The sequence below is a fragment of the Pristiophorus japonicus genome, unplaced genomic scaffold, assembly GCF_044704955.1.
Source record: "Pristiophorus japonicus isolate sPriJap1 unplaced genomic scaffold, sPriJap1.hap1 HAP1_SCAFFOLD_42, whole genome shotgun sequence".
Taxonomy (NCBI): Eukaryota; Metazoa; Chordata; class Chondrichthyes; family Pristiophoridae; genus Pristiophorus; species Pristiophorus japonicus.
The window spans coordinates 3,789,180-3,861,268 of NW_027254090.1; the positions used below are offsets into that span (position 1 = coordinate 3,789,180).

The 72,089-nt window shown below is 43.3% G+C and overlaps 3 non-coding genes across 3 annotated transcripts; 2 read left to right on the forward strand and 1 right to left on the reverse strand.

Moving 5' to 3' along the window:
• The first annotated feature begins 11,057 nt into the window (after window positions 1–11,057).
• Window positions 11,058–11,146, forward strand: trnar-ucg (transfer RNA arginine (anticodon UCG)). Its single transcript is given in 2 exon segments — window positions 11,058–11,094; window positions 11,111–11,146. It is a non-coding gene; the product is annotated as a tRNA-Arg (tRNA).
• A 45,377-nt stretch (window positions 11,147–56,523) lies between these two features.
• On the reverse strand, window positions 56,524–56,605 carry trnas-cga (transfer RNA serine (anticodon CGA)). The gene has a single exon. It is a non-coding gene; the product is annotated as a tRNA-Ser (tRNA).
• A 3,003-nt stretch (window positions 56,606–59,608) lies between these two features.
• Window positions 59,609–59,700, forward strand: trnar-ucu (transfer RNA arginine (anticodon UCU)). The gene is given in 2 exon segments: window positions 59,609–59,645; window positions 59,665–59,700. It is a non-coding gene; the product is annotated as a tRNA-Arg (tRNA).
• Window positions 59,701–72,089: the final 12,389 nt, after the last annotated feature.

Below are 72,089 nucleotides of genomic sequence, written 5' to 3' on the forward strand. Positions count from 1 at the left end.
GGGAAAAAAAAACAGTAAAAAGGAATGTTATTTGAATGGGGAGAAATTACAACATGCTGAGGTGCAGAGGGACCTGGGGGTCCTTGTGCATGAATCCCAAAGTGTTAGTTTGCAGGTGCAGCAAGTAATCAGGAAGGCGAATGGAATGTTGGCATTCATTGCGAGAGGGAAGGAGTACAAAAGCAGGGAGGTCCTGCTGCAACTGTACAGAGTATTGGTGAGGCCGCACCTGGAGTACTACGTGCAGTTTTTATCACCTTTCTTTAGGAATGATATACGAGCTTTGAAGGGGGCACAGATACGATTCACTAGGCTGATTCCGGAGATGAGGGGGTTACCTTATTATGATAGATTGGGTAGACTGGGTCTTTACTCGTTTGAGTTCAGAAGGATGAGGGGTGATCTGAAACCAACATTTAAAATAATGAAAGGGATAGAGAAGATAGAGGCAGAGAGGTTGTTTCCACTGGGCGGGGAGACGAGAACTTGGGTGCCAATTTTAAAACGAGTTGAAAAGGAATTTCTTCTCCCAGAGAGTTGTGAATGTGTGGAATTCTCTGACCAAGGAAGCAATTGAGGCTAGCTCATTGAATGTATTCAAATCACAGATTGATACATTTTTAACCAATAAGGGAATTAAAGGTTACTGGGAGCGGGCGGGTCAGTGGAGCTGAGTCCACGGCCAGATCAGCCATGATCTTGTTGAGTGGCGGATCAGGCTCGTGGGGCTAGATGGTCTACTCCTGTTCCTAATTCTTATGTTCTTATAATGAGGGATTACGCAGTGGAATTGTATTTAGATCAGTTCCATACTTTGCACTACAAACCAATCAGCGGCAGTGAGCCTTTCACTCATTGAAATACGAGAAGTCACAAATCCCCGGAGGATATGGAATTGTTCATTTAATGCTGGAAACTCTCGGCAGGGCCACCAGCTCTCGGCATAACTAATGTTTTGCAGCATTGCTTCATTGTATTAGAGGTTTGGTGTGAGTTTTGTCCCTGAATGTTTAAGCTGCTCTTAAATGCTTGCAGCCCAACCACACCACCAAAAATAAAATAAACGGCCCGTAATGGGTTCGAATTCGCCAATTTGGCGTTAGTAACACCCAGCGCTAACCAAGTGAGGCAACCGGCTTTCATGCTATGTGCTTTCTTCTGGCACTTTTACATTAAAATGTTAGCATTCCTCCAGCGACTTTCACCTCAGCACTTCCCAAAGCAGTTCAGAGCAAATTAATTACTTGTAAAATGTGATCACTTTGCAGTGTAGGAAATGCAAAAATGTACAGCATGGAAGGAGGCCATTTTAGCCAATAGTGCCCGAGGAGGCCGATCAAGAGCTTTCCAGCCTAATTCCCACTTCCCAGCTCTAAGTGCGTCCTATGGGTTACAGCAATTTAAATGGCATCCAAGTATTTTTAAAATGTGTGATTGTTTCTGCCGCTACCACCCATTCAGGCTTTGAGCTCCCGACTACCACGACGCCCTGGGTAAAGCCATTTATCCTCACAGCTCGTCTAACCCTCCCCCTAATTCATCATCTTTGGCAGTCCCTCGGAATCGAGGAAGACTTGTTTCCATTCTTAGCATGTGTTCTTAGATGGCTGTACAGTTCAATACGGGAACCACAGTCTCTGTCACAGTTCAGACAGATCGTCGTTGAGGGAAAGGATTGGCAGGGAGCCTGGTTTGCCGCAGGTCCTTCCGCTGCCTGCACCTGATTTCTGCCTGCTCTCAGCGACGATACTCGAGGAGCTCAGCACACTCCCGCAGGCATTTCCTCCACTTTGAGCGATTTATGGCCAAGGACTCCTAAGTCACACTGGGGATGTCACACTTTATCAGGGAGGCTTTGAGGGTGTCTTTGTAACGTTTCCTTCTCTCCGCCTTTGGCTCATTTGCCGTGGACGAGTTCCGAGAAGAGCGCTTGCTATGGCAGTCTCGTGTCTGGCATGTGGCCTGCCCAGCGGAGCTGATCAAATGTGGTAAGTGGTGCACTGCTGGGGTTGATGTCCTGGACCAGGACGGAAATGTTTGTGCGTATGTCCTGCCAGGGGATTTGCAGGATCTTGAGGAGAAATCGCTGGTGGCATTTCTCCAGTGACTTGAGGTGTTTACTGTACATAGTCCACGTCCCTGAGCCATGCAGGTGAGTGGGTATTACTGCAGCCTTGTAGACCATGAGCTTGTTGAAAGTTTTGAGGGACTCATCTTCAAACTCATCTTTTCCTCAGGCGGCCGAAGGCTGCACTGACACACTGGAGGCGGTGTTGGATCTCGTCATCAATTCCTGCTCTTGTTGATAGGAGGCGCCCGAGATAGGGGAATTGGTCCAACCCGAAATTAGTTTAAATCGATTCCCCCTGGTTATTGACCACTCTGCAAAGGGAAACAGGAACTTCTAACCAACTCTATCTAGAGCCTTCATAAAGTTATGCACCTCAATGTAGTCAGCCCTCAGCCTCCTCTGGTCCAAAGAAAACAGACTCAGCATTTCCAATCTTTCCTCATCACCAAAATTCTCCAGTCCAGGCAACTTTTTTTGTAAATCTCCTCAATACCCTTTCCAGCGCAATCACATCTTTTTTTTTAAATGTGGTGACCAGAACTGCACACAGTACTCCAGCAGCGGCCTAACCAATGTTTTATACAGTCAAGTACAATGTCCTTGCTGTAACCAGCAGAGTTACGGACCGAGAGCTGGTAAGTGGGATTAGCCTGGATAGCCTCTTGTTGGGTGACGCAGATACGATGGTAAGTACTTCAGGGATTCCAATACGACCAAGTTGATCTCTTGGACTAATTATGATCGCGTAGATGGAGAGGAATTTTAACAGATTTTTTTCCCACAATTAGCCTGGTTTCTTTTCTGCTTTTTTGCTTCTCCCATGCGTTCGCTTGGCTCGGGTTGAGGTGGTGTGTATACTTTTTCGGTGCAAGGGGTGTAGAAGTTGTGTGGGGCGGACTTACTGGGCTGGGCGTTCTCTATCTTTCCGCCATTGTCATACTTCACAGGTCCATATATAGCCTTCAGGTTTGTTGATCAAAGGGCCTTGTGGCTCTTTGTCGGCTGGCATGTATACTATGGGCCGAAGTGGCCTCCTTCAGCGCTGTGGAATTCTAGATTTCTATGTACTTTCACAGCCCCAGACTATTCCTTCACAGAGCCAGACAGCTGCAACAATATTCAGACGGCTCTTTTACAGTCCCAGACTCTACCTTCACAGATTCACAATCTTCCGACACTGTCCCACAATCTACCTTCACAGATTCAGACTTTTCCTGCAACGACCCAGACAGCGGCTAAACAGACCCAGGCAGCTCCCGTACAGAGGAGTAATGATCCTACACCGAGTCAGACATTACTGCACAGATCCATACACTCCTGTGCAGACAGGCAAAGCGCATACACAGCATCAAAATGCTTGTGTACAGACTCAGACAGTACCTTTCACAGACCCAGCATCACCGACAGAGGAGCAAACATGTCCTCATCAGCCGCAGACAACACCAACACATTTCCAGAGAGCTTCGACAGAGACACTGACATTTCCTCCGCGAAAGCAGGCAGCTCCTATGCAGAACCAGGCAGGTGCTACACTGAAGCACGGATTAACAGCACAGGCAAAAACTTTAATTCACAGACCCATACAGCTCCTTTCAGAGACAGAGGGACCTCCGAGACTGATTAATTCCCACCTACATAGATATAGACAGCTCTACCCTGGCCAAGGCATCACCAATACAGATCCTAGAGCTCCTACACAAATATAAGCAGTTATTACACGGGCGCAGACTGTTCCGAGAAACGACCAGACTGCTTGTTTACCGAGCCACACAGCTCGCTTCGGAGATGCAGACACCTCATTTAAAGATCAAGACAGCACCGGTATCATAAAAGCTCAATGCAGAACCACACTGATCCAGGGAGATCAACCACAGCCAGACACACTCCAACACAGACGCAGACTCTCCGGCACAAACAGAGACAACTCTTGCACAGACCCAGTCAGCTCCAAACCTGACACATGGAGCTGAAATACAAACCACGACGCTCCTACACAAACCCGGACAACACTTAAACAGACACAGTCAGCTCATAATCTGACACAGGCAGCTGCAACATAGACCCAGACAGCACCTAAAGAGACCAATAAACTATTACACAGAAACAGAAAGCTCTTACAGTGACACAGACACTCCTACCTATAGTCAGAGAGCTTATCATTGAATCCAATGCATAATCCTGCAGATAACTGAATTAAATAGGCTTACAAAGGACAGCATAGCGTATACTGCCTTTCTGGCTATTCAAACCATGTCAGCGTTTATGTTCCACACGAATATTCTGGAGTATTTCTTGATTTAAATCTATCAGCATAGCCATCTATTCCTTTCTACCTCAGATACTTGTATTGCCTCTCCTTAAATGTATCTATACTATTCGCTTGAACCACTCCTACGCTTTTCAGTTCCACATTCTCATCACTCTTTCCAGAAAGAAGTTGCTTCTGAATTCTCTATTTAATTTCTGTATTTCTTGATGACTATCTTATATTGGTGGCCTCCAGTTATGCTCTTCCCCACATGTGAAAACATTCTCTCTATAAACACTCGATCAAAATCTTTCAACATTTTAAATAAATCTATTAGGTCACCCCTATAGATCAATCTTCAAGAGAAAAGAGACCCACTTGTTCATTATTTCCACTTTTGAATAACCTCCCATTTCTGGTAGCATCCGTGTAAATCTTCTCTGCATCCTCCCAAATGCCTCTATATCATCTTTATAATAGGATGACCAGAACTGCATGCAGTACTCTAAGTGTGGTCTAACCGAGGTTCAATACAGGTTTAGCATAACCTTCCTATTTTGCAATTCTATACCACTAGAAATAACCTCCACTGCTTAGTTATCTTTATTTTGTCTTTTTAAACTCTGTCACAATTTTTGTGATTTATGTAGTTGTACTCAGATATCCTATTGTTCCTCTACCCCACCTCGAGTCGTTTGTGCCAAGTAATAAGTGACCTCCATATTTTTCCTACCAAAATGTAATACCTCACAGCTATGTGTGTGGAACTTAATTAAAAATTATATGCCCATTCTGCGTATTTGTTAATGTTGTCCTTAATTTGTTGCAGTCCTCCTCAGTATAAATTTCCTCCAATTTGGTATCATTGGAAAATTTGGAAATTCTGTTTTTAGTTCCAAATTCTAAATCGTTAATATAAATAGTGAACATTAGTGGTTCCGTCATTGATCCTTTTGGAACACAACTATCCATCTTCTGCCAATGTGAATATCTGCCCTTTATCTCCAATCACTGATTTCAGTCTTGAAGCTAGCTCGCTATTCATTCTGCTGCTTATACCCTGACGTTACTCAGCAGGCTATTATTGGGTATCATAGCGAGGGTCTTTTGAAAATCTGGATACCTTACACTTCTTGCATGATCAATGTCTACCCACTCTATAACCTCTTCAAAAATTATGAGTTTGATCCAGCAGTACTTTCCCTGTTGAAATCCATGCTGATTATTCATTTTTATACTTTTGGTTTCTAGATGTTCTTCTATTTTCTCCATTAGTAAGGGTTCCATTATTTTCCAATATAAATGACAATCATACCCCTTGACCAACGAGCTGATTAGCTGAGACAAGCAGGGAGTACATAATTTAATTACCCTCGAAAGCGATTGATCCAATCCCGCTTTCTATTGTGCAATACAGCGACATCAAGTTGTTGTACTGTCAGTCTCGGATCAGTCTTTATCTGTTTAAAAGGGTTGCGCTCTCAATGCTGTTTCATTCAGTGTGTGTTTAAAAAAATGCGACGTGCTAGCTGCCGTGGCTGGGTGGTTAAAACGTTGGATTCGGAATATAATCGAATTGCTTCTGAGTAAGTTGGAGCCCTATTCACAATGAATCAGTAGCTGTAGGCATTTGCTCGTAATCCGCTCTGTTTGGAGGTCATTTGAGCTGCAATTGTTCTGAATTATTTTGCAGCAACTTTTAGGCCACCTGTTCCATCACGCTCAGCCAATCATCCACTCGTGTGAGTCCAGAGGATTGGGACATTTTTAAAATCCAGCAAAGAACGACTAAAAATATGATTAAAAGAGGGTAGATTATGAATGTTAATTTGAACGAAATATAAAAACAGATAGAAAGAGTTTCTACAGGTATGTAAAAAGGAAAAGAATGGCTAAAGTAAAGGTTAGTTTCCTGGAGGATGCGACTGGCGAATTAATAATCGAGAACAGGGAAATGGCAGAGACATTGAACAAATATTTTGTTTCAGTTCTCAAGGTAGAAGTCAGTAAAAATATCCAAATAGTGGATATTCCAAGGGCTATATGGGGGGAGGCACTTAATACTATCATTATCACTAATGAGGCAGTATGAGGTAAACCAATGGGACTAAAGGCGTACAAGTCCCCTGGACCTGATGGCCTATATCCAATGGATGCATTGGTTGTATTCTCAGGCTATAAGCCATCAGGTCCAGCGGTCCTATGGAGGACTTGCTTCCACTCCCAAAGTGAATTCTTTGATGGCTGAGCAGTCTGATACGAGAGCCACAGATCCTCTCACAGGTGGGACAGGCATTCGTCAGGGGAAGGGGTCGGTAGGGCTGGTTTGTCATACGCTCCTTCTGCTGCGTGCGCCTGGGCTCTTCATGCTCCTTGCATCGAGCCTCAAAGAGCTCAACGCCCTTTCGGATCGATTTTCTCCACCTCGGGCGATCTACGGCCAGGATCTCCCAGGTGTCAGTGGTGATGTCACACTTTACCAGCGAGGCTTTGAGGGTGCCCTTATAACATTTACGCTGTCCTCCTTTGGCTCGTTTACCATGAAGGAGCTCCGCATAAAGCATTTGCTTCGGGAGTCTCGAATCTGGCATGCGTACTATGTGGCCTGCCCAGCGAAGCTGATAGAGTGTGGTCAGTGCTTCAATACTGGGGATGTTACCCTGATGTTGATGCGCCTGTCCTGCCAGGAGATTTGCAGGATCTTGCGGAGACATCGTTGGTGATATATCTCCAGCGGCTTGAGGTGTCTTCTGCACATCGTTCATGACACAGACCCATACAGGAGGGCGGGTATTACTACAGCCCTGTAGACCATGAGTTTGGTGGTAGATTTGAGGGACTGGTCTTCAAACACTCTTTTTTCACAGGCGTCTGAAGGCTGCACTGGAGCACTGGAGGCGATGCTGTATCTCCATATCAATGTCTGCCTCTGTTGATAAGAGGCACCCCCTCATTTCCAATGGAATTCTTCCAGTCACACAACCTTCGTTCAATCAAAAGATATCTAGATTATGAATCAATTAGTTATTTATTTAAAACAAATCAAATTCAATTTTTTTTAAATAAAATGTAAATGTATTTATTTTCTTAAGTTGCTTAATATTTTATATTTGTAAATTGGCTTTCAGTCTGGGCTGGTTTTACGTCCCTCCCTGCTTACTGCCTGTCTATCACCTGTGGCTTCAATAACCTTCTGTGCCCCGCGTGGTCCTGAGCTCCACAGCACAATTGCCTTCAGGGATGATAGAAATCTCACTTTATTCTTTTAAAAGGGAACTGCGGTCAGTCAATGGTGATTCTGCATCTGGGTAAAATAGATGAGCTTGCAGTCCCCGATCATTCTGTATCTGTTTAAAAGGGCTGGTTGTCAGTTCCGGTTCATAATCTTTCCCTTTAAAACGGATGTTCTCATAAACCCAGGTCATCCTGTATAGTTTGAGAAAGAGTATGATTGCAGCTGCAATGACCGAATTGTTAAACTGTTGTGTTCCAAGTTACATTGGGGTTGCCTGCGCCGGGTTCGCACCCAGATCGCCGTGCATCTGTTCATTTACTCGAAATATGCTCATCTTTTCCTAAACCAACTCCTTGATTTTGCTCGCAATATACACAAAACACATTGTATGATGGTGGCAGCGGCCGCGTGGGCTAATGGATACGGCGTTTGACTTCGATTGTAACCGTGAACTTATCAAAAAACTGTAGATTCGAATCTTGCCGCGGTCAATTAAGTCGCTGCGTGAAATTTTATATTTGTTGCGATTATGCCGAAAAAACAACCATCTCTTCGAGTCACTCACCTGAAGTAAAGGAAGGCTGTTTGCGTTAACAATCTAATGGCAAGTGTTCATCATTGTCGATCTGCATGCACGGGCAGAGCAAGCTGTGAAGTGGACTTCCTTGCACATTATTACTGTCGGGTTACAAAAAGCAGGAGATTGAAAGGCTGACGCTTCACTGAACAATAGACGAGGGTGGCCAAGAAATTAAGGCGATGGACTACTAATCAATTTTGTTCTGCACGCATGGGTTCGAATCCCATCCTCATCGTATTTGTGCTCAGCTTTGACTCCCCTGCTCACTTTGTTAATCACATTAACCTCATCGCCGAATTTCACTTTCACTGACAAGGACGCTGCACTTTGCTCATGTCATGTCTCAAGTTAATAATATATTCGTCTAATGGATAACATTTGTCGGACTGCGGAGAGGGGGACTAATTCGATAGGTCTCTGAGTGACAGCATAAGCACGATGGGCCTAACATCTTTTCTCAATACCGTCAGAATCTGAGAGCTGCACTCTTCACTGTCGGCGGCTCGTTGGTTTCGGGGTATGATTCTCGCTTAGGAATGATCACATTTGAAATGCGACAGGTCTCGGGCCAAATCCTGAACGAGCCCCGCCATTTTTTATACAAATTTCCGCTCCTCACAGCCGCTTGACATGTGAGAAAACAAACATATTTCACCTTAAAACGTGTGATTTTGCGGCGATTGTTCCCACAGCGTCCAAATTCCAGAGCAAAGTGAAACTCACACAACTGAGTAAAGTTAAAGTATCTCAGAGGTACTCGGCTCTGTGACTCGTTGGATAACCTAAACCCGTGTTTAGTTCCGGCCAATAATTGATCAGTATAACTTCCTGTCTGTGCGCATCAGCTCTACTCAATGGGGATACGCATACATTCAGCGTCAATCTCCACCTCTGCCCTGAATTTGAATGTGTCTTGTTTCTCTAGAGCTGAAAGGATGAGAGAAGCTAGTTTTTGAATTAGTCTCTTGTTGCCGAATTCAAAGCGGACAGGAAATCAATCCGGGGTGTTCAAGCTTCCTGGTCTGATTAAAAGGCGTTGACAAATTATATTGTAGGCATGTTCTCATCTTCTGGCCTCAACATTAGGTTCAACGTATCGGGTGATAAGCACCGCTCCCATTGTCTGGTAATGGTTCTGCTATTCCCACTTACACCTCCTCTGGACCATCCTTTGATACGTTCTTGCCCGATTACCACCACATTGCCTTTCTCCATTGTGCCATTTATTATTTAATCGCTGCTGCGTTCCACTGTATCACAGACATTCCCATTTGACCTTTCTCGCTGCGTATTATTTCCAGGCGCAATTTTTGTTGAAAAATCTGTAATCTTGAACTTTCTCCTAAAATATAGGAATGATTATCCGACAGAACGTGAAACTGAGTTCTTCATCCACAGAATCTGCACGACCTGCTGTGTTTTACATATTTATCTGCTTTTATTCATCCTGTTTCCGTGTCCATTTTAAGGGGATGTGCTGTCTGTCTGGGATCATTCTCTGTCTATTTAAAATGGTGTGCTATCAGCTCTGCATCATGCTGTGTCTGTTTAAAAGCGATGTGCTGTCTGTCCCGGAATTCAAATTTCAAATTTCAAAACCTGCCTTGAGTGGGTGCAGGAATTTTAGTTTGTTTGTATGTTTGTGCAAACCAGTGTGTGTGCAAACGTGCTGTGCGATATTACTGTTGTGTGAGAAAAATGCATTACATGCAGCTTGAAACCGTGCTGATTTGATTGAACACTCTTTCGTGGAATCTCGGTCGGTTGAAGAATCTGCTGTGAGATTTTGCTATTCCACATCTGAAAGAAGGGAAAATACACAAATTAGAAATATAGCGATTTTATCGAGGGCTTGCGTGTGGGCTGTGTGATGTGATGACAACCTCAACCTTTATTTTCAAATTCAAATCAAATCAAATAAAATCAAGACAAGACGAGACAAGACAAGACAAGACATGACTAACTTTGGATATATATATATATATATATATGTCTAATTATATCCAATCCCAACTTTTTAACTTCCAAAATAAATGTACATTTTCTGTCCTGCCGACACGGAGCTCTATCACATTTGACCTCATTCACAGCACAAGCAGCTGCTGTCAGATCCAGCAGAAAGTCACACGCGACTTTAAAAGATCGCCTTTGTAGCCCACAGCTTCACTCGTGGCTTGTCTTCCACCATGGGCTTCCTGTGTTTGGATATTTATTGACTGCACCTCCTCATTTCCAATGGAATTCTTCCAGTCACACAGCCTTCGTTCAATCAAAAATATATGGATTAAGAATCAATTCTTTATTTATTTAAAACAAATCAAATTCAATTAAAAAAAAATTAAATGTATTTATTTTATTAAAATGTTAAATATATCTATATTTCAAAATTGGCTTTCAGTCTGTGCTGGTTTTACGTCCCTCCCTCTTTCCTGCCTGTCTATCACCTGTGGCTTCAATAACCGCCTCTGCCCCGCGTGGTCCTGAGCCCCACTGCACAATTGCCTTCAGTGATGATAGAAATCTCACTTTATTCTTTTAAAAGGGAACTGCTGTCAGTCCAGTCTCATTCTGCATATGGGTAAAAGGGATGTCCTTGCAGTCCCGGATCATTCTTGTTTGTTTAAACGGGCTGGTTGTCAGTTCCGGTTCATAATCTTTCCCTTTAAAACGGATTGTCTAATAAACCCGGGTCATCCTGTATAGTTTGAGAAGGAATATGATTTCAGCTGCAATGACCGAATTGTTAAATTGTTGTGTTCCCACTTACATTGGGGTTGCCTGCGCCGCTGCACACCCAGATCGCAGTGCATCTGTTCATTTACTCGAAATATGCTCATCTTTTCCAAAATTCACTCCTTGATATTGCAGTTTCCCCGAATTTGCTCGCAATATACACAACAGCACAATGGATGTTGCTGGCTGCGGCCGTGTGGCCTAATGGATAAGGCGTCTGACTTCGAATATGGTACCAAAGTTATCAGAAGATTGCAGGTTCGAGTCCTGCCACGGTCAACTTACCTAGCTACGTGAAATTTTATATTTTTTGTTGTGATTCTGCCGAGAAACCAACAATCTCTTCCAGTCACTCACCTGAAGCAAAGGAAGGCTGTTTGCTTTAAGAATATCATGGCAAGTTTTCATCATTGTCGATCTGCATGCACGGGCAGAGCAAGCAGTGAAGTGCACTTTCTTGCACATTATTTCTGTTTCGATACAAAAAGCAGGAGATTGAATGGCTGACTATGTGCAAAAGCAGAGACGAGGTGGCCGAGAGGTTAAGGTGATGGAATGCTAATCCATTGTACTCTGCACGAATGGGTTCGGATCCCATCATCGTCGTCGTTGGCTTACAGCTTGACCACGTTTGACATTCATATTTAACCTCATCGCGAAATTCCCCTTTTACTTACAGGGATGCTGTACTTTCCTCATGTCATGTCTCAAATTAATAATATATTCGTCAAAAGGAGAACGGTTGCAGAACAATGGCAAGGGGCACTAATTAGATAGGTATCTGAGAGACAGCACATGCACGATGGGCCATTATATCATTTCTCACACCGTCAGAATCTGAGAGCTGCGCTTTTCACTGTCGGCGGCTCGTTGATCCACGGGTATGATTCTCGCTTCGGAATGATCACATTTGAAATGCGAGAGGGCACGGGCCAAATACCGGAAGATCCCGCCATGTTTTATCAAATTTCCGCGTCTAACAGCCGCTCGACATGTAAGAAAACAGACATATTTCACGTCAAAACGTGTGATTTTATGCCGATGTTCCATAACCATCCAAATCCCAGAGCAAAGTGAAACCCGCCAACGTGAGTAGAGTTAAAATATCTCAGAGGTACTCGGCTCTGTGACTCGTTGGATAACCGAATCCCTTGTTTGGTTCCGGCCAATACTTGATCAGCATATCTTCCTGTCTGTACGCATACGTTCACCTCAATTGGGATAAGCATACATTCAGCGTCAATCTCCACCTCTGCCCTGAATATGAGTGCGTCCTGTTTCTCTAGAGCTGAAAAGATGAGAGAAGCTGCCTTTTGAATTCGTCCATTGGCTGCCGAATTTCTAAGCAGACAGGAAATCTATCCGGGCTGGCAAAGCTGCCTGATCTGATTAAAAGGCGGTGACACCTTATATTGTAGGCATGTTCTCGTCTTCTGGCCTCAACATTATGTTCAACGTATCGGATGATAAGCACCGGGCCCATTGTCTTGTAATGGTTCTGCTGTTCCCACTAACACCTCCTCTGGACCATCCTTTGTTACGTTATTTCCCGATTACCACCCACTTTGCCTTTCTCCATTGTGCCATTTATTATTATATCACACCTGCGTCCCACTGTATCACAGAAGTTTCCATTTGACCTTTCTCGCTGCGCATTCTTTCCAGGCGCTATTGTTGTTGAAAACATCTGTAATCTTTAACTTTTTCCTAAAATATCGGAATGATTATTCGACAGAACGTGAAACCGGATTCTTCTTCCACAAAATCGACACGACCTGCCGAGTTTTACATATTTATCTGTTTTTATTCATTCTATTTCTATGTCCCTTTTAAGGGGATGTGCTGTCTGTCCGAGATCATTCTCCGTCTCTTTAAAATGGTATGCTATTAGACCCTCATCATTCTGTGTCTGTTTAAAAGGGATGTGCTGTCTGTCCCGGATTTCCAATTTCAAATTTCAAAACGTGCCTTTGGAGGTTGAGGAATTTTAGTTTATTTGTGTGTTTGTGTAAGCTAGAGTGTGTGCAAACGTGCTGTGCGATCTTACTGTCATGTGAGAAAAATGCTTTACATGCAACTTGAAATCGTACTGATTTGACTGAACACTCCTTCGTTGACTCCCTGACGGTAGAAGAATCTGCTGTGGGATTTTGCTATTCCACATCTGAAAGAAGGGAAAATACACAAGTTAGAGTTATAGCGATTTGCGACAGGGCTTGCGTGTGGGCTGTGTGGCATGATGACATCCTCCATCCTTATTTTCAAATTTAAATCAAATCAAACCAAGACAAGACATGACTGCCTGACTGACTTTGTTTCTACATGTATATATATATATGTGCACATTTATATACAATCCCAAATTTTTTACTTCCAAAATAAATATGCTTTTTCTGTTCTGCCTGCGCTGGGTTCTATTACATTTGACCTCTTTCACAGCACAAACAGCTGCTGTCAGATCCAGCAGAAAGACACTCGCGACTTTAAAAGATCGCCCTTGTGGCCCACATCTTAGCTCATGGCTTGTCTTCCAACATGGGCTTACTGTGTTTGGGTATTTATTGACTGCACCCCTCATTTCTAATGGAATTCTTCTAGTCACACAGCCTTCGTTCAATCAAAAAATACATAGATTATGAATCAATTATTTATTTATTTAAAACAACTCAAATTCAATTTTTTTTAAATACAATTTAATTGCATTAATTTTCTTAAAATTTTAAATATTTGTATATTTCAGACTGGGCTGGTTTTACGTCCCTCCCTCCTTCCTGCATCTCTGTCACCTGTGGCTTCAATAACAGTCTCTGCCCCGCGTGGTCCTGAGCCCAACTGCACAATTGCTTTCAGGGATGATCGAAATCTCACTTTATTCTTTTAAAAGGGAACTGCTGTCAGTCAAGGGTTATTCTGCATCTGGGTAAAAGGCATGTCCTTGCAGTCCCGGATCATTCTGTGTCTGTTTAAATGGGCTGGTTGTCAGTTCCGGTTCATAATCTTTCCCTTTAAAACGGAATTTCTCATAAACCCGTGTCATCCTGGATTGTTTGAGAAGGAGTATGATTTCAGATGCAATGACCGAATTGTTAAACTGTTGTGTTCCAATTTACATTGGGCTTGCCTGCGCCGGTGCGTACCCAGATCGCAGTGCATCTGTTCTTTGACTCGATATATGCTCATCTTTTCCAAAATCCACTTCTTGATATTGCAGTGGCCCCGAATTTGCTCGCAATATACACAACAATACAATGGCTGGTGATAGCAGCGTCTGCGTGGCCTAATGGATAAGGTGTCTGACTTCGATTATATCTGCAAAGTTATCAGAATATTGCAGGTTCGAGTCCTGCCGCGGTCAACTTAATTTGCATCGTGAAATTTTATATTCTTTGTTGTGATTCTGCCGAGAAACCAACCATCTCTTCCAGTCACTCACCTGAAGCAAAGGAAGGCTGTTTGCTCAAAGAATCTCATGGCAAGTTTTCATCATTGTCGATCTGCATGCACGGGCAGAGCAAGCATTGAAGTGGACTTTCTTGCACATTATTTCTGTTCGGATACAAAAAGCAGGAGATTGAATGGCTGACGATGTGTTAAAGCAGAGACGAGGTGGCCAAGAGGTTAAGGCGATGGACTGGTATTCTATTGTACTCTGCACGCATGGGTTTGAATCTCGTTGGCTTGCAGCTTGACCACGTTTTGACATTCATATTTAACCTCATCGCCAAATTCCCCTTTTACTTGCAGGGATGCTGCACTTTCCTCATGTCATGTCTCAAATTAATAATATAGTCGTCAAAAGGAGCACAGTTGCAGGACAATGGCGAGCGGCACTAATTAGATACGTATATGAGAGACAGCACATGCACGAGGGGCCGACCATAATATCATTTCTCACCACCGTCAGAATCTGAGAGCTGCGCTTTTCACTGTCGGCGGCTCGTTGGTCCACGGCTATGATTCTCGCTTCGGAATGATCACATTTGAAATGCGAGAGGTCACGGTCCAAATCCAGGACGAGCCCTACATATTTTACTCAAATTTCCGCTTCTAACAACCGCTCCACATGTGAGAAAACAGACGTATTTCATGTTAAAACGTGTGATTTTACGACGATGTTCCATCAGCATCCAAATCTCAGAGCAAAGTGAAACCCGCCAAAGTGAGTAGAGTTAAAATATCTCAGAGGTACTCGGCTCTGTGCCTGGTTGCATCACCTAAACCCTTGTTTGGTTCCGGCCAATACTTGATCAGTACATCTTCCTGTCTGTTCGCGTAAATTCACCTCAATTGGGATAAGCATACATTCTGCGTCAATCTGCACCTCTGCCCTGAATATGAGTGCGTCCTGTTTCTCTCGAGCTGAAAAGATGAGAGAAGTTGCCTTTTGAATTCGTCCCTTGGCTGCCGAATTCAAAGCGGACAGGAAATCAATCCGGGCCGGCAAAGCTGCCTGGTCTGATTAAAAGGCGGTGACATCCTATATTGTAGGCATGTTCTCGTCTTCTGGCCTCAAAATTATGTTCAATGTATCGGATCATAAGCACCGCTCCCATTTTCTGGTAATGGTTCTGCTGTTCCCACGAACACCTCCTCTGGACCATTCTTTGTTATGTTATTGCCCGATTACCACCCACTTTGCTTTTCTCCATTGTGCCATTTATTATTTAATTACTCCTGCTTTCCACTGTATCACAGACGTTCCCATTTGACCTTTCTCGCTGCATATTTATTCCAGGCGCTATTTTTGACGAAAACATCTCTAATCTTTAACTTTTTCATGAAATATCGGAATGATTATCCGACAGAACGTGAAAACGGATTCTTCCTCCACGAAATCTGCACGTCCTGCCGAGTTTTACATAATTATCTGTTTTTATTCATTCTATTTCCGTGTCCCTTTTAAGGAGATGTGCTGTCTGTCCGAGACCATTCTCTGTCTCTTTAAAATAGTGTGCTATCAGACCCTCATCATTCTGTGTCTGTTTAAAAGGGATGTGCTGTCTGTCCCGGATTTCCAATTACAAATTTCAAAACCTGCCTTTGGAGGTTAAGGAATTTTATTTTGTTTGTTTGTTTGTGTAAGCTAGAGTGTGTGCAAACGTGCTGTGCGATCTTACTGTCATGTGAGAAAAATGCATTACATGCAACTTGAAACCGTACTGATTTCATTGAACCCTCCTTCGCGGACTATCTGACGGTAGATGAATCTGCTGTGGGATTTTGCTATTCCACATCTGAAAGAATGGATAATACACAAGTTAGAAATATAGCGATTTTCGGCAGGACTTGCGTGTGGGCTGTGTGACATGATGACATCCTCCATCCTTATTTTCAAATTCAAATCAAATCAAACCAAGACAATACATGACTGACTGACTGACTTTGTTTATATATGTATATATGTATATATATATATATATATATATGTGTATATTTATATATAATCCCAAATTTTTAACTTATAAAATAAATATGCTTTTTCTGTTCTGCCTGCGCTGGGCTCTATTACATTTAACCTCTTTCACAGCATAAGCAGCTGCTGTCAGATCCAGCAGAAAGATACACGCGACTTTAAAAGATCGCCCTTGTAGCCCACATCTTCCCTCATGGCTTGTCTTCCACCATGGGCTTACTGTGTTTGGGTCTTTATTGACTGCACCCCTGATTTCCAACGGAATTCTTCTAGTCACACAGCCTACGTTCAATCAAAAAATACATAGATTATGTATCAATTATTTATTTATTTAAAACAACTCAATTAATTTTTTTTAAATACAATTTAAATGCATTTATTTTCTTAAAATGTTAAATATTTATATATTTCAGACTGGGCTGGTTTTACGTCCCTCCTTCCTTCCTGCCTGTCTATCACCTGTGGCTTCAATAACAGTCTCTGCCCCGCGTGGTCCTGAGCCCCACTGCACAATTGCCTTCAGGGATGATCGAAATCTCACTTTATTCTTGAAAAAAAGGGAACTGCTGTCAGTCAAGGGTTATTCTGCATCTGGGTAAAAGTGATGTCCTTGCAGTCCCGGATCATTCTATGTCTGTTTAAATGGGCTGGTTGTCAGTTCCGGTTCATATTCTTTCCCATTTTAACGAATTTTCTCAAAATCCCGAGTCATCCTGTATAGTTTGAGAAGGAGTATGATTTCAGCTGCAATAACCGAATTGTTAAACTGTTGTGTTCCAATTTATATTGGGCTTGCCTGCGCCGGTGCGCACCCAGATCGCATTGCATCTGTTCATTGGCTCGAAATATGCTCATCTTTTCCAAAATCCACTCCTTCATTTTGCAGTTTCCCCGAATTTGCTCGCAATATACACAACAACACAATGGATGGTGCTGGCAACGGCCGCGTGGCCTAATGGCCCCTTGACTATCCATTGTTGGAATATTATTCGTGTCCTCTCACGTAAAGAATAATAGAAAATATTTTTTCAGAGTTTCTGCCATCTCCATGTTTCCCATTATTAACTCCCCGGTCTCGTCCTATTAGGAACCAAGATTTAAACTAGCCACGATTTTAATGTTTATATAGCGATAGAAACTCTTGCTATTGGCTTTTAAACGCTTCCCAATCTTCAGCCTCCCACCAGTTTTGGCCACATTATCTGTCCTTTTTTTTAAGTGGATTCCGTCCTTTATTTCTTTTGTTATCCATTGAAGGCCATCTTTTCTCTTTCGCCGTTCTTCCTCAGTGGAATATATTTTTCTGGAGATTCGTGAAATATCACCTTTTGTGTACACCGCTGTTCGCCAACTGTTCATCAAGCTAATGATTGGACATGAGGTTTGATTTTATAAAGTTAAAATAGAATTAACAAGTGTATAATGCATCCAGGGCAAGACTCGAACCTGCAAACGTCAGATAACATTCTGATTTATATAAGAATCACACACCTTATTATTTAAGTCACATCGCATCTGCTCTTAACATTCATGTAATGAGAGATTAAAGCCCTGATAATATTTATATCACTTCCATTATTTACACCCCAACAGCGGATGTGAACCATTCACTTATTGAAATATGAGAAGTCCGGGTGACCAAACACAATGCAAGCGTTTCCTCTCGTCCTCCTTTCCAGCTTTTCTGCTGCCCTAAGGTAACTTCGTTGCCTCTTGTCCTCCACAGAAAAGCTCATAATTCAATTAAATTAAACTACAGCTGAGGCTCTTAATCTATGCCGCTGACTGCATTTCACCAACTCCCTCCCACTTCGGTGCCAAACTTTTGCTCCCGAGCTGTCTACTTGAGGAGTGTCCCCCATTCGCAATTTCGCCCGTCACTGCCGTTACCTTCACCAATCGGCTGCTGAAATCCTGACCATGCCTTCGTTATCTTACTAGTCTACTCAACGCTCTCCTTACTGGCCTCCCACGATTTACCCTACGTAAACTTGAGGTCGTTCCAAAACTCTCTGGCTGTATCCAAATTCGCATCAATCCCATTCACCCAGCACCCTGATGCTCGCTCACCGATATTGGCTCGCGCTGAAGCAATGCTTGAATTTCAAAATTGGCATTGTTGTTTTCACACCTCCGTTATGACCCCGCCCCTCACAATGCCATTATGTTTGCCCACTCATAAGCCTGTCTATCTCACTTTGCAGATGTTTTATGTCCTCCTCACAATGTGTTTTTCCATCTATCTTTGTATATTCAACACATTTGGCTAAATTACACTCGGTCCTTTCATCCAAGACATTAATACGGATTGTAAATTGTTGAGGACCCAGAAGCCAGATACTGCGGCACCCCACTAGTGAGCTTTGCCAACTCTACAATGCCCCATTCATTCCGACTCTCTGTTTTTTGTTATTTAGCCAATGTTAATACATTACTCCCAACCCTATGAGCTTCTATCTTTTGCAGTAACCTATTATGTGGCAATTTATCGAATGCCTTCTAGAAGTCTAATTACACCACATGCACTGCTTCCCCCTTATCCACCTGCTCGTTACATCCTCAAAGCACTCCAGCAAATTTGCCAGGCATGATTTCCCTTTCAGAAAACAATGCCGATTCTGCTTTATTGCATCACGCTATTCCACATATCCCACAATGTGGGAACAGCCGGCTCAAGGGGAGAAAAATAGAGTGGAGACAGGGATTCATCAGTTCCGTGGGGCACGAAAAAGGTTGAAACGATGGTTTTACTTGGCTCTGCGGGGTTGGGCAACTATGCGGTTGGCGGCCGTGTGGGACGATCCGCAGAGAAGGGTAAGATCAGTGAAAGTCTTGGAATCGATTCGCTGATGGTCCAGGGTGAGCTAGGATGAGGTTTGGGTCTACGGGCAACTATTAATGATGAAACACGGTGATAGTTTTTATTTCTGTTTCTTTCAAAAAGACATAAGTATTAGAAGCAGGATTCAGCCATTCAGCCCCTCGAACTTGCTGCGCCATTCAATGAGGTCATGGCTGATTTTCTACCTCAACCCTACTTTCCTGCTTTGTCCCATATCCCTTGATGCCCTTAATATTCCTAAATCTATCGACCGCTGTCATGAATATATTCAAAGACTGAGCCTCCACAGCACTCTGGGGTATCTAATTCAAAAATATTCAGCACCCTCTGGGTGAAAATGTTTCTCCTCGTTTCAGTCCTAAATAGCAGATCTTTTATTCTGAGACAGTGTCCCCTGGTTCTAGACTACCAAGACAGAATAAACCTCCTCTCTGCATGTATGCTGTCAAGCACTGTCAGAATGTTGTCTATTTCAATGAGTTGCCTTCTCATTTTTCTAAGCTTGAGCGAATATATTCCTAGTCTACTCAATCTCTCTTCATCGAACCATCCCAACATCCCAGGAATCAGTCTGGTGAACTTTCCGTGCTCTCTCTGTATGCTTCCTGAGCTTAGCAGACCAAAACTGGACACATTCATTGCACTCCAAACAAATTAACGGCTGTGAACCTTTCACTGATTGAGAAACTAAAATTCCAAAGTTAATCTACATTCCGTACACTTCCTCTGCTGCCGTCAGTAAGTTTCTTGGCTTCTTGACTTCTTTCCAAATCCTCCTCAATCCCATAACTTAAACCACAGTCCATTAAACTAAACCGCTGACTGCATGCAATCAAATCCTTCCTCACTGGCAGCCAACATTTTACCTCTGAGCTATGGAGTATCCCACGTGCGTCACATCAGCCATCTCAACACTTGCCTCTGCGCAGCTACTGCTGAAATCCTTATCCATGCATTTGTTGCCTCTGGACTGGACTATTCCAATGCCCTCCTGGCTGGCCACCCACGTTCTACGCTATGTAAACTTGTGCTCATCCAAAAAATTGATGCCTGTCTCCGAACTGGCACCAAGCCCGTTCAACCTTCGCCCCTGTGCTCGCTGTCCTACATTAGCTGCCTGTTAAGTAACTCATAGGATTATAAAATCTCATCCTTGCTTCCAAATCGCTCCATGACCTCGACCCTCCCTATCTGTCATTTCCTCCAGCTCCATAACCCCGTGACATATCTTCACTCCTCCAATCCTGTCTCGTTGTGCATCCCTGATTATAATTACGCCACCATTCACTGCCACACCTTCAGTTTCCTGTGCCCTTAGTTCTGGAATTCCATTACGAGATCTCTGAATCCCTCTAACTCTTTCTCGTCATAGAATAATAGAAATAATACGACACCGAGGGAAGCCATTTGTGCCATTGTGTCTCTGCCCGCTGACAAATAGCTAACCAGCCGAATCCAACACCCAACACGAGGTCCGTCGCCCTGTAGGATACGGTTCTTTAAGTGCACATCCAAGAACCTCATAAATAGTGGTGGTGGTTTCTGCGTCTCCATCCTTTCAGCAAGTGAGTTCCAGACAGCCATCATCATCTGGATAAATGTATTCCCCACATCTCCTCTCTAATCATGATACCAACTACTTTGCTTCGATGCGCCTGGTTTTTGACCCCTCTGCTAAGGCAAATGTGCTTTCTAATATCCTTGCTACCCATTCTATCTAGGGCCATCAGATTTCATGCACTTCAGTTCAATCTTTCATCAGCCTCCCCAGTTCCAAATAAAGTAAAACACAGTTCAACCAATCTTTCCTCATAGCTTCAATTTTGCAGTCGATGCAACATCCTCGTAATATTCTCTGTAGCCTCTCGAGTGCTATCAAATATTTCCTGTAATGTAGTGAACAGAACTGGAGCAGTACTCTAGCTGTGCCCTACTGTTGTTTTGCAGTTGTACCGTAACTTTCCTACGATTACATTCTATCCCTTGGCTAAAAAGTAAAGGATTCCATGTGCCATTTGTACTAATTAATCGACCTGTTCTCTAACTTTAAGGATCTGAGGGCATACACTCGAAGGTCCCTCTGTTCCTCCACACCTCTCAGTATCCTGCTATTTTGTGTATCGTGTTGTACCTCCCCAATTGCATTAGCTCACACTTCTCTGGATTGATTGTCATTTTCCTCTTTTCGACCTAACTGACTGGTCAATCGATATCATCCTGCAGTCTAAACTTCCCACTTCACTGTCGAACACAAAGACAATTTTTGTTTAATTTGTAAACTTCTTTACCTTGCTCCCTACATTTATATCTAAATCATTAATATAAACTCAGAAAACAAGGGACTGAGCACTGAACCCTACGAACCCCATTGTAAACATTGTTTTGTTCGTAAAAACATACATCAACCTTTTCCTTCCTGCACTGAGCCAATTTTCGATCCGATTTGCACACTCCCTTAAATACCATGGGCTGTTACTTTTTTGAGCACCCTGCGATGTGAGACTTTGTCAAAAGTCTTGTTAAAATCCATGTGGATCACGTCAAATGCACTTCCCTTATCGCACCTCTTAGCTACCTCCTCAAAAAATTAAATCAAATAAGTCAGACATGACCTTCCCTTAACAAATCAATGCGGACTGTTTTGTTGAATCAATGTCTTTCTAAATGAAGGTTTATTCTCTCCCTCTGCGTTGATTCCAATAATGTTCCTGTTACCAGGTTTTAAATAATTGTCTGTAATTATTCGGTGCTTCACTTTGTCCATTTGTAAATAATGGTAAAACGTTAGCAGTTAGGCAATGTTTTTGTACCTCTCCTGCAGCGAGGGAGATTTCTCAAATTATGGTCAGAGCCTCCGCAATTTCCACACCTATTTCTTTTAATAGCCTGGGATATATTTCATTGCGTCCTGGAGATTTATTTACATTAGAAGATGCCAAACCCCTTAATCATTGTTCCCTTGCTATGTTTATCCAAGCCAATATTACATTCTCTTTTTCCTTAACTTTAACGCTGGCATCGTCGCCCTCCTTTATTAAACTGCTGCAAAGCTTTCATTTAGTACCTTACTTACATACTCCACCTCCACACATAGGTTACAATTTTGGTCGCCCTCTATTGTCCTTCGTTATCCTCTTGTTCTTTGTGCAATTGTGCAACATCTTTCGATTTTCTTTGATTCAACGTGCCAGTATTTTCATGCTTTCACTTTTCTTTCCAACTTTCCTTTTTAATTTCTGCAGAACTGGGCTCGAGATTGTTGATAAAAGCTCCCTGTGTTTGCCTTATCTTTCCCTGCATGCACGTTGTCATCCAGGCGGCTCTAGATTTGACACAGTTGCCATTTTTCTTTCTAGGAACATGTTGACACTGAACTTGTATCTCCTTCTTGACTGCCTCCCACTGCTCTGACACTGATTTACCTTCAATGAGCTGTTTCAGGTCCACTTTTTCTATTCATCGAATCATGGAATCACGGAATTATACAGCTCAGAAGGAGGCTATTTCTGCCCGTCGCGTTTGCACCGTCCAATAAAGAGCTATCAAGCCTAATCCCACTTTCTCCCTCTTGATCCACAGCCCTGTAGGTTACAGCACTTCAGATACACATCCGAATACTTTCGAAATGTGCTGACCGTTTTTTCACCTCCCACCCTTTCAGGCAGTGCGATCCAGGACAATCCTTCTCTCACGCCCCCTCCCCCAATCCGCAAACCATAATCTGGGTGAAGAACTTTCCTCTCACTCCCCACTAAACCACCTACCAATTATTTTAAAGCTATGCCTTCTCGTTGTTGACCTCCTCTGCTGAGGGAAAAAAGTCCTTCCTATCCACTTTATCGAGGCAGCTCCAAAGTAAACACCTGAACAAATTCTCCCCTCAGCCTCCTATGTTCTAGTGAAAATAAAACCAGCCTGTTTAATCTTTACCCATATCTAAAATTCCCCATTCCAAGCCACATCCTGGTAAATCTCCGATGTACCCTGTCTCGTGCAATCACGTGTTTCCTGTAATATGGTGACCAGAACTTCACGCAGTATTCCAGCTGTAGCCTAACTGTTTATTCAGTTCCAGCATAACCGACCTGCTCTTATATTCTATGCCGCGGCATTTATAGAAAGTATTCCGGATGCCTTCTTCACGCACTTTTCTGCCCGTGCTGCTACATTCATATGTATGTGGACATGCATTAAACATTCCCTTTGTTAGTGTACACTTCTCAGTGCCCTACCATTTAATGTGTATTCCTTTGCATTGTTAGCCATCCCCTAATACATTACCAAATACTTCTCCGCAGTGAATTCCATTCACCACGATTCTGCCCACGTGACCACTTAATTGAAACCGAGCGACATTCAAGAACGTTCCTCTTCATTATCATCCACACATCCAATGGTTGTGTCATCTGGAAACGTTTTAATCATACCCCCTTCATTCACATCTAATTCATTGATGTATACTTTAAAAAGCAAGGAGCCATGAGGAGCCCCACTCGAACAGCCTTCCAGTTGTGAAAACACCTATTACCCGTTGCTTGCTGCCTCCAGGAACATTTTGGATCCAACTTGCCACGTTGCATTGGATTTCATGGGATTTTACTTTCCTGAGCAGTCTGCCATATATAACCTTGTCGATAGCCTTGTTAGGATCCAGATACACTACATCAAATGCGCTCCCCTTGTGGACAATCCTTGTCAGAAAATTTAATCAATTTAGTCATACAGGACCTTCCCTGAAAACAGCTATGCTGACTGTCCTTGACCAAACCTAGACTTTCTCAAAAATATTTATCCTTTTCCTCAGAATTTTTTCCAATAATCGTTCCACAACCGAGGTTAGGCTGATTGGTCTGTAATTGATCATCGATCTCTTTCACCTTTTTAAACAAATATACGACATTAGCAGTCCTCCAGTCCTCTGGCTCCATAACTGTAGCCAGAGAGTATTATTATGGTCAGACCCTATGCTATTTCCTCTTTTGCTTCTCTTAAAAGCCTAGGTACATTTCACGTGGCCCTGTGAATTTGTCCACTTTCAAAGCTGTTAACCTGCATAAGACTTCCTCTCTTACTATGTTTATTTAATTTAATATTTTACATACCTCCCCCTCGCCCCCGATTGAAACATCTGCATCGCCGCTCTCTTTTATGAAAACAAATGCAAATTATTCATTAAGAACCGTAAACAAATATTCCACCTCCGCACATAGATTACTTTACGGTCTCTAATGAGCCGTACTCTTTCTTTAGATATCGTCTTGCTTTTAAGGTATTTATAAAACATTGGGTTTTCGTTGATTTTACTTGCCAAAATATTTTCATGCACTCACTTTGCTTTCCTAATTTCATTTTTAATTTCACGTTTGCACTTCCTATAATCTTCGAATGTTTCTGATGCATTGATGCATCGCTATGGCATAAGCACCTATATTTTCCTTTATTCTACCCTGTATACCCCTTGGTATCCAGGGGGCTCTGGATTTGCTAGTCGCACCCTCTTTCTTTGAGGGAACGTACTTGCTCGGAACACTGAGGATCTGCTCCTTGAATGCCTCCCAATACTATGACACAATTTTGGCTTCAAATATCTGTTTTCAGTCAACGTTGCCTAAATCCTATGTCTGCTTTACAGAATTGGCTTTTCCGCAATTGAGATTATTTATTCCTGTCTAATCTTGTATTTTTCCACAACTACACTAAATGTAACTGAATTACGATCTCTATTACGAAAATGCTCTCCAACTGATAGCTCTTCCACCCGCTCAGCTTCCTTAACTAAAACTAAGTCAGAAACGCCCCTCCCTTCTTTGGCCTGCTATATAATGGCAAATAAAGATCTCCTGAATGCATTTTATAAATGTTGCCAAAATATGTAATCCGCACTAATTCTATCCCAGTTAAGATTTGTGTAGTTGCAACCGACTTCTATTCCTCCTCTATAACTTTGCCAACAATTTTGCTCTTCTCTCTCATTCTGACTGCTAGCGGTCGAAAATACACGCCCAGCAGTGTGGTTGCCGCGATTATGTTGTTCCATTGATCCCATATATCTAGAAATGATGATCCATCAAGCATGTTATCTCTCCTCAGCTGCAATTGTTTCTTTAATCAACACTGCGACGTATATCCACCCATCTTTTTTATCCCACTCTCTCTCCCGCCTAAAAATCATTTCAGCAGAAATGTTCAGCGAACATACCTGCCCTTATTTCAGCCATGTCTCCGCAATAGATATAAAATCATACTCATCACTGGCACGTGGCGTTGGGAGTATTCCGGAAATTACTACTTTTGAGGTACTTCTTTTTAATCTCTCTTCTAGCTCCATACAATATAGCTGCAGTGCCTGATCCATCTTTATTCCTATATCATTGATACATTAATGGACCACAGCCTATGGTTGTTCACTCACTCCCCACAACATCCTCTGCAGCCGCTCAGTTCAAAACTTGACCCTGCACCATGGAGGAAACGTACCTGACTGGAATGTGATCTGCCGCCAGTCTGCTCCACTAATAATCGAATATTTTACCATTATTGCTCTTCCACGCTTCTCCCTCAATCCCCGACCCCTGTGCAGCTGTGCCAGCAGTGGCACCGTGGAATTAGTTCTCACTGCATTTCCGGATGAGCCATCGCCACACCAGTACGGAGAATAGAATGCTTTTAGCGGAGCAAGATGCAGTCAGGGGACTTCTACAGTACCTGGCTGCTCCTCCCCTTCTGTCTGACGACCACACATCCATTCCCTGCCTGCACTCTCTTAAGCTGCCGGGTGATCATCTCAGGAAACGTGCTATACATGAAGCTCTCGCTCTTATGGAGTCACGGCAGTGATTCTCCCATTGATGCCCCTTCCACCTGCCTAGCTTAGTTGCATAAAACGAAGTAAAGAACCGCCCTCGCCCAAATTGGTCTTGCTAAATACAGGCTGAAAAAAAGTTATCCTGAATGCGACTTAAGAATTCTATGCTGGCTATATTTTTTACAGTGATTGTATCCCAGTTAATATTACAGTAAATGAAATCACGCAATATTACTGCAATATGTTCATGCATCTGTCAGACATTTGCCAACACATTGCTTTTTTGGGGGCCTACTGTACTCTCCCAGCAATGTAGTTGTTCCTATTTGTCATTTAACCTCATTTGAAGATCATTCGAACATATCACACCTTCTCATAGCTGCAATACTTTTAGTAATCAACATTGCAACCCCCTCCTTCTTAATCCTGTCTCTATCTTGTTTGAAATACCTGTAATCAGGAGTGTTGAGTTACAAATCCTGCCCCTCTTTATGCCTTGTTTCAGTAATTGCTAAGATATCATGCGCAATATGGATTAGGAAAAGAGAAGGTGCAACGAGACCTGGGTGTCATGGTACATCAGTCATTGAAGGTTGGCATGCAGGTACAGCAGGCGGTTAAGAAAGCAAATGGCATGTTGGCTTTCATAGCGAGGGGATTTGAATACAGGGGCAGGGAGGTGTTGCTACAGTTGTACAGGGCCTTGGTGAGGCCACACCTGGAGTATTGTGTACAGTTTTGGTCTCCTAACTTGTGGAAGGACATTCTTGCTATTGAGGGAGTGCAGCGAAGGTTCACCAGACTGATTCCCGGGATGGCGGGACTGACCTATCAAGAAAGATTGGAGCAACTGGGCTTGTATTCACTGGAGTTCAGAAGAATGAGAGGGGACCTCATAGAAACGTTTAAAATTCTGACGGGTTTAGACAGGTTAGATGCAGAAAGAATGTTCCCAATGTTGGGGAAGTCCAGAACCAGGGGTCACAGTCTGAGGATAAGGGGTAAGCCATTTAGGACCGAGATGAGGAGAAACTTCTTCACCCAGAGAGTGGTGAACCTGTGGAATTCTCTACCACAGAAAGTAGTTGAGGCCAATTCACTAAATATATTCAAAATGGAGTTAGATGAAGTCCTTACTACTCGGGGGATCAAGGGTTATGGCGAGAAAGCAGGAAGGGGGTACTGAAGTTTCATGTTCAGCCATGAACTCATTGAATGGCGGTGCAGGCTAGAAGGGCTGAATGGCCTGCTCCTGCACCTATTTTCTATGTTTCTATGTAATATAATAATCTGTACCGTCAGCTCCGCTGCTATATTCACCATACTCCTTGCATTTAGTAATACGTCAGATCGCACAGCCAAACTCATTTATTGTCTATTTTCCAATCTTTATTTGCTCTGTCGTCTGAACTGCCATACTAATCTTCGACCTTACAGTTCTAACTGTGCTTTATCTTCTCTGATTCTATGCTCATCTTCTAAAGAATAAGTGACTGAAAGTTGTTTTCATGGGGTTCCGCAGGTCTCAGTAGTCGGTACCTTGCGTTTAGTAGTATATATCAATGCTTGAGACATAAATGTAGATGATATGATAAAGACGTTTTTACATTGTACTAAAATCGGCTGTGTGGTGGATGATGAAGAGGAAAGCCAGAGACTGTTGGGCAGAAGAATGGAAACAGGTATTCAATCATGAGAAGTCTGAGGTAATTTACTTTGGGGGGGCTATCAAGGTAAGGGAATACACCTTCAATGATAGGACACTGAGATGTATAAGGTAACAAGGGGTCCTTGGAGTGAAGTTTCACAGATCCATGAAGGTGGAACGATAGTTGGTTAAGAAGGCATACGGAATACATATTTATTAGGTGAGGCATCGTCTATAAGAGCAGGGAGGTTATGCTTCAACGCCATAAAACAACATTTGGGCCACAGCCAGAGTAGTGCTTGCAGTTCTGTCCATCACATGACAGGAAAGATGTGATTGTATGAGAGAGGATACTGCACAGATTGATGAGTAGGTGTGCATCCTACTGCTGAAGCACCAATGTTCGGATATATATTTAATTTAACATTCCAACCTCTGCAACTTTTATGCAATAATTTTATTTCATATTTGATAGGGGGACACATCACCAACATAATATGCAATGTGCAGCAGATGCTGTGTGGAATTGTTCAATAAGTACTGAAAACACTCAGCAGGTCGGGGAACATCGTTAGCGAGAGAAATACTGGATTAACCTCTCAGGCCCATGAGCTCTCGGCAGATCGAACGTTTTGCAGCATTACTTCAAAGTATTGTGTGAGTATACTTACAAACAATAAGCAGCTTTAAAACTACACGAATAATCTACTAGCAACCCCACAAAACATGCTATCACCCATATGGTGGCCGTTCCCGCGAACATGGCGTTAGCAGCATCACGCTGTAACCAACGGTGGCAAACGTCAGTATTGTAAGCAGCTAAATTCAACATACGTTTTTGTCCTAGGCTGATATTTCCGCGACGACTTCAATTCCTGGAACTATCCTTCACGTACCTGCATGAATCTCTCCGCATCCATCCTGCAATTATCAATCATTCACTATCCTATCGGCAATTATGGTGCATATGTTGCTGTGTGCCACAAATAAACACATCAAGCAGATTATGCAATTCGCGTCACACAAATGCCAGGTAAAGACGATCTCCAGCAAGCAAGACTCAAACCAGCACCACTTGACTGTCAACGTTATGATTGTTATGTTTTGAATAACTCCACAAGGCTGTGTTGTGGACTTAAGTCATTGTTTCCTTGGTCTGTTTACGATAACTCCAAGGTGAGGCAGCAACATGGTGGCCTGTCTTTTATACCTGCTTGCTCCAGTTATTCACAGGTGTGCCCACACGAGTACCCTCTGGAGGCAAGTCTTACAAATAAGTAAGGTTCACAAACGTTATGTAATTTCTCCCCAAAATCTTGAGTAGTTTACTTATAGGTAGAGGCGATCTGGCAGTCTGTGTTCCCTGATCGATGGCCTGAGTTGACATCCTTGCATTTGTGAGTTGATCGTGTCATCGCTGCATGGAAGCTCAGCTGGTCTGGTTGGACTGTCGGGCAAGGTGGGTTCATTATCGTGGTTGAGTTGATAACACTTGCCGATTGGTTATGTGTGGTGGATCGTAGATGATGCGGTGTTCCTCAAATTGTTCTTGGTAGCCCGTGAGTTGCAGTTCGTATGATAGAGATGTTTTTTACACGTTTACCCATTCAACAATTTCAAAACAAGGACTCTATTCCCTTCCTTGGCTAATCCTATGACAGCAATCCACTTGGGACCGTGCACATAATTTAGAACAAACACCTGGTCATTGATTTCACTGTCATATGAGACCGCCGTGCGATCATGGCACACATTCTGCCTCTGTTGCCGGTTTTCTATGTGATCATTGATGTCCGGCTGGACGAAGGAGAGCCTGATGTTGATTACTCTCTTTATTAGCAATGCTGCAGTGCGAAAAACCTGAGGGAGTGGGGGCGCGTCCGGTAGCTGAGCAGGACCCTGCGTAACAAGGTCTGCAAGGAGATGTCAGTTAAACGTCTGAAGCTTTGCTTGATGGTTTGGACTGTCATCCGCTTGGCCATTGGAGGCGAATTTAAATGGAGCAGACCTGACCTGCTTTATACCATTGCGGGTGTTGAATCGTTCAAATCCGAGCTGGTGAAACAAGGACTATTGTCGCTGACAAGGACGTTAGTTAACCCATTGGTGGCGAACCTGGCCCTGAGGCTTTCAATGGTGGCAGTGGATGTACATGATGATATTATTATACGTTCAATCCATTTTGAGGAAGCGTCCACTGCTGTTCGAAATAGCTTCCCGAGGAAGGGGCCAGTGAACTTTACATGGACACTGGACTATGATTTGGAGGACCATGATCACAGACTCAGTGGACATCCGTGGGTGCATTGCTCAGCTCTGAGCGTATGTCTTATTGGTGTCCGGATGTCTCTTATTCGAAGTCGATGTGGGACCACCATACGTGCAACCGGGCTACAGCCCTGATCATGACTCTGTCTTCGTGGGACACTAAGTAGGCCACGTATAAGCGTTTCCCTGCCCTTTTTGGGCAAAATTACGCGATTCCCCCATTGGATACAATCAGACAGGACGGACACTTCGTCCTTGCATCGGTGAAAAGGCTTAGAGAAAACAGAGAATTATTGACCTGTCAGCCTGACATCGGTCGTGCGAAAATGATGGAATCAATTATTAAGGATTTCACATCAGAGCATTTGGAAAGAGTTGACAGGATAGGTCCAAGTCAGCGTCGATTTGTGAAGGGGAAAATCATGCTTGACAAATCTTCTGGAATTTTTTGAGGATATTTCCAGTAGAGTGGTAAGGGAGAATCAATTGATGTGGTGTATTTGGACATTCAGAAGGCTTTCGAAAAGTCGCGCACAAGAGATTAATGTGCAGTTTTAATGCACATGGGATTGGGGTTAGTGTGCTGACGTGGATTGAGAGCTGGTTGGCAGACAGGAAGCAAAGAATAGGAGTAAATGGCTACTTTTCAGAATGGCAGGCAGTGGGGTGCTGCAAGGTTCTGTGCTGGGGCCTCAGCTGTTTACATTGTACATTAATGATTTATACGAGGTGACTAAATGTCGTATCTTCAAATTTGCGGATGGTACTCAGTTGGGAGGCAGTGTAAGCTGCGAGGAGGATGCTATTAGGTGGCAGAGTGACATGGATAGGTTAGGTGACTGGGCAAATGCATGGAAGATGAAGTATAATGTGGATAAATTTGAGGTTATCCAATTTGGTGGTGAAAACAGAGAGACAGACTATTATCTGAATGGTGATAGATTAGGAAAAGGGGAGGTACAAAAGGACCGGGGTGTCATGGTACATCAGTCATTGAAGGTTGGCATGCAAGTACAGCAGGCAGTTGAGAAAGCAAATAGCATGTTTGCCTTCATAGCTAGTGGATTTGAGTACATGGGTATGGAGGTGTTACGACAGATGTACAGTGCCTTGGTGAGGCCACACCTGGAGTATTGTGTTCAGTTTTGGTCTCCTAACTTTCGGAAGAACAATCTTGTTATTTTGGGAGTGCAGCGAAGGTTCACCATACTGATTCCCGGGATGGCCGGACTGAGATATCAAGGAAGACATGATCAACTAGGCTTGTATTCACTGGAGTTCAGAAGAATGAGAAGGGATCTCATAGAAACGTTTAAAATTCTGACGGGTTTACACAGGTAAGATGCAGGATGAAAGTTCACAATGTTGGGGAAGTCCAGAACCAGGGGTCACAGTCTAAGGATAAGAAGTAAGCCATTTAGGACCGAGATGAGAATAAAGTTCTTCACCCAGAGAGTGGTGAACCTGTGGAAATGTCGACCACAGAAAGTTGTTGAGGCCAATTTACTAAATATATTCAAAAAGGATTTCGATTTAATCCTTATTACAAGGGTAATCAAGCAGTATGGCGAGAAAGCAGGAAGGGGGTATTGAAGGTGCATGTTCAGCCATAAACTCATTTAATGGCGGTGCAGGTTCGAAGGGTCAAATGGTCTGCTCCTGCAACTATTTTCTATTTCCTCCTGCATTTCTCAGGGAACCACCGACCAGCTCCCATTGAGGATGCATCCATTTTACTGGTGATAACAGGGGGTATTGCCTGGTCCAGGACCAGATCTGGCGATCTGTGACTGGCGACCCTTCGCTCTCAAAAGCATCCAATCCCAGAAGCGAGTCTGCAGGTTGCACCAGTTCCACACCGGCAGTGGGCAATATCAACCGAGTCAGGGTCTCAGCGCAGTTCTCTGTGCCTGGTCTGTCGCGGATTACATAGTCATATGCAGACAACGTTCGTGCCCATCTTTGGATGTGTGACGAAGCATTGGTGTTGATACTTTTGCTTTCTGAGAGCAGTGATGTGAGAGGTTTCTGGTCTGCTCAGATCTCGAACCGGAGACCAAATAGTTATTTGTGCATTTTCTTAACCCCGTATACACAAAACCAGCGCTTCTTTCTCAACCATACTATAGACTTTTTCAGCCTTGGACAAATTTCTGGATGCATATGCAACTGGTAACAGTTTGCCTGATACATTTGCTTGTTATAACACATACCCGACCCTGTACGACTACACATCACTTGCTGGCACCAAGCATTTACATGGTCCGACAATGCACGTAATTTCTTGGAGCACAGCATGTGTCTGGCCTTGTGAAAGGCTGTTTCTTGAGATTCACCCGAAACCCAGTCGTTATCCTTGCGTAGCATGTAATGCAAAAGTTCCAGCAAAATACTCAACCCCGGTAGAAAGTTAACAAAGTAGTTGAGGAGTCCCAGGAACGAAGGCAGCTCCGTCACGTTTTGTGGTCTGAGTGCATTCTCGAAGGCCTCCGTCTTGGAGTCCGTGAGACTGATGCCGCCAACCGCAATTTCTTTCCCCAGAAATTCGACCTCTTTGGGCCAGGAAAACATACTTGAAGCGTTTCAGCCTGAGTCCCACTCGATCCAATCGCTTTAGAACCTCGTCCAGATTGATCGGTGATGTTTCGACCAGTGATCAAGATGTCGTCCTCGTACACCACTGTGAAAGAAGCGATTTCAGCAAAATCTCCATGTCCCTCTGGAAGATGGCCGCTGCCAAGCAAATCCCAAAGGGGCATCTGTGATTCACGAACTGTCCTTTGTGCATTGTTGATGCACGTCAACTTCTTTTTATGTTCAGCCAGCTCCTGCTTGAAGTAAGCAGAGGTGAGGTCTAGCTTGGTGAACGACCTTCCCGCTGCGAGCGTTGCGAATAAATCCTTCGCTTTGAGTAATGCATACTGGTCCTGTAACGAGACTCGGTTGATCATCACCTTGCAGTCGCCGCAGATTCTGACCGTCCCATCGCTCTTCAGTACCGGCATGATTGGACTGGCCTACTCGTTGAACACGACTTGCGATATGATTCCCTCTTGTTGAAGTCTGTCCACCACGATTTCGACTTTCTCTCACATCATATGTGGGACTGCATGGGCCTTGTCATGAACGGGCCGTGCCCCAGGAAAAAGGTGGATCTTCACTGTGAATTTGCCGATGCCTGGCTCAAATAGTGCCGGGAAATTGTTGGGCATGTGGGCGCACGGACCGTCATCTGCTAAGGACACAGCTTTGATATCGTCCCAGTAGCACTGGAACTTGCCTCGCCAGCTCCTGCCGAACCGCGTAGGGCCATTGCCTGGTACAATCCATAGTGGTAAATCATGCACCATTCCTTCATACGCTACTTTCACTACCGCACTGCCGATGACAGGTCTGAGTTATTTGGAGTAAATGCAAAGTGTAGTGTGAACGGCGCTCAGTTTTGGCCTCCGTGCATTGTTACTCCACCGTTTGTCAAAGGCCTTGTGGCTGATTATCGATTGGCTTGCTCCCCTACCCAGTTCCATGGAGACTGGAATGCTGCTAAGTTTGACTTCAATCATTATCGGAGGGCTTTTTGTGGTGAAGATGTATACCCCATGCACTTCCTTCTCATCCTCCAGCTGATTTGCCTCTCCTGCTCGTTCAGCGTGGTCTGCGCTGGATCCGTCGCTCTCTGCTGATTGTTCCACATTGTGAGTCCGAGGTCGCTTGCACAATCGCTGATGGTGGCCCATTACCTCACAGCCCCTGTACACACAGTGCTCAAAACGACATTGATAGGCTCTGTGACTGTCCCGTAGCACCAGCATGGCGTTAATGGATTCACATGAACACTCCCAAGCAGCCTCTGAGTGACCCTAGCCCAATCGTGTACAGTCCTGCCTGCTGAAGGCATTATTTAACGTCTAGTACTTGCCGGTGTGCCTCGATTCTGTGAATATATCTGCTTCGTGTTGTCGCTCGTGGATATGAAGACCTGGGCTATCGTGATGGCCGAGCTCAGATACAGGGATTCGACAGATAGCAGCTTGTGAAGGAGGATTTCGTTTCAAATTCCAAGCACGAAAAGTACCTGCAACATTTTCCCCAAGGACCTGCAAAGTTGCTCTGCCCCGCAAGGCGTTAAGGTCGGCGATGAAACTCACTACGGTCTGGCCCTCCGAGCGACAATGTGTGTAAAAACCGTACCTGGCCATCAGGATGCTCTCCTTGGGTTGAGGCGATCCTTAGCAAGCGTGCACAGCACCGTGTACGATTTGTCCGTTAATTTGGTCAACCAATTGTTCCCTAGGCCATATATCGATGACCCACATATGGTGAGGAGAATCTGCGCTGACTCTGTTTCAGGTGTGACCAATTTGTTGGCCACAATGCACCAGTCGAGGCGCACATCGAAGGCGTCCCAATCATCATCCTCAATTACTCTGTCAAGAATTCCAAAGGCAACAATTTCCGCGTGAAAATTCCTGGTCTGTAACTCGACGCCAGTTGTTATGTTGAGAATAAATCCAAGAGGTTGTGTTGTAGACTTAAGCCAGTGTGACCTTGGACCATTTAATATAACTTTAAGGTCAGGCAGCAACGTGGTGGACTGCCTTTTATACCTGTTTGCACAAGGGTACCAACAGGTGTCCCATATATCTCCCACAGGTGTGCCTGCTTGTGGCAAGTCATACAGGCAGGTAAGTTTCACAAACATAGAAAAATCTTAGAAACGTAGAAAATAGGTGCAGGTGTCTGCCATTCAGACCATCGAGCCAGCACCGCCATTAAATGAGTTCATGGCTGAACATGCAACTTCAGGACCCGATTCCTGCTTTCTCACCATCCACCTTGACCCCCTAGTAGTAAGGACAACATCTAACTCCTTTTTGTATATTTTTACTGAATTGGCCTCAACAACGTCCTGTGACAGAGAATTCCACAGCTTCATGACTCTTTGGGTGAAGAAGTTTCTCCTCATCTCTGTCCTAAATGGCTTCCCCCTTATTCTTAGACTGTGACCACTGACTCTGGACTTCCCCAATATTGGGAACATTCTTCCTGCATCTAACCTATCTAAACACGTCAGAATTTTAAACGTTTCTATTAAACCCCCTCTCATTCTTCTGAACTCAAGTGATACATCACAATATCATCACATATTCCTCCACCAACAAAATCGTGGGGGTCAACATTCATCACAAATTAACTGCACAATCATCATCATAGTCAATCCCTGGAAATTCGAAGAAGACATGCTTGCACTCTAAAAGAGAGTTCTTCGGTGACTGAATAGTCCAATAATGGAATTACAGTCGTGTCACAGGTGTTACATACCTTCGTTGAAGGAAAAGATGAGTGGGGAATCTCGTTTGCTGCAAGTTCCTTCCACTGCCTGCGCTTGCCAGTCTGGACCTATATGTGACTCTAGACCCAATTAACTGCCCGCTGAACTGGACTGCGAGACATTCAGTTGCATATGGTTGCTCACCAACACCTTAACGAGGGCAATTAGAGATGGGCAACAAATGCTGCCCTTGCTAGCGAAGTCTACATGCTTGACTTAATCAAATAAAACACTGGGACCTCTGGATTGTTACACAGGGACAAGAAGACCCTCAAGCCCATGTTAGAGAATGCTGAATCAGGAGACAACTAGAAGAATGGATAGTTCGCTGGTTTCAAGACGTAAAGCAGAGAGTAGTGTTAAAATGGAGCTTTTCATATTGGCAGAAGGTGGGTAGTGGTCTTCCAAAAGGACCTGTGTTGGGACCATTGATGTTCAAAAGTTATTTTGAAAATTTGGCCGAGGAAGCAAAAACATAATTTCGAGAAGTTAGTGTAAGATCCCTGTACTCTCCCCCTTTCCCCCCTCCTCTTTCTCCTCTTCCTCCTCTTCCTTTTTCCTGCTGACGGGAGGGAAAATTTCTAATCCAATGTCCTTCTTGCCCACAAATAAAGCATCCATCTCGTCTTTCCCAGCGCCGACATCTTCCCATACCAGGCTGGGGACAGTAGGGCGGTCCGTAATTAGCAGGGCCAGGGCCATTTGAGTGTTTGATATAACCGTATCGCTGTTTTTCCACCCAACCCTGCACGCAATACTGCGGTTCCATGTGGTATCCCCTTGGGAGAGGTTTTGGTCCTTCCACCCGAGGCGGCTCCATACTGATGGGCTTCTGAAGGATCGTGGTGAGAGCATTAAAGATAGCGTTTAGGCGATCCTGGACATCGTTAGGGTGAGCAACCACCAATGCATCATGAGTAGCACGTCCTAGGTGAGTTAGAAACCGGGCATGCTCAGTTGGGCGCAGGTTTTGTTTTACCAGTGCCCACAGGTCCCTTGATTCTGCATTATATCCATGCATGTCGAGGTCACTCCGTGAAATCGGAGGCCAGGGTTAAGTTGAGTTTGTGGATCCCTTTCAGCTTATTTATCTTAGCCTTTTAACTCTTCAATTTGTTTTGTTTGAGTATCTATTTCTTTATTGTATCAGGCAAGTATTATTACATAAGCTAGTTCTGTTCTTATTTTTATTCTGACTATCGCACCATTCCTCTGTTAGGTGAGTTTTTTTCTATTAAGAAATCCAAATTGATAATGTTCAGTATGAAAAGGCTTTCAATGGAAAGGGTTAACTCCTTTCCAGGTTTGTAAGAAGACCTGATGTCATTACGTGACTTCACGCATCCATCTGAAAAAAAATCTTTTCATCAGGAAAGGCAGCATTTGATTAAACTCCAATATTTTTTTAACTTCTTATTCAAGTACTTGCCAAAGATATTTTTTTTTAATTGATTTAAAACGAGACCACACATTTGTTTACTGAAATTCAATTTCGTCATCAGCCTCGGTGAACGCAAAGCCAACCATTTTAACGAAGTAGTCTATCGATACATTTCTCAGAGGTCCCAGTGGAACTCTGAGTACGTTTCTCGTGCGTGCACTCTTTATTTAAGACGTCTACGGTTTTTAACATGTCCTCCTTCTGTCAATGAAATCCCTAATTTAATGGAGTTTTTCTGCCATCTCGACAGGAGTGATTTTCTTTAGACTGCAATGGAATTTTTCTCATAATTTAAAATCTCATAACATTTTCTTTTCTTTCAGCACCTATTTAGCACGTTACTTTATTTTTGTCTTTTCCATAACTAGAGGGAAGTCTGGCACGTAGGCTGTGGACTGCTTTTCGTTATCTCAATTGTTCCAGCCTCAAGGTCGTGTTATTTAACATAATATTTTATTTTGGAATCCTTTTGAATCCATCTCAGTTGTTTTGCTGTGCCTTCTCTGAATGTTTTCTTTCGACAAGAAAGTGAGCATGCCAAATCCTTTTTTTTAAACCACCGGGACCATGTATTTTTTTCTTTTTTTTTTACTCAACAAACCTATCCTTTGTGCATTTCCTGGCTCCGTAACTTATCATCCGAATATACGTAATTCAACAAGGTTCACACTCTTAAATTTCCCACATACAGGACAACACTACGACGGGTTAAAGAAATCTTTCCTTCTGTTTGAAAAAGTGGGTGGAGCTAAAACAAACCACAACTCCCCGGCTTTTTTTTTTACACAGTAAAAATCACACAAGCATTTCTCATTTAAAACAAACGTTCCCAAGAGTTTCTTTTCTTTCCTATTAATTTTTGGATCCATGATTGATCATCTATCCCTATCTAGCTCTAACTATCCCTACTTTCCGTGTGGCAGCACGGATCTACTTCGAACCTGTCTTTCCAAGTCGCCGCTTGGTTTGCGTCACCGCGCAAGACTTACCTATTCTAACCTATCTTTCCAAGTCGCCACTTGGTTTACGTCACCGCGCAATTTCCCTATCTCTATCCCTATTCTAAGTTTGAAAGGTATTCACCAGATTGTCCTGGATCTCGTTCAGACACTACCTGAGAACCAGCGAGAGGCTAAACTTTCCTTAGACTTTTGAAACCGGGGGAAACTGGAGCAGTATTGAAATCATACTCACTCCAGTGGCCACTTTCCCCTCGTCTCGTCCAAGCCTAGTCTGGCTCTTAATTCGCAAGTTTTCGGCAGTCGTCCGTTGAGATCCCACTTCTGTCACCAAATGTTGATTTCTGGATTATTTTACCTCAAACTGGTTCATCAAAATTACTGAAACGAATACTGTTTGTGCTTTAAACAAAGCAAGATTTTATTTAAAAAGCAAATCCCGATCGGGGACCTTATCAGACAGAGGGAATGCAACTCTGATAGAACCCGCCCACTTCCTACGGACAAAGTGACGTTACATTGTAAAGGGACGACGGTTATACATTTTCGGCAAAAGATAACAAGATAGGGCTAGAGTGACATCCTAGTTCAGCCAATCTCTTTTGATCCCTGTTTCCCTTTGTCCACTCATAAGCCGACCTAAGTATGGTCTGATTTTAAACAAAGACCTTCTGTTAATGTTTCAGGTTAATAACATGATTTAATAAGACCTTGAGGTTTTTCTGCAAGCTGTGGGTTTTGTTTCAAAATGTCTTAGTGTTGCAACATTTCGCAGTCTCGAGTCTGAGATGTCATGGCTATTCCTCCATGAATTCTCTGTTAGCTTATACTGTCCCTATACAATTCCCACGTTCTCAACTTCAATGTCTCTATAGATTTTTAAACATTCACAGTAGTGCCAGACAACACGATGCAGAGTGTCCTTCGTGGGAAGACAGGACTTGGTATCCACAAGGTTTGTCCAGTGTTCACTACCACCAATATTGCCATGGACAGTTGCATCTGCGACAGACAGATTGGTGAGGAGGAGGCCAAGTAGGTTTTGTAATGTCTGAGCGACAGTAGTGAATGCACTTTCGGAGTAGCTGACTTTAGGTTGAGATCTTAAACCGAGACCCTGTCTGCCCTCCGAGCTGGACTTAAAAGATCCCATGCCCACTATTCGTAAGGAGAGCAGGAGAGTTCACTTCGGTGTCATGGAGCCAATGTACATCCTTCAACCCACATCTGTTCATTATAACAGCGTGGGTTATTGCTGTTGCAAATCTGCTTTTGCATTTCCTACCTTACAAAAGTGACCACACTGTAAAACTACTTAACTGGCTGTGAACCGCTTTGGGAAGTGCTGAGGTGAACGACGTTGCAGAAATGCTTGTTTTATTCTTTTAGATCATCCGCTAAAAGTACACGATAGTAGGGCCGGTTAATTCAGATGGTTCATGCATGGTGCTGTTAACGTGAAGGCCGCGGGTTCCATCACCGTACGGGACATTTTATTTTTGCGTGGGGGAGTGCGGTGTTGCGAGTATTTTGGCTTTGTTATTCTAGAGAAGCTTTAACATTTAGGAACGAAACTCACAAGGGCCCTGCAAAATATTGACGCAATGATGCAAAATCTTAGTTCTGCCAAGAGCTCGTGGAACGACGGATTGTTTTCAGCATTTAATGAAAAATCCGCTTATCTTCGAGAATTTTGGACTTATCGTATTTCAATCAGTTAATGGCCCACTGCCGCTGATTGGTTTAGGTTCTCAGTATGGAACTGAAATAAATAAAATTCCCGTGAATCATCGCTCATTCTCAATATTAGTCTGCTGTGTACTGCAGGGGCAGCGTGGTTTAATGGAGAAAGATTCTGACTTCGATGCAAACACTGATGTTATCTGAAGATTGTAGGTTCGAGTACTGCCTAAACTTGTTCAGCTCATCAGCTGAATGTGGTTTCCTGCCAAACATAGCAGGGCTCTTTGAAAAATGCACTTTTTAATGTTGTTTTCTGTGTATATTTCGCACTGCTCTTTGCAAAAGTTTCGAACAAACAAACAATCACTTATTGATTCTTGTAAATTATTAGTGTTTCCAATTCGAATAATAAGTTTGCATCAATCATTTTAACAAAAGGTAGTTGAGGGAATTCGGTTCAATCTCGGTTTCAGTCATCTCGTCAGGGAATCGCTGCAAGCAGAGTTCGAACCAGCGCGGGAAACCCCATTGGATTTCAAGTAAAATGCCTTAACCACTCGGCTATCACATCTACATTTTGCAATTATTTTAATAATCTAATGGTTGGTTGAAAAATTAAGACAATTGGTCGGCATGCTTGCCCTCTTGTATCTCCCAGTCGATGTGAGAACTAAATCGTAGAATCATTGAATCTCACAGCACAACAGGAAGCAATTTGGACAGAACTGGAAGGATTTACTTATCGTGAAAAACTGAACAGACTGGGGAGCTTTTCTCCGCAAAAGTCAAGGCAGATATTGTCTTTAATATTATGAAGTGATATGATAGCGTCGACGTGGAGAAAATATTTGCTATTGTGCAGGAGTTCAGAATTACATGTCATCAATGTATGACAGACACCGATGAATTCAGTAGGCAATTCAAGAGTAATTTCTTCACCAAAGATTGATCAGAATGTGGAAGGTGCTAACAGGAGCAGGAGTTTCGGCGAATAACACAGATGCATTAAAGAGGGAGCAACCTAAGGACATGAGTGCGAAAGTAATAGAAGGTTATGCGAATAGGATGAGTTGAAGTCGGAAAGAAGTGATCCGGGCCTGGAGACTTATCTACTTTCAAACCTGCTAAAAAACCTGAATGCTTCCTCACTCTCTATGTTTATTTCATCCAGAATATCACACACCTCCTCGATGGCAGTATCTGCATTGCCCCTTTCTTTTGTGAAAACGGATGCAAAGTATTCATTAAGAACCTCAGCAAAATCTTGCGCCTCCACACAAAGATTACCCCCATGGTCTCGAAGTGGTCCTATCCTTTCTTTAGTTAGCATCTTACTCTTAATATATTTGTCGAACATCTTTGGGTTTTCCTTAATTTTACGAGCAAAAAATCGTTCATGCTCTCTCTCAGAATTCCTAATATCATTTTTAATATAGTCTCTTAACTTTCTATATTCCTCCAAAGATTCATTAGTATTTAGCCGTTGGTATCTGAAAAAGCGTCCTTTTTTTTTCTTAATCCTCCCTTGTAAATCCCTAGACATCCAGGCGCATCTCGATTTATTTTTCCCAGCCTTTTACTTTAAGCGCACATGCTTGGCCTTAACTTTCCTGATCTCCTCCTTGAAGGCCTCCCACTCTTCCGAAAGTAGCTGTTTCCTGCCAATGTGGCCAAGACACTCCTCAACTTGGCAAAATTAGCTTTTTCCCAATTTGGGACTTTTATTCCAGCCCATCATTTTCCTTCAATCTGCCCAGTTTCATTTCCCAAAACAAAATCCAAAACCGCCACATCTCCTCTTGGGCTTGTTACATACTGAGTGAAATAAATTATCTTGAATACATGTTAAGAATTCTACACTCTCTCCACTTTACACAATTTGTTTCCCAATATTTGGATCGTTAAAATCCCCGCTTATTATTATCCTATGGTTTATGCCCCACAGCAATTTGCCGACATATTTTATCTGCCATCTCCCTCCCACAGTTTTGGGGTCTATAATGCACACGCAGCATTCTGAACGCCCCTTTTTCATTAATCAATTTGACCCATATGCCACGTTTGATTATCCCTCTAACATATCATCCCTCTTGTATTCTATGCCTCGACAAATTAAGGAAAGCATTCCATATGCCATCTGCAAGATATTTTGTGCCTGTGCTGCAACATTCACGGATTTGTGGACATGCATTCAAAGTTCCCTTTGTTCCACTACACTTCTCAGTGTCCTGCCATCTAACGTGCGACCCTTTGCCTGGTTCGCCGACCTCAAATTTATTACGTCACGTTTCTACATATTGGTTTCTATAAGCCACGATTCTGCCCAGCTGACCATTTAATTGATATCTTCCTGCATTCAACAACGTTATTTTTCATTATCTACCACACAGCCAATTTTTGCATCATCTGCAAACGTTTTAATCATATGCCCTTCATTGAAATCTAAATCATTGATACATACCTCAAAGAAAAAGGATCCTCCTACGGATTCCTGCGGATCCTCCCTCGAACAGCTTTTCATTTCCAAAAACAGGTTTTGGTCATTCCTTCCTGCCTCCGAGAAAATTTTGGATTAAACTTTGCCACTTAGCCTTGGATCCCATGGGCTTTTACTTTCGTGAGCATTCTGTCATATGGGACCTTGTCATAAGCCATGCGAAAATCCACCTGCACTACAACAAAATGCAATTGTGACCTGCTCAGAAAAAGAAATCTATTTACGCAGACACGATTTTCTCTTCACACATCCATGCTGATTGTCCTTGATTAATCTGTATCTTTATTAATGAATATTTATCGTGTTCCTCACAATCTTTACAAATAATGTTCCCACAACCGAGGTAAGGCTGACTGGTCTTTAATTGTTCATCTATCCATTTTTAAACAAATGTATGGCATTAGCAGTCATCCAGTCCTTTGGCACGACACCTGTAGCCAGAGAGTATTGTAATGATCAGACCTTGTACTATTTCCTGTTTTCCTTCTCTCGGCCCTGTGGATTTTTGCACCTTCAAAGCTATTAAATCCCTCAATACTACCTTTCTCACTATGATTATTTCAGTTAATATTTCACACTTCTCACCGATTGCAACGTCTGCATCGCCCCTCACTTTTGAGAACACAGTTGCAAAGTACTCATTAAAAGCATACACACATATTCTGCCTCCACACACCGATTACCTTTATCGTCTGTAATGATCCCTACACTTTCTTTTGATATCCTTTCCTCTGAATGTATTTGTCCATCTTTGCATTTTCCTTGATTTACTTGGCAATATATTTTCATTATCTCTGTTTGCTTTCCCAATTTCGTTTTAAATTTTAACTTTGCACTTTCTTTACTCCTCTAGAGTTTCTGAACTATTGAGCCCAAGCTTTGGCATATGTACCCCTATTTTCTTTATTCTGCGCTGCAAGCACCTTGACATCAAGGGGCTTTAGATTTGTCAGTCTCACACATTTCCTTCAAGGAGCATATTTGTCTTGAACCCTGAGGATCAACACTTTGAATGCCTCCCAATGCTCGAACACAGTTTTTGCCTTCAAGTAGCTATTTCCAGTCCACTTTGGCGAAATCCGATCTCTGTTTGCCAAATTGACTTTTCCCAACTTGAGATTTTATATTCCTGATGTAACTTTGTCAATTTCATAACTACACTAAATCTAACTGAGTTATGACCACAAGCACCAAAATGTTCCCGATTGATGCACCTTCGACCTGCTCAGCATCACTCGCTCAATCGAAGCCCAGAACGGCCCCTATCATGTTGGACTTGCTACATATTGACTAAAATGATCTCCTGAATAACTTTCAGGAATTCTGCACCCGCTGTACTTTTCGCATCAATTCTATCCTAGTTAATATTAGCGTAGTTGAAATCGCCTACTATTATTGCCCTCAAATTGTTGCACTTTTCAGACATTTGCCTATACATTTGCTCGTCGATCTACATCTGGGCACCTCTACTACACTCCCAGCCCCTTATATATTCTTCAATTTATCTCATATAGCCTGAATTGAAGACCCTTCGAACACATTATCTCACCTCACAGCTGCAATTGTTTACTTAATCAATACTGCGACCTCCCCCCTCCCCTCGGGTTTTTTCCCCCGTCTCACCTGCCTGACAAACATGTAACCAGGAAAGTTGACTTATCGTAACTGCACTTCTTTCAGTCATGTTACAGTAAATGATCTAATATCATTCTCCTCGCTGGCACGTGGCACCGGGCATAAGCCGAAATTACTAACTTTGAGGTGCTGCTTTTTATCATCAACTAAGACGATCTTTCGAACAAGGATGACTTGTTTGAGCATGAGTTTACATTTGTTTCAATGAAGGACCCAATAATTCAGTCCGGAACACAAATTGAAGGGGTGGAAGATGCCTGCGAGAGGATGTTTTTAACGTGTGGTGACCTTTGCACATAAGCTACCATCGGGACTTGACAGAGCTTGGAGTTTATCTCGTGGCATGGGTTAAGCTGGGTCACTGGAGAACTGCTCTGCTGCATGGACCTAGTGCATACACATTTCGCAGTGTGGGCTAGCCCGTGCTGCCCCTGGGCCGACGCCTATTCTGTGCCCCGTACCTTCATTTGTCGCACCTCTGCCACGAACTCTCACCACTCCTCTGCCACAATCATTCGCTCCATTTCCACCGCGATTTCTGACCTTTTCTCTACCACGATCTCTTGCCGTTCCTCTGCAACAAAAGCATTCGCTGCACATCCACCACGATCTGTCAGTGCTCTTCCGCCAAAATATCTGGCCGCTTCTCCGACACAAACATTCGCAGCATCTTCGCCATGATCTCTCGTTTCTCCTCCACCCCAAAAAAAATGCTGCACCTCATGCTTTTTAATCCCTCTCCAAGCTCCCCCAAATAAACACGCAGTGCCTCATCCCACTTGCGACCTCTGACATTTGTCCTGAACCCAGGGGATCTGCTCTTTGAATGCCTCCCAATGCTCGAACAGTTTTTGCCTTCAAGTATCATAATGTATCAAGTCCTCTGGCTGTTCACCCTATCCGCCCAGCATCCCCTGCAACCGCTCAGTTATATCCTTGACCCTGGCAGCATCGAGGCAATATATCATTCTGGAGTGATGTCTGCGGCCTGTCTGCACGGAAAACTATTGAATCTTTTAAAAATATTGCTCCCACTCGTCTTCCTACCTTCTGGGCAGCTGAGCCGGCAGTGGTGCCGTGGATTTGGCTCTGGCTGCATTCCCCGAAGAACGATCCACCCACCGACCCCCACACCAGTTCTCAGAACAGAAAGCTGGGTGGAGAGTGAGAAGAACTCAGTTGAATCCTGAACTACCTGACTGATCCTTCTCTTCAGTCTGGCGGCCGCACATTCATTCTCACCCTGCACACGTTTAAGCTGCGAGGTGACCATATCAAGAAACGTGCTATCCACGAAGTTCTCAGCTTCGCGTGTGCACTGCAGTGACTCTCCCACTGATATGATTTACATCTGCCCAGCTTAATTACGTAAAATTAAGTACAAAACCATTTTTTGGCGTGCTATTACTTGGCGAACAAAAGGAAATCCTGAATGCAATTGAGCTTTCTGTGCCGTCAATAAATTTTCACTACTCATATCACATTTAATATTAAAGTAATTGATATCGCCCACCATTGCTACCTAATATGTGTGCATTTTTCAGATATTTTCCTCCAGATTGCTTCTTCTAACTCCCTCGGATTGTATGGGGGCCTGTAGTTCAATCCCTGTAATTCGTTTGCCCCTTTTTGTACTTATGTTGAACCTATTTAGCTTCTTTTGAAAATCCTTCTAACTTATGAACTATTCTCACAGCTGTAATTGTTTATTTACCAAAAATTGTAAACCCTTCATTTTTATGCCCATCCTTATCTTGTTTGAAACCCTTGTAAGCCGGAATCTAGAGATGCCTACCCTGGCCCTCTTTATGCCATGTTTCTGTAATCGTTAATGTGTCATCATATGTCAAGGTGTCTATCTGTACTTTCAGCTCCTCCACATTATTCACCCATTCCTTACATTTGGAACATGCCATCATGCACAGGCAAGTCAAATATAACTACTCACATTGGCTGAACGTGAATGGTGGTGTTCCACGGGAATCAATGCTGGGACTACTGTAGTTCATAATTTACATTAATGATTTAGATACATAGAAACATAGAAACATAGAAAATAGGTGCAGGATTAGTGCATTCGACCCTTCGAGCCTGCACCGCTATTCAATAAGATCATGGCGGATCATTCCTTCAGTCCCCGTTCCCTGCTTTCTCTCCATGCTCCTTGATCCCATTAACCCTAAGGGCCATATCTAACTCCCTCTTGAATATATGCAGTGAACTGGCATCAACAACTCTCTGCAGCAGGGCATTCCACAGGTTAACAACTCGCTGATTGAAGAAGTTTCTCCTCATCTCAGTCCTAAATGGCTAACCCCTTATCCTAAAACTATGACCCCTGGTTCTGGACTTCTCCAACATCAGGAACATTCTTCCTGCATCAATCCTGTCCAGTCCCGTCAGAATCATGTGAGTTTCGATGAGATCCCCTCTCTACCTTCTAAACTCGATTGAATAAAGTTCCTGTTGATCCAGTCTCTCCTCATATGAAAACCCATCAAACTCTGGAATAAGTCTGGACAACCTTCGCTCCACTCCCTCAAGAGCAAAACGTCCTTCCTCAGACTAGAAGAGCAAAACTGAACACAATTTTCCAGGTGAGGCCTCATGAAGGCTCTGTACAGCTGCATTCAGACCTCCCTGCTTCGATATTCAAATCCCCTAGCTATGAAGGCCAACATACCAATTGCCTTCTTTATCGCCAACTGTACTTGTGTGCTGACTTTCAGTGACTGATGAACCATGACACCCAGCTCTCGTTGCACCTCCCCTTCTCCTAATTTGCCGCCATTCAGATAATATTCTGCCTTCGTATTTTTGCCCCCAAAATGGATAACCTCACATTTATACACATTATATTGCTTCTGCCATGTATTTACCCAATCGCCTAACCTGTCCAAGTCACCCTGCAGCCTATTAGCGTCCTCCTCACAGCTCTCACCGCCACCCAGTTTAGGGTCATCAGTAAAATTGAGATATTACACTCTATTCCTTCATCTAAATCGTTAATGTACATTGTAAAGAGCTGGGGTTCCGGCACTGAGCCCTGTGGCACTCCACTAGTCACTGCCTGCCATTCTGAAAAGGACCCGTTCATCACGACTCTCTGCTTCCTGTCTGCTAACCAGTTTCCTATCCACGTCAGTATCTTACCCCCAATACCATGTGCTTTGATGTTGCAAACCAATCTCTTGTGCGGTACCTTGTCAAAAGCCTTTTTAAAGTCCAAATGCACCACATCTACTGTTTCTCCCTTGTCCACTCTGCTTGCTGCATCCTCAAAAAATTCAGGAAGATTCGTCAAGAACGATTCCTTTTTAATAAATCAATACTGACATGGTCAGATCCTGTCCCTGCTTTCCTCATGCGCTGCTATTTCATTCTTAATGATTGATTCCAAAATTTTGCATACTACTGATGTCAGGCTAACCGGTCTATCATTAGCCGTTTTCTATCTCCCTGCTTTTTTAAAAAGTGGTGTTACATTTACGACCATCCAGTCCACAGGAACTGATCCAGAGTCGATAGTTGGAAAATGATCACCAATGCATCCACTATTTCTAGGGCCACTTCCTTGTGTACTCTGGGATGCAGACTATCAGGCCTCGGGGAATGATCAGACTTTAATCCCATCAATTTCCCAACACAATTTCCCGCTTAATAAGGATATCCTTCAATTCCTCCTTCTCATTATACCCACTGTCCCCTAGTACTTTCGTAATGTTAATTGTATCTTCCTTCGTGAAGACAGAACCGAAGAATTGGTTCAATTCGTCTGCCATTTCTTTCATTCCCCACTAGAAACTCACCTGAATTTACAATTTCTAACTTTGTGCATGGCTAAACTTTGTATGGCGGGGGCGGTGGTGGGGTTAGTGAATACAGAGGACGAATGCAAGAAATTGCAGGAGGAAATTACTAAACTTACAGATTGGGAATACATTTGGAAAACGACGTTCAACGCAGATTAATGTGAGGTGATATATATTGTAGGAAGAAGAGGGAGATCTCTTATTATTTTGAGGATGCGACCCTGTATGGGGTAGACAAACAAAGCGAACACGGAGTACAATTATTCAAATCAGTAAAAGTTGCTATACAGGTTAACAACGTCAAGGAAGGCAAATCATGTGCGTTGCTTTATTTCTAGAGGTATAGCTTTGAGAATCATGGAAGTTATCCTGGCTATCCTTTCCTTTGAAAACAGAAGGTTGAAGGGTGACCGAATTGAGGAACTTAAAATTATGAAAGGTTTCGATAGAAAAGATACAGAGAGAATGTTGCCACTTGTGGGGAGCAGCATAAGTAGAAGCGATGAATGTAAGACAGTCAACCAGAAATCCAACAAGGAATTCAAACGAAACTTTCTTACCAAAATATTGGTGGGGACGTGGAGCTCGCTACAACAGGGAGTGGTTAGAGCAAATAGCATAAATGCATTTAAGGGAAGGCTAGACACGCATATGAGGGACAAGTCAATAGATAGTTATGCTGATAGATTTAGATGAGGAAAGAATCCGAGGTGGCTGAATTGGATCATGCATGACAGCATGCACTGGTGGGGCAGAAGGGCCGGTTTCATTGACATTGATATTGAAGAGGAAAGCTGCCGATAGCTGGAAGATATCAAAGTACTGGTTTTGGGATAATAATCTATTTCAAAGAACAAGATTCGAGTCACCCATCTGCTTTATTTGGGAAAACACATAAATTTAATATACGTATTTGTAGACGTGGTGACATCCGAGATCTTTGCTCAGGTACCGCAACCCATCAAGCCAGAAACACCGCGACTGGCCCAGAGTGCCCCATATTTAAGGTCGCAAACTAAAACTGCGTGTGTTATCAAGTTTACAACGGAAGAATAGACACATTCCGCAACAACGTATATGAGACCATGAGGTCATTGTTTCAACATTCAGTTACCCTTTATCCGCAGAAAAACAAACAGATATCAGTAAGAACAAACGAGTAGCTGTGTGCCCTCTCCATCCGTCCATTGTCTTGCTTCCCCTATCTTCATGACAGAGGGTCAGCGGATATTGGAGTGCAAATTAGGTTCATAGCAGGAATTACCTAAAAAATCCCCCTACAGTATCCCTCCTTTTGATCCTTGGCTAGCCCAATTGATCACCTTTTGCACTCTGTTTCTCATTTTCCCCGCACCTGCTGTCATTATCAGCCGCTAGTTTGGGGAGAACTGAGATCCAGACGTTTCTGAATTAGATTCCTGTAATCAATAATGTCTTTACCTCCAATACAGTAGTCAGCGTTCGCTTCTTTGCCCTGCGGAGTTTATAAGAAGTCCAACACAGAAACAAGTATCTCAATGACAAAACCAATTCTGCAGCCACTAATATATGTGAGATTATTCATATCCATTGGTGTGTATTAACATTCAGTCCCCAGTTCCACGACTTCTATACGAAGATGTATATTGAAGGCCTTTTGCAATAACTTTTTTCCAATATACGTAGCTCCTTTTCAATAATGTGGTATCGTTTTATGCTTGCCAGAGTGAGGTCTTTGATATACATCAGGTCCGCAGGCAGGTGAAGTATTGGGCAGCCTGCTTACTGTGGTATTGGTATAAAGCTTGCTTAATTTCATCAATCAAGTTCAGCTTAAGAGTTTCTCGTGCATGGATATATTTTATTCGCGCTCGTCCAATCGTTACTGGTAGACTGGCGGTGAAGCAGAAGCTGGGGTCGGGATGTTACAGTGATAAATGCCATAGTCATCAGTTAGTTGGTTGGTTACCACACAGTATCACCTTTTCCACTGGAGGCTGAGTGAGTTGGTTGTAACTCTGATAGGCTTATTTCTAAGACATATCCCTTTGTCCGATTAAATCCGCACTTGTCGTTACTCGCTCAGTCCACTGGATGTGGACATATCGTTAGGGTCCTATCCTGCGGCAACCTGATAATGAGACCCACTCGTGCTTCCATTCCGTTTGATTGCATATTGATCCATGGGTAATACCGCATCTAGTTCTCAACCCAGATTAGACCCAGTTTCTCCACCTCAAACTGGGGATAATGTCCATACGCCCTCTTTGCCATTACTGGAAGCATGAAGACCATCCCCACCAGGGCAGCATGGGAATCGTTGCATCTGCCTGTCGATGGAAAGACTCTTGTCGTTCCTTTCATCGTCCATGCGTCCAGTTGCACCGGATGCTCTGCCAGGCGGAACAGATGGTTGCTATTAACGCACTCCGGGTCTTTGCCCCAGTGTATTTGATCCAGGACTTTTCTGACCTGCCCGATCATCCATCCACCGTAAGTGTGGCAGATGTCTGGCTGAAACTCATCCTTTTCTTCATTAAATTCTAGGTTAATCCGGTGATTAATGGTGGCAAGGTGGTCCTCCAACACAATAATCCCTTTAACGAAGCTCCCCGCTGTCCCATCTCTTTCGCTAGCAAGGTCCTCGGTATTTCCTACCCCTGTCTGTAGCAGAAACCTGACTGTGTCTTTGACACGCTCTGTTTGTTCCTCTAGACATTGCATACCTTGGGCGTTACTAAATTATGTTCCCGTGTTTACTCCTGTCAGGATATCATTGACCCAATCCCGTTTATGCCTCCGTGTATGGCTTGTCTTGAAAGGGTCTAGAAACCTCGATGCCCCAGAGCCATCCCGATAGTCTTCCAATATCTCCTGCACCAAACGGTTTTATAGCGCCCTTACTTTCGGGTCACCCTTTTCTGGCAGTCCGAAATTGTTTATATTTACTATTACAGACAGAACTTCAGGGTATACATTCTCATACAGCATTGTTCCCTCCAATCTCCATACCAGACTGTTTGCGGTCACTTTCCTTTTGGTGGTGAAAAAGTTATGGAGTGGGTCGCACGGGACTATTCTCCAGGGCACTCCCCCACTGCAGGTATGGATATTCTGGGGTAAATGCTTTCTATCGCTTGACTCTCTACGTTTGGTATCGACTGAAATTCCTACTTTGTCGGTACACAATATCTTTACTTCGTTCTCCGCATTTCCAGCGTGTAATTGTACTATTTACCAGTGCGAGCTCGTACATACTTTTAATTCTAGCTTAACATCAGTCCATTTTAAACGTTCTATTTCCCGCTCACAGACCATTTTCCATTAAAGCGCTCTGTTTGCCACCTTATTTTAAATTTATTTACAGACACTGTCTGTACTTCTGTCTCCACAGAAGTGAACTTTCGATTATTCCCATCACAACCCTTCCCCCCACATCCCCACCCCTCCACCCCCACATCGTTATCATCAACCCATGTAGTCCCACAGATGTTTCCTTGTTGGCTTAGCTCCCCGATGGGGTTACGACAATCAATAGTTGTATTGTGCGAGTGGGATCCTTCTCGGGACACCATCCGTCCTTAAGCATCTTGTCAAGTAAGCCCTTCCGGTCGCCTGCATAGAATTTAGTAACGGTGCCTTCCTCACCATCGTCTAATTCTTTCCCGAACACCATTCTGTGAGCCGGCTATGGGCGGTCACACCGCACTGGCCCCTTCGCACGACTTTAATCCTACCCAAGATCTCCCAGTTCTTCTAACTGCTTGCTTACAATTACTAACCGGTCCTTTGGGACAACAACATTGTCACTAACTTATAAGTCCTACTTTTAAACTTATTACTGTAAATTACCGATTATTAAAATTGTGTCTTACCCGCTCCGCAGACCTCATTTGATTAAAATCTGTGCCCGATCAGATCATCGACTTCCAGATCACCGAATTTGTGAGTGGTAATTAAAAGTCACTCACTCTTGTTGTGACCCCTCCGCCAGGTCCCACCCGTGCCACCAAATCCTGCTGACGATGCTAAAAATGTTGAACTACAAATCTATGTCAAAGAAGAAGACTCGAGACATCCGTCTGCTTTAAGTGGGAAAATACGCAAGTTTAATATATGTATTTTTAGAGGTGGCCACGTCTGAGATCTGTTCTCAGGTTCCGCAACCCATAACCCCAGAAACTTCCCGACTGGCAAAGAGTGCCCCACATTTAAGATCGCAAACTACAACTGCGTGTTTCATCAAGGTTACAACAGAAAAATAGACACATTCCGCAATAAGGTACGTGAGATCCTGAGGTCGTTGTTTAAACATTCAGTTCCCCTTTATCAGCAGAAGAACAAGCAGATATCAGTAAGAACAAACGTGCAGCTGTGTGCCCCTCCATCCGTCTCTTATCATGCTTCACCTATCTTAATGACCATGGTTCAGCAGATGTCGGGGTCCAAGTTAGGTTCATTACCGGCATAGCCAAAAAATCCCACGACAACTGGCAAGGTGGGCAGAACAGTAGCAAATGGAATTCAATCCGGATAAGTGTGAGGTAATGCATTTGGGGAGGTCCAAAAAGGCAACGGAATAACCATTAAACGGTACACCACTGAGATGTGTAGATGAACAGAGGGACGTTGGAGTGCAGGTCCACATATCTCTGAAGAGGCCTGCTACATAAGGTGGTTCGGAAGGAATGAGGAATACTTGTCCTTATTAGTCGAGGCATGGGATACAAGAGCAAGGACATTATACTTGAATTATAAAAAAACACAGCTTAGGCCGTATTACTGAAACCTGCTTGTAGTCCTGGTCAGCACGTTTCTGCAAAGATGTGCTTGCATTGGAAATGGTGCTGTGGAGGTTTTCAAGAATGTTGCCTGGACTGCAGGCATTTGGATAAGTAAAGAGTGCAGATGCTGCATGTGCTTTCTTTGGAATAGAGAATGCTGAAGTGAGACCTTATTGAGGTGTAGAAAATGATGAGAAGCCTGGATAGAGTAGATAGGAAAACCTGTTTCCATGGCAGACAGGACACAAACTAGGGGCCATAGATTTAATGTAATTGGAGAGGATTCCACGAGTTATAAGGCGTAATTTATCCACCCAGAGTGTCGTGCGGGCCTGGAACTCACTGCTAGAGAGGGTGATGTGGGAAAAGTCCTCACCACATTTAAACAATAAATGGATGTGCAATTAAAGTGCCGTAACCTACAGGACTACGTCCCACGTGCTGTAAATTGCGATTAGGCTAGATAGCTCTTGGTTGGCAGTTGCAGACACGGTGGGCCGAAATGCTCTCTGCCTGTGATGTCAATTTATAAGATTCTATGATTCTGTATGCTATGTAATCCTATGTAACACCATGTAATCCGATATAGGATCGGGGCAGAGGGAGGATATTCTGCTGATAGATTCTCAGCTCCAACTCCAGAAACACTTTCCAACATCTGCAAGGCACAAATGTGAAATGTTTTGGAATACATTTACTTACCTGGATGTGTGTAGCTCCAACGACACTGAATATGGTCGACAGCTTCCAAGACAAAGCAATCCGCTTGATTCGCATCCGATCGACCACCGAAAACATTCACTGCCTCCACCAGTGGCGCACAGTGACTGCAGTGTGTAACATCTAGAAATATAACCGCAGCGATTTACCAAGGCTTCTTCAGCAGCATCTCCAAATGCCGCAACCTCGTCCACCTTGAACGGCAAGGACAGCAGGAGTTCGGGAGCAGCATCGCCTCCAAGTTTCCCTCCTAGATCCACACCATCCGGACTTGAAAATATATCACTGTTGCTTCATCATCAGTGGGTCAAATCCTACAAGTCCATCCTTCCCAGTACCTTCAACACATGGAGAGTAGTGGCTCAAGAACGTGGCTCCCACCACTTTCTCAAGAAAAGTAGGGATGGGCAATAAATGCTAGCCTTGCCAGCGATGCCAAAATCCCAGGAATTAATTAAATTAATTAAAAAAATGAATGAATATATTTGACAAGATTGCAGAGCTTTGATCTGATCCGTCGGTTCTCGGTTCGCTTATCCGTGTCTGTAACATGCTGTTCCCGCTAATATTTGTGTATGTCGTCCTGTGTTCGAATGTCAGGAGATTTGCATCTCACGTTAAGAAGTCCGGTGCTGCTGCTGGCATTCCCTTCTACTTTTCTCATCGAACAATTGTAGGTCCTCTTTTCAGAAGTTGAAGTTGGAGTGAGGGATATATTGGGCCGTAAGAATACAGATTGTGTGGAATACAATTCTGCTGCTGCAAATGCCCGACAGTACCTCATGGATGACCAGTTGTGAGCTGCTAGATCTGTTCAGAATCGATCCCATTTTGCACAGTGGTAATTCCAGACAACACGATGCAGCGTGTCCTCCTTATGAAGAAAGGCCTTGTTATTCGCAAGTACTGTGCAGTTTTCATAGAATCATAGAAATATAGAAAATAGGTTCAGGAGGTGGCAATTCGGCCCTTCGATCCTGCACCACAATTCAATGAATTCATGGCTGAACATGCATCTTCAGTACCCCATTCCTGCTTTCTCGCCATACTCCTTGATCCCGCTAGTAGTAAGGACTGAATCTAACTCATTTGTGAATATATGTAGTGAATTGGCCTCAACAACTTCCTGTGGTCGATAATTCCACAGGTTCACCACTCTCTGGGTGAAGACGTTTCTCCCCTTCTCGATCCTAAATGGCTTACCCCTTATCCATTGACTGTGAGACCTAGTTCTGAACTCCCCCAACATTGTGAACATTCTTCCTGCATCTAACCTGTCTAAACCCGTCAGAATTTTAAATGTTTCTGTGAGATTCCCTCTCATTCTTTTGAACTCCAGTGAATACAAGCCCAGTTGAGGCAGTCTTTCTTGATATGTCAGTCCCGCCATCCCGCGAATCAGTCTGGTGAACCTTCGCTGCACTCACTCAATAGCTAGAATGTCCTTCGTCAAGTTAGGAGACCGAAACTGTACACAATACTCCAGGTGTGGCCTCATCAAGGCCCTGTACAACTGTAGAAACACCTCCGTGCTCTTGTACTCTGATCCCCTCGCTATGAAGGCCAACATACCATTTGCTTCCTTAACCGCTTGCTGTACCTGCATGCCAACCTTCAATGACAGATATACCATATCACCCAGGTCTCTTTTGACCTGCGCTTTTCAGAATCTGTCACCATTCAGATAATAGTCTGTCTCTCTGTTTTTACCACAAAAGTGGATAACCTCGCATTGATCCACATTATACTTCATCTGCCATGTATTTCCCCTCTCACCTAACCTACCCAATTCACTCTGTAGCCTCATAGCATCATCGTCGCAGCTCACACTGCCACCCAACTTAGTATCATCCGCAAATTAGCAGGTACTACATTTAATCCCCTCGTCTAAATCATTTATGTACAATGTAAACAGCTGGGACCCAGCACACAAATTTGCGGTACCCTACACGTCACTGACTGCCATTCTGAAAAGCATAATTTACTCCTACACTTTGCTTCCTGTCTGCCAACCAGTTTGCAATCCACATCAGCACATTACCCCCCAATCCCATATCCTTTAAATTTGTACATTACTCTCTTGTGTGGTACCTTGTCGAAAACCTTCTGAAAGTCCAAATATAACACATCAACTGGTTCTCCCTTGTTCACTCGACTGGAAATATCTTCGAAAAATTCCAGAAGCTTTGTCAAGTATGATTTCCCTTTCACAATTCCATGCTGAATTGGATCTATCCCGTCCCCTCTTTCCAAATGCGCTACTATGACATACTTAATAATTTATTCCATCATTGTATCTACTACCGATGTCAGGCTGACCAGTCTATAATTCCCTGTTTTCTCTATCCCTCCTTTTTTTAAAGTTGGGTTACATTTGCTACCCTCCACTGCATAGGAACTGATCCAAAGTCTATGGATGTTGGAAAATAACTGTCAATGCATCCGCTATTTCCGAGGCCACCTCCTTAAGTACTCTGGAATGGAGTCCATCAGGCCCTGGGGAACTATCAGCCTTCAATCGCATCAATTTCCCCAACACAATTTTCTGATGAATAAGGATATCCCTCAGTTCACTGCTATCAAAACTGTCAAGGAAAGCTGCATCTGCGACAGACAGATTGGTGTGGAGGAGGTCGAGTAGGTTTTTCGCTGTTGTTGAGACAAAGCTAAGGGAGCTACGCACTGTCGGAGTTGCTAACTTGAGGATGAGATTTTAAACAGATGCCCGGTCTGCCCTCCGAGCTGGACGTAAAGCATCTCAAGGCCACTATTAGGAATAAGAGCAGGGGTGTTCAGCCAGTGACCTGGGGCCAATATTTATCCCTCAACCAAAATCTGGTCTCTTTCACATTGTGCTTTCTTGTTGGTGAAAATCTGCTTTTGCATTCCCTACGTTACAACAGTGACCACACCTTACATGTCATTCATTTGCTCTGAAGCGCTTTGTGAAATCCTGAGGTGGAAGTCGCGGTGGAAATGCTCGGTTTGTTTCTATTACAGCATCTGAAAAAGCTCCATGCGAACAATGCTGATTAGGTCAGTTGCCTTCAAGCCTTGTGGTAATAATGATAACTTCATGGTTTCGATCGTCTTATTGTATATTTATTTTATTTTTGGAGGTATGGTGCTGGTATATTAGTTTTATTATTTCAGAGCAGTTTAAACATTGAGGAACGGAACTCACACGGGACCTGCAACACTTTGAAGCAATGCTGCAAAACGTTAGATCTGCCGAGATTTTATGGACCTGCGGAGTTATTCCATAATTTAATGAACAATTCCATAACCACAGGAAGATTTTTTCTTCTCGAATTTCAATCAGTGAATGGCTCACTGCCACCTATTGGTTTGTTGTGAAAAGTAAGCAATTGAAATAAATGCAATTCCCGTGTGTTCGCTCGTTATCACCATTTGTTTGATTTAAACTGCAGATGGCGTTTGGACTAATTGATAAGTTGTTTTACATCACTGCAAATCCCGATGTTCTCAGAAGATCGCAGGTTCGAGTCATTTTCGTCGTCGTTGTATTAAATCTCGTTCAACTTTACGAAGCCAAATCACATTTGCCCTTATCAGCTGACGGTGAATTCCACCTAAACATTGCAGGGCTCTTTGTTAAAATGTATTTGTTTCATGATGCTTTCTATGAATATTCCTCACTGATGTTTGCAAACTGTTTCCTACAAACTAATAACTGTTTAATGTCGATAATGTATCAATTTTTCCAATTCGAACTACTGCTTTGCGTCATTGAAGGGCAGTACATGGAACGGTGATCACATTCTGGTCCAGTGACATCCACAGGGAAACCATTAAAAAAATAGTTTCGATGCACAATCGCTGCGAGCAGAGCTTGAATGTGCGCGGGGAAACCCCTTTAAATTTCGAGTTCAATGCCTTAACCACTCGGCCATCGCAGCTATACAATGGAATAGTTCAATAGTCCAATGTTCGGTGCGAAATATCAGAAAAATCGAACCACATGCTTGCACTGTTGTATCTCCCAGTAGATGTGAAAATTAAATCGTCGTATTGTAGATTCTCACAGCACAGAAGGGAGCAATTCGGCAAGACCTGGAAGGATTTACTTATCGGAAAAGACTGAACAAACTGGTTAGCTTTTCAATGGAAAAGACAAGGCAGATACGGACTTTAACATTATGAATGGTTTTGGTCGAGGCGACATCGAGAAAATATTTGCTATTGTATGCGAGTTGAGAAATAGTCGTCGTCTATATAAGCTAGTCTCCGATAAATTCAGTAGAAAATGCAAGAGTAACTTCTTACCAAAGAGTGGGTAGAATGTGAAAGATGCTACCACGAGAAGTAGCTGCGGCGACTAGCACAGATGCATTTAAGAGGGTGTACCTCAGCACATGTGTGAAAAAGTATTAGAAGAATATGCTGATCGAAGAAAGTGAAGTATGGCAGGAGGGCGCTCGTGTGCAGCCTGCAAAACCTGTTGGGGAAAATGTTCTCTTGATATGTTGCAGAATCTATACAACATTAAGTATCATCACTTTTAAACATCAACAACAACATGCTCATATAGCGCCTTTAAAGTAGTGAAGTGACCCAAGGCGCTTCACAGGATTATTATGCAATAACAAGTTGACGCCGACATGAATAAGTAGAAATTAGCGCAGGTGTGAAAAACTAGTATGGTTGATATTGAGGAAGAAATCTGTCGACAGCTGGAAGACAGCAATGAATTGATCACGTGTGCAGGACAATGGCTAATGGAATTCAATTCGGAGAAGTGTGAGATAATACATTTTGTGAGGGCTAATAAGGAATAAACATTAAATGGTTGGTGACTGAGAAGGGCAGAGCAGGAAAGGGACCTTGGAGGGCATGTCCACAGATCCCTGATGGTAGCAGGCCAGGTAGATAAGGTGGTTAAGAAGCAACACGGAATGCTTGCCTTTATTAGCTGAGCCAAAGAGTACAACAGCGGGGACGTTTTACTTAAACTGTGTAAAATATTAGTTCGGCCACAACTAGAGTAATGTATGCTGTTCTGGTCAACGAATTGCAGGAAATATCTGATTGCTCCCGTGAGCGGACAGAGTCGTTTTTTGAGAATGTTGCCTGGACTGGAAAATTTTGCTATGAGGAAAAATTGGATAGGCTGGTCTTGTTTCATTTGGAACAGAGGAGCCTGAGAGTGGACCTAACTGAAGTGTATAAAATTATGAGTGGACCGTGTAGTGTGCATATGACGGATTTATTTCCCATATCTGAAATATCAACAACCAGGAGGCATTGATTTAAAGTCATTGTTGGGAGGCTGGAGGGGATCTGAGGTGAAATGCTTTCAACCAGATGGTGGTCTGAACATCACTGCCTGAAAGGATGGTACAAGCAGAAGCCAGCAACCAATTTACAAATACTTCGATGTGCTCTTGAAGCGCCATAATCTACAGGGATATGGACCAAGAGCTGCATTGCGTGATTCGACTCGATAGGTCTTTGATGGACTGAGCGGAAACGATGAGCTGAAATGACCTCCTTCCGTTCGATAAATAGCTATGAATCTCTGAGAGGACGAGGTGAAGTCGGGTAGAAGGGGGCTCGAGTGGAGCGTTAACTCTGGTAAATCCAGTTGTAAAATGGTCCCTTTCTGCGGCGCAAACGATATAACATTCGGAAAAGCACCTTTGATACAACAACAAGAAATTGTATTTCTACAGCATCTTTAATGTAGTAAAACGTCCGAAGGCACTTCACAAGAGTATTATGGGATAATAATTTGACTGCGTTCCGCATAAGTAGAAATTAGTGCAGTGGACTAAAAGCTTGGACAAACAGTTATGGTTTATAATGATCAAAAAAGCTGTAGACTGCAGGAAGATATCAATGAAATGTTCAGGCGGGCTGAAAATAGGTTAATAGTATTCAATCTGCAAAGTGTGAGGTATTGAATTTGGGGAGTGCTAATAAGGCAAGGGAATACACATTAAATGGTAAGTCACTGAGTAGCAAAGGGGCCTTCGAAGGCAATTCCACCGATCCCTGTCGATAGCCGACCATGGAGATAATGTGTTTAAGAAGCACCACGGAATACTTGCCTTTATTAGCTGAGCTATAGAATACAAGAGCGGGGAAGTTAAGCTTGAATTTTATAAAACACTAGTTGGAGCACAACTGGAGCACGACATGCTGTTCTGGTCAGCGCATTACAGTAACACTCTGATTGCACTCGTGAGTGTCGGGAGTTGATTTTCGTTGATGTTACCGGGAATGGATAATTTAGCTCTGAGTAAAGATTGCATCGGCTGCGTTGTTGCCTTTGGCACAGAGGAGGCTGAGAGGGGACCTTATTGAAGTGAATAAAATTATGAGTTGCCTCGATAGAGTGCATTGATAGGATATAAATCCCTTAGAAGTGGTTAATAACCACGGGGCACAAATTTAACCTAATTGGTAGGAGGGTAGAGCGGATTTGAGGGGAAATGTTTTCATACAGAGGGTGGTGGGGTCGAGAACTCATTGCCTGAAAGGATGGGAGAGGGACAAGCCTCACCACATTTAAAAATTAGATGGATATGCAGTTGACGCATTGTAATCTTCTGGGCTACGGAACAAGAATTGGAAAGTGGGATTCGGCTGGATAGCTATTTTCAGTCGGGGCGCACATGGTGGGCTGAAATGGCCTCCGTCCGTGGTGTAAATTTCTATGAGTCTCTGACAGCACATCATTTTAAAATAGACACAGAATGATCCAGAACTGACGGCACATCCCGTTTAAACAGACACAGAATGATCAAGTTGCGATGAAAGTTCATCGACCTGAAACTTGAAAATTGATTCGCTCTCCGCAGATTATTCCTGGTCTACTTAAGTGTTTTCAGATTTTTCTGTTTTTAGTTACAATTTCGGTATCAACACTATTTTACTTTTGTATTCGCTTAGCTCATGGCGGCTCTGTGGCGCAATGGATAGCGCATTGGACTTCTAGTGAAGAGTTTAGTAAGGTATTCAAAGGTTGTGGGTTCGAGTCCCACCAGAGTCGGATTTTGCATCAGGCTTTCCTGTTTACTGGGCCGCACAATGCATTTTGCAGCATATCAACAATTCAGAGAGGGAAACTGCTGCCCGAGCACTTCTTCTTCCAAAAGTGGCTGCAATCCCACCCTGTTTTCCTCTGAGTTCTCTTAGCGCCCTGAATCGATTACACAGAAGCAGGAGCAGGCAATCGTGATTGCAAAACATGGACAGCAGGAGTCCATGAATCCCCAAGCTAGTTGTAATGCACAGGAGGAAGGCATTTAGCTCCGGGAGACTGATATACAGTGACAGAAGGAGGAAAGTAACTATTCGGCATTGATCCAGAGGAGAGGCAGAAGTCATCCAGCTCCTTGAGCCTGTTGTACAAGAACATTCGAAGCACATTTACCCCTCGAAATTTGGCATAGAAAGAGTACGAGGGATTTCAGACGCCCGAACCTGTTATACTGGAACAGGAGGATTCATCAAGCACATTACACAGGCGGGGGCCAATCATAAAAGCATGATGTTTATTTTAATGAAAGAGTAATCCAGAGAGAGGAATTCACCGCCCAACACGAAAGCAATTAAATTTAAATTCAATTATATAAAGCTAGAAATTTTAAAATTATCAGTAATGGTGACCATTTTCGGAACACACCCATATGGTTTACTAGTCTGCTTTAGGGTTGGAAAGCTGCTTTCTTTACCGGTGCAGGTCTATATGCGACTGCAGAACCACAGCAACGTAGTTGACACTTAACTGCCCTCGGAAATGGCCCCGTGAGTTACTAACTTGCATGTGGTGGCTCACCACGATCTTCACAAGGGCAACTAGAGATGAACAACAGATGCTGCCCTCATTAACGTTGCCCATATGCATGAATTTATAAAATAAACATTAGAACCTCTAGTTTGTTAGACAGGAGAAAAAAATGCCTCAAGCTAGGTCAGTGAATGTGGAGTCATTAGACAACAAGATGAATGGATAAATAACTGGCTTCAAGACAGAAAGCCGAGAGTAGTGGTAAAAAATAGCTTTGCATGTGGCAGATGTTGCGTAGTGGTGTTCCACAAGATCGGTGCTGGAATAACTCTTGTTCACATTTTCTACTAAAGATTTAAACCTGCAAATCAAAAACAACAATTTCAAAATGTTGCAGTTGACACCAAATCAGCAGGATGCTCAATTCTGAGAAGGACTGGAACAAACTAAAAGAGGACATATACAAGCTTCCAGAATGGGCATACAATTGGCAAATGAATTTCAAACCATATAAATGTGAGGTAACACAGTTTGGTAGGAGGAATTGCGAAGAATTGGAGTGTGCCAGTCTGGGGGGCAGAAAGGAAAAAAGCAATTTCGGAGTATAAATGCACAAAACTCTAAAAGTTACAACACATGTTATCAACCCAATAAAAAAGCAAACCAAGCAGGAGGATTTATTTCTTGATGTATTGTATTGAAATGCAGCAAAGTTATGCTAAACTAGTATTTAACCTTGGTTAAACAAAACTTAGGGTACTGCTAACAGTTCTGGTCGCCAGATTCTAAAAAGGAAATAGAGTCATTGCAGAGTTTGCAGGGCAGAGTTAGCACGATGGTACCAGAACAGACGGCGTATTTATATCAGGAAAGAATGAACAGACTAGTCTTTTTTCTCTTGAAAAAGGAAGGCTGTGGGATCAGCCTCTTTAAAAGATACTGGGAGAGTGAGGGATGTGCTGGGCCATAATGTTACATATTGTGAGGAATAAAATTCATCTGGTGCTGATGTCCGACAGTGCCTCATGGATACCCAGTTTTCAGCTGCAGGATCTGTTCTGAATCTATTCCATTTAGGACGGTGATAGTGCGAGAGTACACGTTGCAGAGTGTCCTCCGTGTGAAGACAGGACTTTGTATCCACAAGTACTGCGCTGTGTTCACTCCTACCAAGATTGCCATGGACAAATGTATCTGCGACAGACAGGTTAGTGAGGAGGACGTCAAGTCGATTTTTCACTATCGGAGTGGCAGTAGTGAGGGAACACTGCACTGTCGAAGTTGCTGTCTTTCGGATGAGATCTTAAACCCAGGCCCGATCTGGACCTAAAAATTCCCAGCCCACTATTCCGAAGAAAAGCAGGAGAGTTCACCCCAGTGTCCTGTGGCCAATATATATCACTCAACCAACATCTGTTCATTATGACGTCGTGCTTTCTTGCTAGTGTAAATCTGCTTTTATATTTCCTATATTAGAACAGTGGCCACACTTTAAAAGTACTTAACTGGCTGTGTAACGTTTTGGGAAGTCCTGATATGACAAGAGCTGTAGAAATGCTCGTTTTTTCTTATATAGCCGATACAAGTGCAAGTTAACATGACGGGTTAGCTTGGTTGATTTAAGTGTGGCCTTGATAACTACAAGGCCGCGTGTTTTAACCCTGTTGATGCCTTTAGTTGTTATTTTTGGGGACGGGGAAGGCGTTGTGAGTATCTTAGCTTTATTATTTTAGAGCAGCTGAAACATTTAGTAATGAAACTCACACAGTTACTGCAATAATGTGAAACAATGCTGCAAAATCGTGTTTCTGCCGAGAGCACATGGAACTGCGGAACTTTTCCAGCATTTAAAGGAAAATTCGATTATCTCCTTTATTTTGGGACTTTTCGTAATTCAATCAGTGAATGGCTCAATGCCGCTGTTTGGTTTGCAGTTCAAAGTATGGAACTGAAATATATACAATTCCCGTTTGTAAACGCTCATTCTGAGCATTATTCTGCTGCGAACAGCAGGGTCGCGTAACTTGATGAATAAAGCCTCTGATTTTGACAAGAAACCTGATGTTATCAGTAGAATGCAGGTTTCAGTCCTGTTGCGGTCGTTATTGTCAACTCATCAGCTGAAGATGATTTCCACCTCAACCTTGCAGGGCTCTTTTTCGAAAGGCATTATTAACATTTTGTTTATATTTCTCAATGATCTTTGCAACAATCACTAATTTTGAACATGTTCGGGATAAAATAATCAGTTTGCTTTAGAATCGCTGAGCGCAGGGATCGAACCTGCACGGCGAAATCACATTGGATTTTAAGTTTATTGCCGAAACCACTTAGTCATTTCAGCTATACATTATGCTTTAGTTAATTGTCTAGTGTTCGGTGCTAAATATCAGACAATTGGCCTGCATGCTTGTCCTGTTGCATGTCTCAGTCGATGTGAAATATTAAATTGTAGAATTATAGGATCTCACAGCACAAAAGGAAGCAATTAGCCCAGAACTTAAAAGATTTACTTATATGCACAGACTCAACTGACTGGGCAGCTTTCTCTGGAAAAGACCAGGCAGGTATCTTTACCTTTATGACGCGGTTTGATAGGGTCGACAAGGAGAAAATATTTGCTCCGATGCAGGATTTCAGAATAGAGATCATAAATATAAGATTGTCACCGATAAATTCAGTTGGCAATTTAAGAGTAATTTCTTAAAAAAAGTGGGGAGGATGTAGAAGATGACACCACGAGCAGGAATTGATGCGAATTGCACAGATGCATTAAAGGCGCAGCTACCTAAGCACATGAATGAGAAAGGAATAGAAGGATATGCTATAGGATGAGGTGAATGTGGCTAGTGTGGAGCATTAACTCCGGAAAAACCAGTTGGGGAAAATGTTCTATTTCTGTGATGCAATTTCGACATAAAATTATGCATCACACCTTTTAAACAACTACATCCACTTGTATTAATATAATACCTCTAATGTAGTGAAATGTCCCAAGGCACTTCACAAGAGTATTATGCAATACAAATTCGACACTGAGCCACATAATTAGAAATTAGTGCAGGTGACGAAAAGCTTGTTCAAAAAGTTAATGTTGATAATGAGGAAGAAAGCTGTAGACTTGCAGGAACATATCAATGAACTGATCAGGTGAGAAGAAGAGTGGCTCATGGACTTCAAACCGGAGGAGTATGAGCTAATGCATTTGGGGAGATCTAATAAGGCATGGGAGTACACATTAAATGGGAGGACGTTGGAGTGCATGTCTACTGATCTTTGACGGTAACCGGCCAGGGAAATAACATAAATAAGAAGCAAAACAGTATGCTTGCCTTTATTAGTCGAGACATAGAATACAAGATCGGGGAAGTTACACGTGAACTGTGTAAAGCACCAGTTAGGCCACAGCTAAAGTACTGCGTGCTTTTCTGAACACTGCATTACTGGAATGATCTGATTGCACTCGTGAGTTACAGTGTCGGTTTAAGAGAATGTTGCCTGGATTGAAGATGATAGTTGTGTGGATCGATTGGATCGGCTGGGGTTGTTTTCTTTGGAAAAGTGGAGGCTGAGGAGGGACCGTATTTAAGTTTATAAAATTATGAGTGGCCTAGATAGAGTGCATACGAAGGATTTATTTCCCTTTGCAGGGTTGGAACAAAACATGGGGCATAGACTCAACGTAATTTGTAGTATTGTAGAGGGGATTTGAGTGGAAATGTTTCCACCAGATGGTGGTGGGTATCTGGAACTCATTGCCAGAAAGGAATGATAGAGGCAGAAGCCGTCGCCACATTTAAAATTACTTGGATATACACGTGAAGTACAGTAACCGACAAAGTTACAGACCGAGAACTGAGCAGTGGGAATAGGCTAGCGAGCTCTTTATTGGACGTCACGGACAGGATGGGTTGATATGGCCTCCTTCCGTGCTGTAAATTACTATGCTCTATGAGAACACAATTGTCTCAAACAGACAGAGGTTGATACGCTACTGAAAGCACTTCTCTTTTAAACGAACACAGAATGTTTCTGCTCTGACTCCACATCTCTTTTAAACAGAAGTTGCGATGAAAGATCATTGACCTGAAACTTTAACTCTATTTATCTGTCCGCAGATTATGCCTGATCTGCTGAGTGCTTGCAGAGTTTTCTGTTTTTAATTCAGATTTCCGGCATCAATACTATGTTCCTTTTGTATTGATTGCTGCAACATTGGGCAGCTCTGTGGCGCAATTGATAGCGCATTGGACTTCTAATCAATGGCATATAAGGCACTCAAATTTGTTGTATTGAGTCCCACGAAAATAATTTATTCTATGAGTTCTCTTGGCACTTCGAGTATGTTATACAGAAGCAAGCAATCGAGCCTGTTCCACAGGACTTGGTGAAGTCCATTAATCTTTAATGCCGCTTACAAAGGACAGGAGGAAGGCAATCAGCTGCTTATGCCTGTTATATAAGAACAGTCGAAATCCATTGGGTCGCACGGAGCAGTTGCATAACAATAGTAAACCCTTCACCTGTGCATAAGGGCAAGAGGTGTCTATTAACCACTCGAGCTTGAAGCACAGGCCAGGCGGAAGCGGTTCAGCTGCATAGGCCTGTTCTACAAGAGGAGAAGAAGTCCATTTAAACAGTTGAATCTGTTGCATCGGAAAAGGAGGAATTATTCAGTCGCCAACCCCTCAAGTTAATTATACAACCCGAGGACAATCATAGCAGCATGATGGTTATGTCGCTGGACGAATAATGCACAGATGAAATCTCAGCCCACCTCGAGAGCAGGGGAATTTAAATAAAATTAAATAAATCGAGAATTTTAAAGCAAACCCATCTGGCTCATTAATCTCTATTCGGGAAGGAAAGCTGCAGTCCTGAAAAGTCTGGGCCCATATGTGACTCTTTAACCACAGCAATGTGGTTGACTCTTCACGGTCCTCTGCAATGGCTGCGCGAGCCAATCAATTGCAAAAGGTGGCTCACCACCACTTCACAACGGCAATTAGAGATCGGCAACAAATGGCGATGACCACATGCATGAATGAATAAAAGAAAATTTCGAAAGCAGCGAGTATGAGAAAAAGCTAGTTTTTCATAGCGGCAGAATGTGGGTATTTGTGCTCCACAAGAATCGAGTCTGCGACCACTGTTGTTCACCATTTATATGAACGATTTAGAACTAGGAATCAAAAACACAGTTTCTAAATTTGCGGATGACACCAAATTAGGGAGTGGGATAGTTAATACTGAGGACGACTGCAACAAATTTAAGAAGGACATTAATAATTTGCAGATGCGCATATAATTGGCAAATTAATTTCTAACTCTATAAATGTGCGGTATTACATTTTGGAAGGGGAATGGGGAGGTCACTTATTATTTGGCGGGGGGCGGGCGGCACAGTCTAGTTGCCGCAGAGGAACAAGGGGAATGCAAAGTACAATTACACAAAACTGTAAAAGTTACGACACAGGTTAGCAAGGCCATACAAAAGCAAAGCAACCTGTAGGATTTATTTCTTGACGTGTAAAATTGTAAAGTGACGACGTTATTCTAAAACTGTGTCGAACGTCAATTTGGCCACACGGAGAGGACTGTGTACTGTTCTGGTCGCCATATTATAAACACGGAATAGAGGCATTGCAGAGGATGCACAGAAGATTTACAAAGATAATACCAGAAGAGCCAGCGGATCAATATCAGAGTAAGATCAACAGGCTGGCTCAGTTTCCCTTGAACGGTGGTGACCTAATCGAGACATTTAACATTATGAAAGGAGTTGATGATGTCTACAATAGGAGTGTTCCACTTGTCTCTAAGAACATAACCAGAGGCCATCATTATAAGATTGTCACTATTAAATCAGATGGGGAATTGAGAAGAAACTCATAATCCCAAAGCAGGGTGACATTGTGGAACTCGCTACTACAGAGAGTGGTTGAAACGAATAGCATCATTGCATTTAAGGAGATGCAAGACGAGCATTTGCAGTAGAAGGGAATAGTGGGTTCGGCTGATAGATTTAGATGAGGAAAGACGAGAGGAGGCTCCAGTGCAGCATGCCGACTGGCTGAGTTGAACAGCCTCTGCATGTGCCGTTTCTGCGAAATAATCCAATGTAATCCTAAGTGAGCTTATCGCACATGAACTGGAAGAAGCAATACAGGACCTTAAATCTTTGACACAGGAGCAGGCTCTCATCTCCTCAAACATGTCGAATAGGAACAGGAGGCAGCCATTCAGCTTTTTAGGCATCTTACATAAGAACATGAGGCGGGTGTTTCAGCATCTTCCAGACAGTTTTTGGAATAGGGAAACGCTATTCAGCCCCTCGAAACTGTTGTATAGGAACAGGAGGAGGCCATTGAACCACATAGTTTGTTTCACTGGAAAAGCAGTAGGACATTCAAAATCCCGAGCCTGTTATATAGGAAAAGGAGAAGGATATACAGCACATAGAGGCAGGTTGCACAAGGAGTTCATTCAGCCACTCAAGCTTGTTGCATAGGCGCTGAAGGAGGCCATTCATCCCCTTGACAAAGTTACACAGTTCCGGGATGAAACTTAGTGCACGGCAGCACAGTGGTAATGTTACTGTATTTGTATTTCAGATATACAAGTACAAATCCAACCATGGCGGCTGGGGAATTTAATTCAGTTCATTAAACAAATCTGGAATTAAAAACTCGTTATCCTGCCTTTACTCATGCAACTTGATCAGCATAATGCTCTATTCCCTTCTCCCTCAAATCCTTAACTAACCCACACATTAAATATATCTACACTATTTGCTTCAACCACTCCCTGTGGTAACGAGTTCCACATTTTCACCATTATCTGCGTAAATAATTTGTATTTGACTTTGCGGTGACTATCTTATAGTAATGCCCTCTGGTTTTGTTCCAAAGCACAACTGGAAATATTCTCACTCTAATTGCTCAGTCCAAGTATTTGATAATTTTAAGAGCTTTATTCGGTCAACCTCAGCCTTCTCTTTTCAAGGTAAAATAAACCATGCACGTTCATCATTCCCTGTTCTGTATACCCTTGCCTTTATGGTATCTTCATCGTTAATCTTTTTTTCTGCCCTCTCCTGTGTCTCTTGTTGTGGATTCAAAATACCAGCGCGACCCAAGTCTACTAAAGTATAAAAATATGTTTAATTTCGAATACCTATACCTTGGCCAAGGGAGAACAGCAGTTTGAATTGAGTTCATGCAAACCATTAATGCCTCCTTGGCTTGTGGCGATCAGCTCTCGGTACTCAATGCAAAAAATGCAATTCACTAAGTCACCTGCTCCACTACACTGAGGAATTTTACACTTTGCAGCTATGAAACAGCAAGCCATGTTTCCTGTTATTCAACAACTAGACTAACCGCAAATCTGCATTTTATATCTATCTTTGTTAAGCTTGCCACCACATCCTCTTGCAGATAACCTGCTTTCTGATTGGCCTTGCGAGATGTTGCCAGACAAAAACGACTTGATATGCTTTTTTCCCTGATGCTGATCCTGAAACTCAATTTTACTACTTGTCCATTTCAGAAAACATTTCCCAGACTGCAACATTATTCCACTCTGGTGTTTTCTAAAAATCCCACTTCAATTCCCCCTCTGGTCCTTGGCTCCCCCGAGCCCATGAGACCAGTAGAGCGAAGCTATCTAATGCTTCAGACTTCCCGCCGCATTTTGCAGTGATTTGCCACCAAGATTGTGATGTCTATTTCTTAATCCGGAGTATTAATGTCCCACTTGCAACAACAGTCTATCTTTCTCTTGCATCCGTGTCATTGCTTTAGTTTGCTGCCGGTGTCTACACGTTCTACAAGCTGCACCTGCCATTATCAACCAGCATAGTGCCAAAATCAGTTGAAATGCCACCAATAAGTGAGAAATGATAAGTATCCATGGCTGGATATTAACTTTCAGTTCGTCAATACCAGAGTCATTCGGACTATCCCCACCAGGGCAGAAAGTGAATCTTTGCATCAGCCGGTTAACGGAAAAACTCTTGTCATTCCTTTCATGGTGCACACGTACAGTGACCCTGGGTGCTGTGCTCGGTGAAAAGGCTTGGTTGCTGTTAATCCATTCAGGGAGTTCACCCTTTTGCATTTTGTACAGGTTCTCCCTGACCTGCCCAATCATCCATCCCCCACAAGCGTGGCAGAGGTCTCCCTGAACCTCTGCCTTTTCTGCAGTGTATTATCAGTCAATCCAGCGATTAAGGTGGCAGCATGGCCCTACAGGACTGTAATCCCTTTGACTAACCTCCCTGCTGTCCCATCGCCTTCATGCCCAGCCTCTTTGACGGCATCTGTCTGCCCCTGCAGCAACTTCCTCACTGTGTCTTTAAGACTTTCCTATTGTCACTGTATACCAAGGGCATTTATAAATCAGGTTCCCGTATTGACACTTGCTAAGACATCATTGATCAGACCACGTTTCTGTCTGTAGGTCTGAACCGCTTTCAGAGGGCTTCGGTATCTGGATGCTCCTGAGGCGTCCCGGGATTCTTTCAACACTATGCTTCGCATTCGAGAGTGAAATGCCCGTACCTTCAGGTCACATTTTTCTGTTAGCCCTATGTACGTCAGGCTTACTATTACAGCTAATATCTCATGGTATATATTTTCTTACAATTGGATTTCCTCCGTTTTCAGGACAACCCTGCATGGTGGTCCCGCGTTATGTGTGGAACATTCTAACGGTTTCGTTGGTGTTGGCGAGGCGGGCGGTGCCGTCGTTAATGGTCACTCGTCTGCCCATCTCCCACGTATCATTGGCGAGGGATCTGACCTGTCTTTTTAAATGCAATTAAAATATATGGGTCGAAGTGTTCGTTCTCCCATGACGCATACCGCAATTACATTAGACTTATGAATTATAACTTGTGAATCTGCATCTTAGTATTGTTCCATTTTTTTGCATGATTCCTTAAAGTCTTTATGGTCATAATAATGTTTGCGATAATAGTTGCGATCGATAAGGAGTGTCCATATAAAGACACAAACAAGTTTATAGGATATACATGCCGTTCTGTGTGATACCACAGAGATTCCTAAGATTTTAGGTTGCACCCACGAGCATCTTCGGATGGTGCCAGTCGGTGTCAGACTAATATCCACCAGACATCATTCTAAACGAAATATCCCCGCTATGTGGATTCCAACTCCCACAATTATTCGATTGGGTCTTCCTCGTGGTGTTGATCCGTTGTCTGGATCATCCATAACAGTATCATCATCCGTCAGGCCGTCCTGTAAAAGGGAGCGACGTCCTTGTGCTATTCGCTATATATCACTGTATCTTTTCAACAGGGACCAAATTTCGACCGTCCGACTCCATTCATGTGCACACATGCACAAGTATCACCACTGATTAATATCTCGTGTGGTCCTGACCACTGCGGTGCGAACCAAGTTTGTCCCAGTAGCCCCTTAACCATTACTGTCTACACAACTTGGGGAAGATCTACCGGGAACTCTAACTCCTCGTATTCATCCCGGCCTGCCTACCGTTCTCCTACTTCCTGCCCCATATCCTTAGGTTCCTTACATAACTCAATTACATATCTCCTAATCTGATCCCGCAATTGGCCCACATCGGAACCTGCTGTAATTGTAACATCGGGCAGTCGCAATTGCTCGACCAGGCATGAGTTCACATGGAATTACTCCTGTTTTCTGTTTAGGTGTTGCCCTTTGTCTCATCAGGATAGCAGGGAGAAGATCAACCCAATCCCGGCCGTTTCTTGGATTGCTTTTGAGAGGCATGTCTTTATTCTCCGATTCATACATTCGACCACCGCCGAACTCTGCGCATAGTAGGGGATGTGAAATTATTCTTCATTACCCAATATGGTGCAAAGTAATTTTACCATCTGTCCTATGAAATGGGTTCCCTGATCGGAGTTGATTTCGTTGTGGATGCCCCAGCGGGGAATCACTTCCTCGGCTACGACACGACCTGCTGTGGTTGCCGCACAGTTTCGGGAGGGGAAAGCTTCCACCCACCGTGCAAACAAATAAATTATTACGAGACAGTATTTCTTTCCTGTATAGTTTGGCAGTCGTCCCGTGAAATCAATTTATATTTTCTCCCATGACCCTCGCGACCGTGTTTGATGGGGTATTCTAATTTTAATGATTTTTCCCAGATTATGTCGGGCACAGGAAATGCATTGCTGGCATTATTTATCAATGTCTCGTCCCATGCCTGGCCACCACCAATCCTTAGAGACACTATTGATCATGGCATTTCGCCCGGCATGGTTAATGCCGTGGTGCAGTTCCATGAGCATCTTCCTGATACAAGTGGGGTCTGCAACCTTGCCGTCCATTCTCCACAAGGAGTCTGGATCTGATGCCCCTCCATGTCTTTTCGATTTGTCTTTTCAACATGACTTACATCTGCAAGTAATTTTGCAATATCAATATCTTCTTTAGTGATGATACTAGTTACTGATTCTCCCTCACTTCAGATGAAACTGTAGCCTCCTGCGTTGCCTTACCACAGAATCATTACCTCTCTGGACATAATCTTTCACTTTCTGATGGCCTTTGACCTTTATTATCGCTGCCACGGCGGGTTTACTCGCTGCGTCTAATAGCAGCCGAATTCGGTCTTCATGTTTGATGGCCTCCCCGCCGGAGATGACAAATCCTCGCCTTCCCCAGGCGGTCAAGTCGTCATGGAGTACTCCAAAAGCATATCGGCTGACTGTGTAGATATTTACCCGCATGCCTTCAGCTAACTGGAGGGCTTCTGCCAGGGCAGTGATTTCTGCCACTTGTGCAGAAAGTCCTCCGTCCAGTCTCCGAATTAGGACAGGGTGAAGCGCTCCATTGACCACCGCCCAACCTGTATGTGGGGACATTTGGAGATATTTGCAGGACCCGCCCACATGAGAGATTAAATCGGGGTCCTCGAGTGTGATCTCACATATATTACGGTGTGAGTCTTCCCACTCTCGGGTGTGTCACTCATGGGGTTCATTTATGGTCAGGTGATCCTCTGCAGGTTCCTCCCCTGTGTCTCGTACTATTTTAACGGTCTCATCATTGGAGAGTGTAACTGCCTCCCATTTAGCCTGCTTACATTGGGTTATGGTTAGGGTTAGGGTTAGGATCTCAGTTTTCCAGTGTTGAGCATTGCTACCAGCGTGTGTTTAGTGTGCTGTACAATTTCCCCGATTATCACTACCGGTTCACCGATTTTCTCTGCCTACCTTGTGAAATCCAGAGCTGCCACACACTGGAACAAACCGACTGGCACGAGTGGCTTTTGCGTTGAGTAATAGGCTTGAGGACGCATCCGGTCCCCATACATCTGAGTGATCGGCGCCCTGTAGAATACTTCCTGATTTTCGCCGTAACTGTGGAAAGATATGTCGATGTTCGGGAGACCCAGGCCAGGCACAGATATTAAGGCTACTTTCAGATTACCATATGCTGTTTCCTGCTCCGGGCCCCACTCTACAGTTGTAGGGAGTGTTTCCCCCCTTTTACCAGTTTTTGCATTGGATCAACTATGGCTGCGAAATTGGCTACAACGCTTCTGCAGCAATTAAGGAGTCCCAGTATTTTCCATACCACTAGGAGCGTTTTTGGACGGGACATGATTCTCATAGCTGCTTTCCT